At 47.4% G+C, this 72,089-nt stretch overlaps 2 protein-coding genes across 2 annotated transcripts; one reads left to right on the top strand and one right to left on the bottom strand.

Annotated features, from left to right (window-relative positions):
- Positions 1 to 24,110: 24,110 nt before the first annotated feature.
- LOC138795132 (uncharacterized) lies at positions 24,111 to 32,138 on the top strand. The gene is made up of 2 exons (XM_069974106.1): positions 24,111 to 24,358; positions 29,552 to 32,138. The coding sequence occupies exon 2, from the start codon at positions 30,082 to 30,084 to the stop codon at positions 31,342 to 31,344; it is 1,263 nt and encodes a 420-aa protein (XP_069830207.1). The 5' UTR covers positions 24,111 to 24,358; positions 29,552 to 30,081; the 3' UTR covers positions 31,345 to 32,138.
- Positions 32,139 to 37,411: 5,273 nt separating this feature from the next.
- LOC138795131 (putative uncharacterized protein DDB_G0271982) lies at positions 37,412 to 47,714 on the bottom strand. The gene is made up of 11 exons (XM_069974105.1): positions 47,629 to 47,714; positions 47,424 to 47,481; positions 42,279 to 42,300; positions 42,055 to 42,076; positions 41,913 to 41,945; positions 41,797 to 41,835; positions 41,651 to 41,701; positions 41,309 to 41,407; positions 40,903 to 41,010; positions 39,002 to 39,053; positions 37,412 to 37,492 (listed from the first exon to the last, which is right to left on the bottom strand). The coding sequence occupies exons 2-10, from the start codon at positions 47,439 to 47,441 to the stop codon at positions 39,005 to 39,007; spliced, it is 441 nt and encodes a 146-aa protein (XP_069830206.1). The 5' UTR covers positions 47,442 to 47,481; positions 47,629 to 47,714; the 3' UTR covers positions 37,412 to 37,492; positions 39,002 to 39,004.
- Positions 47,715 to 72,089: the final 24,375 nt, after the last annotated feature.

The raw sequence follows: 72,089 nt of genomic DNA, 5'->3' as shown, positions 1-72,089 counted from the left end.
TACACCTGGGGGATTATAACCATGGGGACTGCACAGGGGGGATTATTACCATGGGGACTGCACAGGGGGGATTATTACCATGGGGACTGCACAGGGGGGATTATTACCATAAGGATTATTACTATGGGGATTATAACCATGGGGACTGCACAGAGGGGATTATTACCATGGGGACTGCACAGGGGGGATTATTACCATGGGGACTGCACAGGGGGGATTATTACCATGGGGACAGCACAGGGGGGATTATTACTATGGGGACTACACCTGGGGGATTATTACTATGGGGACTGCACAGGGGGGATTATAACCATAGGGACTGTACGGGGGGGATTTTTACTGTGGGGACTTTACAAGTGGGATTTATACTAAGGGGACAGAGCACAGGGGGGATTATCACTATGGGGACAGAGCACAGGGGGGATTATCACTATGGGGACAGAGCACAGGGGGGATTATCACTATGGGGACAGAGCACAGGGGGATTATTTCTATATGGAGGCAGCGGCAGGTCCTATGTACAGGATACTGACTTCACTGCGCATGACACAAAAAGTGGAAGTTGTAAAAGTGCGGAGCCTAAAATGTTTGTCTGGCAGGTTCACAAGAGATGAATTGTGGCTGGAAAAAATCATAATGGAGGCCTAAGCCAGAAAGAGAGGAAAAGGAAAGTGATGCCTCAGATCAAAGAAGACATTGCCTGTGAATCACTGAATTTCTTTTTTTTTTTTTTTATTGGGGGGGGGGGGGGGGGGGCTTTTAGCAAGATTCGCCCTGTAGTCAAAATTACCTAGAAAGGGCCCTGCCCCGGGGTATAAAATAGCCTAGGCCAAAATATAGCCAGGGTATAATCTAGCCTAGGCCATTTTAACCCCGGGTATAGTCTGGGCTGGGGGTATATTCTGGCCTGTTACACCGGCTCGCCTCCACTGCTTCAGCCTAGGCCAGTCCTCGGTAATAGACCGACGGTGTGCGCAGGAACCGGTACGCAGTTCAAAAATAGGACCGTGGCACCAGCTTTCCTGCGCTGTTCTATTTATGTGCTTTAATTAACCTGATGATACATTAGTTTTAAAGGGGTTATCCAGTGCTACATGGCCACTTTCTTTCAGAGACAACACGACTCTTGTCTCCAGTTTGTAATTAAGCTCCATTCACTTCAATGGAACTGAGCAGCAAAACCTACACCCAAACTGGAGACAAAAGCGGTGCTGTCTCTGGAAGAAAGTGGCCATGTTTTTGTAGCACTGGATAACCTCTTTACAGCAGAATTCAGTACTGCATGTATTGTACACAGCCAGCCATGATATGTGGGGAGGATGTGGTATGTGGCTGCTGGGGGTTTGACTGCCAGGGCCGATTTTCAGTCTCAGTCCATCCCCGGCTATTTGGCCGCCCCATGCAGTGCCAGGCAGATTGCAGACCTAAGGTAGAAGCTGCATACAGTACCATGTACACTATGTGTACCCCTCACATAGTACCAGAGTGGTGACCCCCAGTTTGGAGGTACGACCAGTCACTTGCCAGACGGTAGAGTGTGACGCTACGTCTATGGTGGTTGGCCGAGATATAGCCTTGCCCAGCAGTGGCGGATTAAATGTACCCTTGGCCCCGGGCTGTCCACCCAACCTGGGCCCCCCCCCCCACAAGTCAATTCGCCCACATTATAATCCGCTACTGCCCCCCTCCCCAATAAACACTGTCTGCCTCCCCTCCCTGCTGGCCCCAATAAACATAATGTTTGGTCCCTTGCTGCTACCCCCAGTAAGCATTGCCCACCCCACCTCCACTGCCCCCAATAAACATATTGCCACCTCACCTGGTCCCCTGATGTTGCCCCCCCCCCCCAAGGTCACAGCAGCACAGAGGATGTCAGGAGAGGAGGGTGCTGATCTTATAGGAGAGGTCACAGCAGCACAGAGGATGTCAGGAGAGGAGGGTGCTGATCTTATAGGAGAGGTCCGAGCAGCACAGAGGATGTCAGGAGAAGAGGGTGCTGATCTATAGGGGAGGTCACAGCAGCACAGAGGATGTCAGGAGAGGAGGGTGCTGATTTATAGGAGAGGTCCGAGCAGCACAGAGGATGTCAGGATAGGAGGGTGCTGGTCTTATAGGGGAGGTCGCAGCGCCCAGCAGCACAGAGGATGTCAGGAGAGGGAGGTGCTGATCTATAGGGGAGGTCCCAGCAGCACAGAGGATGTCAGGAGAGGAGGGTGCTAATCCTATAGGAGATGGTCCCGCTCTATAGATGGTCCCCCTCTTTCCCCCTCTATAGATGGTCCCCCTCTTTCCCCCCTTATAGATGGTCCCCCTCTGCCCCCCCTTATAGATGGTCCCCCTCTGCCCCCCCTTATAGATGGTCCCCCTCTTTCCCCCCTTATAGATGTTCCCCCTCTGCCCCCCCTTATAGATGGTCCCCCTCTTTCCCCCTCTATAGATGGTCCCCCTCTTTCCCCCTCTATAGATGGTCCCCCTCTTTTCCCCTCTATAGATGGTCCCCCTCTTTCCCCCTTTATAGATGGTCCCCCTCTTTCCCCCCTTATAGATGGTCCCCCTCTCCCCCCTCCCTTATAGATGGTCCCCCTCTCCCCCCTCCCTTATAGATGGTCCCCCTCTTTCCCCCCTTATAGATGGTCCCCCTCTATAGATGGTCCCCCTCTCCCCCCTTTATAGATGGTCCCCCTCTTTCCCCCCTTTATAGATGGTCCCCCTCTCCCCCCTCCCTTATAGATGGTCCCCCTCTCCCCCCTCCCTTATAGATGGTCCCCCTCTTTCCCCCTTTATAGATGGTCCCCCTCTCCCCCCTCCCTTATAGATGGTCCCCCTCTCCCCCCTCCCTTATAGATAGTCCCCCTCTTTCCCCCTTTATAGATGGTCCCCCTCTCCCCCCTCCCTTATAGATGGTCCCCCTCTTTCCCCCTTTATAGATGGTCCCCCCCCCCAGTCAGTAAATAACACAAAAATAACTAAATACAACTCACCTACCCTGCGTTCCCCCGTCGATCCTTTCTGCTTCTGCAGTCTCCGTCTGATGCGCGGCTGCCAGGGGAGTCCCGTCCTCTCCCTGGCAGCGCGCGCATCACACAGCTCCTAGTGCCGCCTGGGCCCTGACTTCCGGTACGTGCGCTCCCAATACCGGAAGTCAGGGCCCAGGTGGCAATAGGAGTTGTGTGATGCGCGCGCTGCCGGGGAGAGGACGGGACACCCCCGGCAGCCGCGCATCAGCAGGAGGCAGCCGGAGACTCTTGTGACCGCAAGCTAAACAATGCTTGCGGTCACAAGAGCCTGCAGTGGCGGGGGGAAGGGGGCCTCCCGGGCGGCATTATAATGTGGGCGGCGTGGCATGGGCCCCCCCGGAGCCTCGGGCCCCGGGCGGCCGCCCAAACCGCCCACATTATAATCCGCCACTGTTGCCCAGTGATGGTAATTTGTTGTGACACCAGTGCCGGTTGGGCACACAGGTGTGGTGGCACACCTGCTTTATTTTACAGGGCTGGCTATACCTTGTTCCCCTGTGGACAGTGAGCTGCTGGGCTGTTGTGGGGTCCCTTGGGTACTTATCACTGTGGTCCGGACTGGAGTAGTGACCCACCCGGGAATATTGGTACTGCCACCCACAGAAAGGGGAGATGACCCAAGGAGTGTGCGTGTGTGCCGGTGCTTAGCGAGAAATCACAGAGTCTCTTTAGTATAAATATAAGTCAGTTTACTCTGGAGACCTTTGGAAATGTGCAACAGGTCATACAGCTTTTTCTTGATACTTTACACTTGACATGTCACTTGAGACGTTACTATCCAAATCTGCACTGAGTGTAGAAAAGAGTAGTACCATCGTGCTGACTGAGTTCCGTGATGAGAGGTAGAAAGGAGGATCAGAGAATCAGAGAGGAGGATGTCGAGAGAGTCCCAACCCAAGTAATACTGTGCTCTGCCGAGACTTCGGAGGTAGAAATAGAAGAAGACTTGAGAGTAGAGAGAATACTTGTGCCTGTGTTTTGACTCTTTGGTCTTTGCACCAACTATTGCCCACAAATGTCGAGTGACCCGTCCTAGAGGGTGACATAAGCCCCAGACCTTTTTACCTGGGATGAGAGGAATGCTGTGGGTTCCCGGCTTACACCCGTGCTGCGAGATAGAGTTCATAAGCTTCTAGCAACTTTGCTCTATCCGGATCAGTTCCTTGACTTTTCTATGGATGCACTTACTAGACATTGCTCCCCAGGGCCGGTTTCAGACTAAATGTGGCCCTGGGCAAAGTTGAAGGTGGGGCCCCAAATGCTTAAAATATTTTAGAAACAATTTAAGGTCCCCATACACTTTTGTCAGTGGTACCCCCTGCTCGTGGCGGGTTCAGCTATTACAAGGCCAGATATTCTGGATAACTTAGCGCCAATCTAGCCGATCTTGCTTACAGAACCTATTAGACAGCTCGATTATGTCCGTGCATCTCTTGCTTCATATAGTAAATAATAAAGCTACTTACCTCATCATGTTCCTCAGTGTCCTCAGGCCTTGTCTGTGCGACATTCTGGTCAGCACAGCTGCAGCTCTCACTTCTGGTCCCCACTCTGAAGTAGCAGGCCAATGACTGGCCGAGACAGGACACCACCAGGCCAGTAATGGGCAGAGACAAAACACCACCAGGCCAGTAATGGGCTGAGACAGGACACCACCAGGCCAGTGATGGGCTGAGACAGGACACCCCCGCGCCAGTGATGGGCTGAGACAGGACACCACCAGGCCAGTGATGGGCTGAGACAGGACACCCCCTGGCCAATGACTGGCCGAGACAGGACACCACCAGGCCAGTAATGGGCAGAGACAGGACACCACCAGGCCAGTAATGGGCAGACACAGGACACCAACAGGCCAGTGATGGGCTGAGGGGCTGTTACTTCAGAGATGGGACCAGAAGTTAGAGCTGCAGCTGCGCTGACCGGGGAATACCACAGACAAGGCCTGAGAACACTGGGAACGTGATCAGGTAAGTAATAGCTTTATTATTTTAAAGACATAATTATCAGCCATTGGCCGCGCTACCTGTAGCAATGATTTTTGTCAAAAGACAACGATCATCTGATCGGCTCTTCAGCTGATCATTGTCCTTATTACATGGAGCAATATCAGCCTGATTCAGACAAGTATTGGTCCATGTATTAGGGCCCTTAGTCATAGTCATTTCAGAAGGTTACAGGTCAGGACTGCTCACACACAAAAACTAGTTATATGCATTGTTTAAAAAAAATATATATATTGTTATCTCAGGACTAAATATAACCTCCATACTATTATGGAAGAAAACGCACACATGTAAAGACCAATAATATCACCACTGCATGACCACCACATAATGACTCTATATACACTATATACAGATGAATGTTACCGCCATAGAGTAACCACCACATAATGACTCTATATATACACCAATATTACCACCATACAGTGACTGCCACATAATGACTCTATATACACTATATACAGACCAATGTTACCGCCATAGAGTGACCACCACATAATGACCGTATATACAGACCAATATTACCGCCATAGAGTGACCGCTATAAAATGACTCTATATACACACTCTATACATACCAATATTACCGCCATAGAGTGACCGCTATAAAATGACTCTATATATACACACTCTATACATACCAATATTACCGCCATAGAGTGACCGCTATAAAATGACTCTATATACACACTCTATACATACCAATATTACCGCCATAGAGTGACCGCTATAAAATGACTCTATATACACCCTCTATACATACCAATATTACCGCCATAGAGTGACCGCTATAAAATGACTTTATATACACACTATATACAGACCAATTTTACCGCCATAGTGTGACCACTGCATAAGGACTGAATACGACCTTATTTTTCTGGAATAAAACACCGTATTGCCTTAGTGTTATACGCTATTCATAGAAGCTGCAGCCAATCACTGGCCTCAGTGGTCTCACTGGTCACGTGCAGCATATATATGAGTGATGAGGCCAGAGAATGGCTGCAGCTCCTATGCACAGTGTATGCTGACTTCATCTGAAAACTTCTGCATATATATATATTCCCCACCCTCCTCCTCATTAGGAATGCTCCCTGGCAGATTGCTTCCTATTTCCCACCTGTGTGTATAATGAACATGGGCTGGATCGTTAAGACACCTGTGCAAAGCTTAAACAGCAGTAAATGTTCCTGGATCATTCCTAATGATGAGGAGGGTGGGGAGGAAGGACAGAGAGGTGGTGCCAGCCTAATGCATATCTAAATGTAAGCCCCGGGCCGTTAGACACAGCGCTGCAAGATTAAAAGTTGTTCCTATGACAATAACTGCATCCCCTGCCGAACGGACCCCAGGACAGATCTTGGATTAAAAGCAGCTATCCGAAGGTACAAGTGGTTTGGGGGGTCAGATTGTGGGTACAGAGTCGCTTTAAGGGAAATAGCCCTATATGTGCATTTCCCATAATTAATGTACATTACGAATTTGTCTAACTTTCCGTAAGTAATAGCATATTAAAAATGCTTTTGGCCGGAGTTGTCCTTTAATCTTAACAGTACAGGCTTTTACGAAGGGCGTAACCAAGCAACAACCATGGTGGGACACCACACCTGCCTATCCAGTGCCTGTCCTTATCCAGTGCCCTCTATGTGTACCCCTCACACAGTACCAGCCTAGACCTGCCCTTATCCAGTAACATCCACTATGTGTACCCCTCACACAGTACCAGCCTAGACCTGCCCTTATACAGTACCATTTACACCAGGGGCGTAACTAGAAATGGCTGGGCCCCACAGCAAACTTTTGATTGGGGCCCCCCCCTCCTCGACCAACCACTATGCCATCAACACACCCAGCTCTACACAGGTTCTATACACCATATAAATTACACTGCAGTTATATTAAGTGACTCACAGGGGACGCCTTCTCTCATTAGAGTTGTTTCCTTTTCATTTTCTTCTCCATCTATCCTGGGCCATTATAAGAACTCCGAGCCACGAATCCACAGAATCTGCCAGACAGACAAATTAGGCTCTGTGTAGACAGCTTATAGATTGCCCCTTGTTCAGTCCTCCATATAGATGGCCCCATGTGCATCTACTATAGTAGAGATCCCCCTCTGTGTAATCCATTTATAGTAGATGACACCCTCTGTGCATCACCTATATCAGAGGTAGGGAATCTCTGCTCTCCAGCTTCTGCAAAACTACAACTCCCATCATGTATGGACAGTCAAAAATAAAGCTGTAGTTTTGCAATAGCTGGAGAGCCAAGGTTCCCTATCCCTGCCCTACAGTATATGGTCCCCTCTGTGTAGTCCTCTTAGATGACCCCTCTGTGTCAACCCCCCCAGTGTAGTTCCCCTTATAGATGCCCCCTAGTCCCCTTCATAAATGGCCCCTCTGTGTAGTTCCCCTTTTAGATGGCCCACATTCCCCATAAAAGTAGCCCCCAGTGTTGTCCATCCCCGTCCCGCATATAGGTAGCCCCCAGTGTTGTCCATCCCCGTCCCGCATATAGGTAGCCCCCAGTGTTGTCCATCCCCCATATAGGTAGCCCCCAGTGTTGTGCATTCCCATCCCCCATATAGCCCCCAGTATTGTGCATCCCCCCCATATAGCCCCCAGTATTGTGCATCCCCCATATAGCCCCCAGTATTGTGCATCCCCCCATATAGCCCCCAGTATTGTGCATCCCCCATATAGCCCCCAGTATTGTGCATCCCCCATGTAGCCCCCAGTGTTGTCCATCCTTAGCCCCCAGTGTTGTCTATCCTTAGCCCCCAGTATTGTGCATCCCCTTCCCCACATAGCCCCCAGTATTGTGCATCCCCTTCCCCACATAGCCCCCAGTATTGTGCATCCCCTTCCCCACATAGCCCCCAGTATTGTGCATCCCCTCCCCCACATAGCCCCCAGTATTGTGCATCCCCTTCCCCACATAGCCCCCAGTATTGTGCATCCCCTTCCCCACATAGCCCCAAGTATTGTGCATCCCCTCCCCCACATAGCCCCCAGTATTGTGCATCCCCTTCCCCACATAGCCCCCAGTATTGTGCATCCCCTTCCCCACATAGCCCCCAGTATTGTGCATCCCCTTCCCCACATAGCCCCCAGTATTGTGCATCCCCTATCCCCTCCCCCACATAGCCCCCAGTATTGTGCATCCCCTTCCCCACATAGCCCCCAGTATTGTGCATCCCCTTCCCCACATAGCCCCCAGTATTGTGCATCCCCTTCCCCACATAGCCCCCAGTATTGTGCATCCCCTTCCCCACATAGCCCCCAGTATTGTGCATCCTTAGCCCCCAGTATTGTGCATCCCCTTCCCCACATAGCCCGCAGTGTTGTGCATCCCCTTCCCCACATAGCCCGCAGTGTTGTGCATCCCCTTCCCCACATAGCCCGCAGTGTTGTGCATCCCCTTCCCCACATAGCCCGCAGTGTTGTGCATCCCCTTCCCCACATAGCCCCCAGTATTGTGCATCCTTAGCCCCCAGTATTGTGCATCCCCTTCCCCACATAGCCCGCAGTGTTGCTCCTCTGATTAAAAAAACAAACACATAACTCACCTAACCCCACGCTCCCCCGTCGGTCGCCGGTCTCCTCTTCTCTCTGCCTCCGCCCGATGAGCAGCCCTCTGGTGAAGTCCTGGCAGCGTCATCGCTGAGCGCTCAGTGTGCGCGGCGGCGGCTGGGACTTCCGGTTTGTGTTCTTAGTACCGGAAGTCCCAGCCGCGGCGGCGCACACTGAGCGCTCAGCGATGACGCTGCCAGGACTTCACCAAAGAGCTGCTCATTGGGTGGGACACTCTTGTGATCGCAAGCAGAATGCTTGCTTGCGGTCACAAGAATGATTGACAGGGCGGGAAGCCTATGGCTTCTCGCGCTGTCAGTCAGAACACTGAACACCCGGGAGGCCCGCTCGGCCGCCGGGTGTTGCAAGCGGTCATCTTCGGGGGGCCAAGGCCACGGGCCCCCTGATGTTAGGGGCCCCGTAGCAGCCGCCACGGCTGCTACGGCGGTAGTTCCGCCCCTGATTTACACTATGTGTACCCTTCACACAGTATACACCTCAGTACCACTAACACCCACTAGGCTGATCTAATAGTATAGGTGTGCCTTATAGACTAATACAGTGGTGCCTTGGATTACGAGCATAATTTGTTTCGGGACCGTGCTTGTAATCCAAATCCACTCTTAAACCAAAGCAGATTTTCCCATAAGAAATCATAGAAATGCAGACAATTGGTTCCACACCCCAAAAATTATGATTTATTATTCTGAATATAATGTAAAACTAATGAAACAAACATTCAGAAACAGCAGAATATGTGATATTATAAGTTACTCTACAGGAATGGAGAGGATGGGAAACACAAGGGCTGACAGAGACTGCAGGGAGCATGTAGGAATGAGCAGGACAGATGTGGGCACATACATGCAGTGCTCTCTGTCTGGGAACTATGAAGAGATTACCTCCACAGTCCTGTCCCCTGATGTAAGCCCCAGCCTGAAGTGGATCTGCTATGATTTGGAAGGTGAGGGAGACTTCCTGGGTCAGAGTACAGGGCTGTAGACCCGCTATGCAGACTATGCCCCTCCCCCCCACTCCCCCTCCCACCCAGTACAGGGAGCTCTTACACCAAAGCAATGCTCTTAAACCAAGTCACAATTTTGAAAAACTGTGAGCTCTTAAACCAAAACGCTCTTAAACCAAGGTACCACTGTATAATAGTATAGATGTTTCCTATATCCCTATATGCTGATCTAATAGTATAAGTGTGCCCTACTGACTGATCTAATAGTATGGGTGTGCCCTATATACATCCTATGGTATAAGTGTGCCTTATATACTGATCTAATAGTATGGGTGTGCCTAATGGATTGATCTTATAGTATGGGTGTGCCCCATAGACTGATCATATAGTTTAGGTGTGCCCTATAGACTGATCTAATGGTATGGGCATGCCCTATGGATTGATCCTATAGTATGGGTGTGCCCTATAGACTCAGCTAATAGTATAGTTGTGCCCTATAAAATAATTCAATCGTATGATGTGCCCTATATACTGATCCTATAGTATGGGTGTGCCCTATAGACTGGTCTAATAGTATATGTGTGTCCTATACACTGATCATATAGTATAGGTGTGCCCTATAGTGTATCTCATCCTACCATATGTTATACAGTATGCAGAGCCAGTGTATCTCAGCCTATGATATATTTATTAAGGATTTGGGGCATTGACGCTGCCTAAGCAGTCAATGCCTGTGACTGACGGGACCAGGGGAGCAAGGGGAGCACCACGAGTGAGAAAGGGGCAGGTAGTATCTCGGGATTGGTGGGAGGGCAGGCCCGCCGGCAGAGCTGGAAGTCACATGTCACTCGTCCAGTGTCCGGCGGCAGAGAAGATCGTCTTCCGACCCACCCACCCCTTTTCTGTTTGTTCGCATTTATGTCGGGTGTACACACCTATTTCTTTGCCCAATTTCTTCCTCTTTTCTTGTTGTCACAGCTTGGTGGGGGAAGGACCTTGCAATGGATGACGGTGAAGGGTCGGCGAGACACCTTGACGGACCAACGAGGACATGCCCACCGCAGGAGCGGTGGCCTGGCATACAGGTGGCCTCGCAAGACACTGCGCAAGGTCCTCCCTCCAATTTTTGTACACATTGTTGATAAATTTAGTTAATAATAAACAAGCTGTAGCCTTCCCCCACGAATCAAAAGTAGCCTTGAGTCTTGCCTGTTATTGTTATTATTACCTCAACATTGGTTCATAGGTAACAGTAAGCAGTTAATTTGGGTAGTATTTTGTGGTCTACACAAGGGGTTACCGTCAGTCTGATTAGGCCTCTGTGTGTCCTGTAGGCCTCCCTTTACTATGGGAACTGTGCAGCTGTCCCTGTATAATATAGGCCTCTGTGTGCGGCTGTCCCCATATAATATAGACCTCTGTGTGCAGCTGTCCCCATACAGTACAGGCCTCTGTGAGCTGCTGTCCCCGTATAATATAGGCCTCTGTGTGCAGTTGTCCCCATATAATAGAGGCCTCTGTGTGCAATTGTCCCTATATAATAGAGGCCTCTGTGTGCAATTGTCCCTATATAATAGGCCTCCGTGTGCAGCTGTCGCCATATAATATAGGCCTCTGTGTGCTGCTTTCCCCATATAATATAGGCCTCTGTGTGCTGCTTTCCCCATATAATATAGGCCTCTGTGTGCAGCTGTCCCCATATAATATAGGCCTCTGTGTGCAGCTGTCCCCATATAATATAGGCCTCTGTGTGCAGCTGTCCCCATATAATATAGGCCTCTGTGTGCTGCTGTCCCCATATATTATAGGTCTCTGTGTGCAGCTGTCCCCGTACAGTACAGGCCTCTGTGTGCAGTTGTCCCCATATAATAGAGGCCTCTGTGTGCAATTGTCCACATATAATATAGGCCTCTGTGTGCAGCTGTACCCATATAATATAGGCCTCTGTGTGCTGCTGTCCCCATGTAATATAGGCCTCTGTGCTGCTGTCCCCATATATTATAGGTCTCTGTGTGCTGCTGTCCCCATATATTATAGATCTCTGTGTGCAGTTGTCCCCATATAATAGAGGCTTCTGTGTGCAATTGTCCCCATATATTAGAGGCCTCTGTGTGCAATTGTTCCTATATAATAGGCCTCTGTGTGCAGCTGTCCCTATATATTATGGGCCTCTGTGTGCAATTGTCCCCATATAATAGAGGCCTCTGTGTGCAATTGTTCCTATATAATAGGCCCCTGTGTGCAGCTGTCCCCATATAATATAGGCCTCTGTGTGCAGCTGTCCCCATATATTATAGGCCTCTGTGTGCAGCTGTCCCCATATAATATAGGCCTCTGTGTGCAGCTGTCCCCATATAATATAGGCCTCTGTGTGCTGCTGTCCCCATATATTATAGGTCTCTGTGTGCAGCTGTCCCCATACAGTACAGGCCTCTGTGTGCAGTTGTCCCCATATAATAGAGGCCTCTGTGTGCAATTGTCCACATATAATATAGGCCTCTGTGTGCAGCTGTCCCCATATAATATAGGCCTCTGTGTGCAGTTGTCCCCATATAATAGAGGCCTCTGTGTGCAATTGTCCACATATAATATAGGCCTCTGTGTGCAGCTGTCCCCATATAATATAGGCCTCTGTGTGCTGCTGTCCCCATGTAATATAGGCCTCTGTGCTGCTGTCCCCATATATTATAGGTCTCTGTGTGCTGCTGTCCCCATATATTATAGATCTCTGTGTGCAGTTGTCCCCATATAATAGAGGCCTCTGTGTGCAATTGTTCCTATATAATAGGCCTCTGTGTGCAGCTGTCCCTATATATTATGGGCCTCTGTGTGCAATTGTCCCCATATAATAGAGGCCTCTGTGTGCAATTGTTCCTATATAATAGGCCCCTGTGTGCAGCTGTCCCCATATATTATAGGCCTCTGTGTGCAGCTGTCCACATATAATATTGGCCCCTGTGTGCAGCTGTCCACATATAATATAGGCCTCTGTGTGCTGCTGTCGCCATGTAATATAGGCCTCTGTGTGCTGCTGTCTTCATATATTATAGGTCTCTGTGTGCTGCTGTCCCCATATATTATAGATCTCTGTGTGCAGTTGTCCCCATATAATAGAGGCTTCTGTGTGCAATTGTCCCCATATATTACAGGCCTCTGTGTGCAATTGTCCCTATATAATAGGCCTCTGTGTGCAGCTGTCCCCATACAACATAGGCCTCTGTGTGCAGCTGTCCCTGTATAATATAGGCCTCTGCTGTGCAGCTATCCCCGTACAATATAGGCCTCTGTGTGTTGCTGTCTCCTTATAATATAGGCCTCTCTGTGCAGCTGTCCCCATATAATATAGGCCTCTGTGTGCTGCTGTCCCCGTATATTATAGGTCTCTGTGTGCAGCAGTGCCGTACAGTACAGGCCTCTGTGCGCCGTTGTCCCCATATAATAGAGGCCTCTGTGTGCAATTGTCCCTATATAGTAGGCCTCTGTGTGCAGCTGTCCCCGTACAGTACAAGCCTCTGTGTGCTGCTGTCCCTGTATAATATAGGCCTCTGTGTGCTGCTGTCCCTGTATAATATAGGCCTCTGTGTGCAGCTGTCCCCATACAGTATAGGTCTCTGTGTGCAGCTGTCCCGTATAATATAGGCCTCTGTGTGCAGCTGTCCCCTTACAGTATAGGCCTCTGTGTGAAGCTATCCCCGTATAATATAGGCATCTGTGTGTTGCTGTCCCCGAATAATCTAGGCCTCTGTGTGCAGCTGTCCCCATATAATATAGGCCTCTGTGTGCAGCTGTCCCCATATAATATAGGCCTCTTTGTTCTGCTGTCCCCATATATTATAGGTCTCTGTGTGCAGCTGTCCACGTACAGTACAGGCCTCTGTGAGCAGTTGTCCCCATATAATAGAGGCCTTTGTGTACAATTGTCCTCATATAATAGAGGCCTCTGTGTGAAATTGTCCCTATATAATAGGCCTCTGTGTGCAGCTGTCCCTGTATATTATAGGCCTCTGTGTGCAGCTGTCCCCATATAATATAGGCCTCTGTGTGCAGCTGTCCCCGTATAATATATTCCTCTGTGTGCTGCTGTCCCCATATAATATAGGCCTCTGTGTGCAGCTGTCCCCATATAATATATTCCTCTGTGTGCAGCTGTCCCCATATAGTATAGACCCCCTCTGTGTAAGAAGCTGTTAGTGCTGGAGAAGGGCCATAGCTAGTGGCATGGAGGTGTAGCAGTTGTGCTGTCTCCCTCCATGGTAGCTGCACTCCGGTGTCTTAGAATCCAGACCAAGCTGCTGCTTAGCCAGAGCACAGATTTCCCGGAGGACGGGACAGGAACTGACAAGTAATACAGAGGCAGAAACAGGGCCGAGAGGAAATTATGTATTAAGAAAAGGAAAGAAAAAAACACTTCAATTTAATTTATTAATATAGATATAGATGACGCTTTTTGCCACCAGACTTCTTTTTTTTAATTCTTTATTTCTTTTTCAAAATGTTTCCATCATATATAAAAGAAGGGGGTGACCTCACATACAATCGTATCCATTACTGTTCACAAAAAGAGGAAATCACACATCTCCATATATGTAATGGATACAATGTCTTCCACAATCTTATACAGTGGTAAATAGCCCCTTTCTTAAGAAACTCCCCATCCCTTCCCATCCCTTGACCGACCGGTAGGAAAAAAAAAATGAACACCCCTCAAAATAACTACCAAACGCTCCAATTTTCCCTAAACTTCTCTTCCCTTCTCCCCTCTCACTCGCCGCCAGTCTTTCCAGATTTTTCAATCCGTCTATTTGCTTAATCCTCTCTTGTTTGGTCGTCCCTATCTGATTCAGCCAATTCCTTAGGATTAACAATCTTGCCTGGAATAACAAGTTATTAATAAGCTGTCAGTACTCCCTCTTTCCCCCATCTTCCCCTAGCACATCCCCTTCACAGGTTAAGGAGTCCCTCAGTATTCCCCTCCTTTGTAAATCGTCTCCTACATCAGACCAATGTTCCTTTTTTACCTTACAGGACCAAAATAAATGGATCAGACCTGCATCCTCTGCGCCACATCTAAGCAACTAGGCACCCACAGGGAACAACTTTTTTCTTTAAAAGCTCACCCCGGCCCCGAAGCTGCATTGGGGGAGACCTGCCCAGCCTGCCTCTGCCCCCCGGCTGCGCCCACTGCGGTCCGACTACTCTGTCTTCCCCCCCTGCTCCCCAGTCTCTCCCCCTGCACCCCCAGCTTCTCCCCCTGCACCTCCCAACCTCTCCCTCTGCCCCCCAGCTTCTCCCCTGCCCCCCAGCTTCTCCCCTGCCCCCCAGCTGCTCCCCTGCCCCTCCATCTTCACCCCAGCTGCCCCCATCTTCTCTCCTGCCACCCTAGTTGCCCCTCCCTGCTGCTCCCCTGCCCCCCAAGCTGCTCCCCTGCCTCCCAGCTGCTCCCACTGCCTGTAAACCTAAGCTGCTCCCCCTGCCCCTCCATCTTCTCCCCCTGCTACCCCATCTTCTCCCCTGCCACCCCAGCTGCCCCCATCTTCTCCCCTGCCACACAAGCTGCCCCTCCCCGATGCTCCCCCTGTCACCACAGCTGCTCCCCCTGACCCTGTCACCCCAGCTGCCCCATCCTAACTGCCCTCCAGATGCTCCCCCTTCCCCCCAACTTCTCCCCATGCCCCCCAGCTTCTCCTCCTAACATTCCCAGCTGCTCCCCCCCCAGCTTTTCCCCCTGCCAGCCCTAGCTGCTGCCCCTTCCCGTGTCACCGCAGCTGCTCCCCCTGCCCCTGTCACCACAGCTGCCCCTCCTGCCCCATCCTGTCTAACTGCCCTCCAGATGCTCCCCCTTCCCCCCAACTTCTCCCCATGCCCCCAGCTTCTCCTCCTAACACCCCCAGCTGCTCCCCCTGCCCCCCCCCAGCTTTTCCACCTGCCACCCCTAGCTGCTGCCCCTTGCCGTGTCACCCCAGCTGCTCCCCCTGCCACCCCAGCTGTTCCCCCTGTCACCACAGCTGCCTCCCTTCCCCAATCACTCCCAGCTGCCTCCCTTCCCCAGTCACCCCCAGCTGCCTCCCTTCCTCAGTCCCCCCCAGCTGCCTCCCTTCCCCAGTCACCCCCAGCTGCCTCCCTTCCCCAGTCCCCCCCAGCTGCCTCCCTTCCCCAGTCCCCCCCAGCTGCCTCCCTTCCCCAATCACTCCCAGCTGCCTCCCTTCCCCAATCACTCCCAGCTGCCTCCCTTCCCCAGTCACCCCCAGCTGCCCGCCTGCAGATGAGTTGTGGTCGGAGAAGTCTTCATGATGGCTGCGCCAGATGGAGAAGAAAGCAAAAAGTGAGCGACGGCAATCCGAGAAGACGTCACCTGTGAGTCATTAGTAGCTGCACTGTAATCGCTTCTTTAGTGTGCAGAGCCTTTGTACCATTGGTGTCTAAATGGGTCAGTGTATTGTTTGCGGTAGTGTACTGACACAGCCCCGCGGTCACTACAGTACACTAGCGCAAACTTTTAACCCCTTAAGGACCGGGACTAAAATGGCCTTAAGGACTGAGGCAAATTTTATGAATATGACCTTTGTCACTTTATTCATTAATAACTTGGGAATGCTTCTACCTATCTGGCTGATTCTGAGATTGTTTTCTCGAGACATATTGTACTTTACATTTCTGGTAAAATGGAGTTGATACTTATAACGAATCTTTATGAAAAAAACCAAAATATCGTGAAAAGTTTTGAAAAATGTCATTTTTCCAACTTTGAAATAAATTATATATTAAATAGCATTAGCAACATGTCTACTTTATGTTGGCGGCATTTATAAAACTATGTTTCATTTTTTTTAGACAATAGGAAGCTTAAAACATTAGCAGCAATTTTCCAAAATTTCAGTAAAATTTCAAAAAAAGATTTTTTTTTAGGGAACTGTTCAGGTTAAAGTGTATTTGAGGGGACTGTATGTTAGAAAGCCCCACAAAGCACCCCATTTCAGAAACTGGACCCCCACACTAAGCAGATCCAGAAAGTTTTTTAACCCTTTAGGTGAGTCACAGAAATAAAAGCTAAGTGTGTAAGAAATTTGAAAAATTTTAATTACTGTGCAGAGATTTCATTGTAATCCAATATTTTTGATAATTATAAACCTATTACCAGAGAAATACACCCCAATATTGATTGCCCCGTTTCTGCAGTTTATAGAAATACCCCATATGTGGCCCTATTGCGCTATTTGACACAACCACAAGCCTCAGATATAAAGGAGCGCCTAGTGAATATCAATGCCTCCGTTATATTTGGTCATTTCTGACTGTACCACTTCAGCTTGGCAGAGGCTCTGGGGTGAAAATACCTAAAAAACACCCCTAAAGGGACACCATTTAGAAAACTACACCCCTCAAGGAATGTAACAAGGGGTGCGGTGAGCATCTGGACCCCACAGGTGCTTCACAGATTTTCAGAACAATGTGGCGTGAAAAAAGAAAAAAATATTTTTTTACACTAAAACGTTGTTCTAGCCTTCAATTTTTCATTTTCACAAAGGGATAAAAGACAAAAAAAAAACACAAACATGTAGCGCAGTTTCTCCTGAGTACGGAAATACCCAACATGTGGACATGAAGTGCCAAGGGGGCGCAGGACGAGCCTCCAAAGGGAAGGAGCGCCAATTGGCTTTTGGAAGCTGGATTTCACTGGAATGGATTTCAAGGGCCATATCGCATTTACAGAGCCTTCGTGCTGCCAAGACACTGGAAACCCCCCACAAGTGACCCCATTCTGGAAACTAAACCCCTCAAGGAATCTAACAAGGGGTGCAGTGAGCATATGGACCCCACTGGTGATGGGCACAAATGTGAAACAATGTGACATGAAAGTGAAAAATTTCATTTTTTCACTTTTGTGGCACAAATGTGCCCGTCATCAAGGGGTCCATATCCTCATTGCACCCCTTGTTAGGTTCCTTGAGGGGTGCAGTTTCCAGAATGGGGTCACTTGTGGGGGGTTTCCAGTGTTTTGGCAGCACGAGGGCTCTGTAAATGTGACATGGCGTTCATCATCCATTCTAGCCAAATCCAACCTCCAAAATCCAAATGGCGCTCCTTCCCTTCGGAGGCTTGCCCTGCGCCCACATGGCGCTTTATGTTCACATGTGGGGTATTTACGGACTCGGGGGAAATTGCTCTACATATTCTGTGTTTTTTTTTATCTTTTAACCCCTTGTGAAAATGAAAAATTCAAGGCTAAACCAACATTATAGTGTAAAAAATGTAATATTTCATTTTCACGCCACATTGTTCCACATTTGTGCCCGTCACCAGTGGGGTCCATATGCTCACTACACCCCTTGTTACATTCCTTGAGGGGTGTAGTTTCCATAATGGGGTCACTTGTGGGGGGTTTCAACTGTCTTGGCAACAGAGGAGCCTTTTACATGCAACAAGGCCCTCGAAATCCATTCCAGCCAAATCCAGCCAGATGGCGCCCCTTCCCTTCGGAGGCTTACCCTGCACCCGCATGGCGCTTTATGTCCACATGTGGGGTATTTCCGTACTTAGGGGAAATTGCTCTACACATTTTGTGTTTCTTTTTATCTTTTAACCCCTTGTGAAAATGAAAAAATCAAGACAAGAGCAAGGATTTAGTGTAAAAATTAAAAACAATTTACACTAAATGTTGGTCTAGCCTTGATTTTTTCCATTTTCACAAGGGGTTAAAAAGAAAATGAACACAAAACGTGTAGGGTAATTTCCCCTGAGTACGAAAATACCCCACATGTGGATATAATGTGCCATATGGGCACAGGGCAAGCCACCAAAGGGACAGAGCGCCATTTAGAGGCTGGAATGGAGGATAGAGGCCATGTCGCAATTACAAAGCTCCTGTGCTGCCAGGACAGTGGGAACCCCCCACAAGTGACCCCATTCTGGAAACTACACCCCATAAGGAATCTAACAAGGGGTGCAGTGAGCATATGGACCCCACTGGTGACGGGCACATGTGTAGAACATGTGCCGTGAAAATAAAAAATACAATTTTTTTCATTTTCACAGCACAAATGTGCCCGTCATCAGGGGCCATATCCCCACTGCCCCCTTGTAAGATTCCTTATGGGGTGTAGTTTCCAGAATGAGGTCACTTGTGGGGGGTTTCTACTGTCCTGGCAGCACAGAGGCTTTGTAATTGCATCATGGCATCCTCTAATGGGACGTACAGCAGACCGTGGCAGTAGGATATAGAAAAAAACACCCTACGCCAAAAAGGAGGAGTCGATGGTTAGCAGCGCACCTACGTTCGATGCTGATCAGCACTCAGCGGTGGTAGGGTGCGGAAAATAAAAAAAAAAATTGGGGGAAAAAAAACATTTTCTACATGCTGAACATCCCTATAGCTACTGATAAGTGTATAATATACACTTATCAGCCGCTAGGGGACAGTAGACGCAAATTCCCGGAAAAAGACGAAGTTAGACAACGAGGGACCCGAAAAAAGCCGAAGCCGGACCCGACGGAAATAGCCAAAGATGACGACGCGAGAAGTTAACCACCCCCCGTGCAGACAAGCTAGGATGGCCTGCTATACATTATAGCAGGCCATCTTCCCCGATCGCTGTGAGTGTACACACAGCGATCGGGGAAACCGCGGGCGTACATTTACGTCCATTTGCGTTAAGGCACGGGCTGCCAGGGCGTAAATGTACGCCCGCGGTCGTTAAGGGGTCACACTAGGACCCAACTACAACAGTTGCAGGCACTACAACTCCCAGCATATCCTGAGGGCTGCAGACTGTCAGTAAATGCTGGGAGTTGTAGTGCCTGCAGATGTTGTAGTTAGGTCCTAGGTGCATTATGCACTGGATGCTTTGTGGGAGACCAGAATATATAGATCTGTGCGGGCTCAGTGCAGAGAAGTGACCCCAGAACATCACTAATAGGGGATAGAACAAAAACATCTATTCCTATACCCTATTGGTGATGTTCTGGGATCACTTCCTAACACTGAGCCCCCACAGATCTATGTATTCTTATATGCCACAAAGCATCCAGTGTATAGGACCCAACTACAACAGCTGCAGGCACTACAACTCCCAGCATGTACTGACAGTCTGCAGCCCTCAGGATATGCTGGGAGTTGTAGTACAGTGTAGACAGATGTATTGCTGGACCTTCAGGGCTGATGGTTCTGACCCCCAGATTGCAGCCACCAGGAGCCTCTGCACACAGTGATTTATTATAGGGTTGTCCACTCAGACTACAACTCCCAGCATACCCTGAGAGCTGTATAAATATAGGGATTTGTCACAAATACAGATGAATCCAGGAAAGGACGGGGTCAGCGTGTCGTGTCTTACTACTGGTTCTATATTGGTGGGCCCCAGGTACCCCAGTCTGACACTGTACAGAAGCGGTCCCCAAACTAAGATGTCCCCAGCCTTCTTCCTTCCTCCATCACATCTGTTTGATGAGAACAGCAGGCATCAAGCAGAGCGGCACCCAAGTGCCAGGGTATATACCGTGCATGCATAGGAACATTTTATTTTTCTAGCTCTTGGGAGGAATACCCCTTTAAAAGCAAACTGCTGTGCTTTCTTCTTCCAGCCACTAGAGGCCGCTCTCTCCTCCCAGCTGTCACTCCTGCGTCTGGATAGAGGAGCCTGAAGACCAGAAGATGGTGTCCTGCAGGGAGCCAGGTAATAACTGTACAGAGAAGACCTACACAGGGGTACATAGAGGATACATATATATATATATATATATATATATACAGAAGGATGTATATACACAGGGGTACATAGAGTATACCTCCCAACTTTTGCAAAGAGGTACATGTGCGCTGCGGTCCCCATTGCCACGCCCCCATAGCGACCCTCCATAGCCACACCCCATAGCGACCCTCCATAGCCACGCCCCCATAGTGACCCTCCATAGCCACTCCCCTACAGTCACCACATGTTGCTGACTGAATAGTGCCCTATACAGTATCCAATCCCCCCCCAAAATGCCCTATATAGTATCCAATACCCCCATATAGTGCCCCACATAGTATCCAATCCCCCCAATAGTGCCACACATAGTAGCCAATCCCCCATATAGTGCCCCACATAGTATCCAATGCCCCCATATAGTGCCCCACATAGTATCCAATGCCCCCATATAGTGCCCTACATAATAGCCAATGCCCCCATATAGTGTCCCACATAGTAGCCAATCCCCATATAGTGCCCCACATAGTAGCCAATCCCCCCATATAGTGCCCCACATAGTAGCCAATTCCACTATATAGTGCCCACATAGTAGCCAACCCCCCATATAGTGCCCACATAGTAGCCAATCCCCCCCTATAGTGCCCCACATAGTAGCCAATCCCTCCATATAGTGCCCCACATAGTAGCCAATCCCCCATAGAGTGCCCCACATAGTAGCCAATGCCCCATATAGTGCCCACATAGTAGCCAATGCCCCCATATATGCCCCACATAGTAGCCAACCCCCCATATAGTGCCCACATAGTAGCCAATGCCCCCATATATGCCCCACATAGTATCCAATCCCCCATAGAGTGCCCCACATAGTAGCCAATCCTCCCGTATAGTGCCCCACATAGTAGCCAATGCCCCCATATAGTGCCCCACATAGTAGCCAATCCCCCATATAGTGCCCCACATAGTAGCCAATGCCCCCATATAGTGCCCCACATAGTAGCCAATCCCCCATATAGTGCCCCACATAGTAGCCAATGCCCCATATAGTGCCCCACATAGTAGCCAACCCCCCATATAGTGCCCACATAGTAGCCAATGCCCCCATATATGCCCCACATAGTAGCCAATGCCCCCATAGAGTGCCCCACATAGTAGTTAATCCCCCATATAGTGCCCCACATAGTAGCCAATGCCCCCATATAACGCCCCACATAGTGGCGAATGCCCCCATATATGCCCCACATAGTAGCCAATGCTCCCATATAGTGCCCCACATAGTAGCCAATCCCCCATATAGTGCCCCACATAGTAGCCAATGCCCCATATAGTGCCCCACATAGTAGCCAATGCCCCCATATAGTGCCCCACATAGTAGCCAATCCCCATATAGCGCCCCACATAGTAGCCAATCCTCCCATTATATGTGGCCTGACCAGAAAAACAATAAACCAGTAACTCACCTGTCCGCGGCCCCAGCAGCTCCTCTCCCGGCAGAGCGCGCACTCCCGTCATCCTCCGGGGCAGGCAGCGGGGTATACAGACACTGACTGTGCCGGAAGTAATTCATGACAGAGGCTGCAGGTCACTTCCGGCACAGTCAGTGTCTGTATACCCCGCTGCTTGCCCCGCAGGATGACGGGAGTGCGCGGACAGGTGAGTTACTGGTTTATTGTTTTTTTCAGTGGGGCCACATATAATGCGGGACACTGGGTGTCGTTCCGGGACCGCGGGACAGCACCCCGAAAACAGGACTGTCCCGCGGAATCCGGAACAGTTGGGAGCTATGCATAGAGGATACATATATATACAGAAGGATGTATATACACAGGGGTACATAGAGTATACATATATACAGGAGCACATAGAGGATACATATATATACAGAAGGACACCTACACAGGCATATATACATACATATATGTATATATACAGGGGGAGACATATATACACAAGTGTACATAGAGGATAAATATATATACAGTAGGGGGTATATACACAGGGATACATAGAGTATACATATATACAGGAGCACAGAGAGGATACATATATACAAGAGGCGATATATAAACAGGTGTACATAGAGGATACATATATACAGGAAGAGACATATTCACAGGGGTACATAGAGGATATATATATATATATATATATATATATATATATATATACAGGGCCGTATTTGCCACTAGGCACCCGCAGGACACATTTCTTTTTTTATAAATTGGGGGGGGGGGGGGGGGGGGGGTTGGGGGCCTTGTGATCGGTCGGCCGGCGGATCAGCCAGGCGGCAGGGACAGAGGCAGGCTGGGAAGGTCCCCCTATGCAGGGCCGGCGTGAGCTTCCGGCACAGACTGTCACACAGCGTCACATGCTCAGCAGCGTGCGTGTGACGTCATCACGCCGCTGCTGAGCAGGGAAGAAGTTCGGGCATCGCGGGGCTGCACTGTGAGCTTCCGGCCTGTGTGACAGTCTGTGCCGGAAGCTCACGCCGGCCCTGCATAGGGGGACCTTCCCAGCCTGCCTCTGTCCCTGCCGCCTGGCTGATCCCTCTGCCTCCCCCCCGGCTGGTCCCTCTGCGTCCCCCCCGGCTCGTTCCTCTGCCCTACCCCCCGCTGGTCCCTCTGCCTCCCCCCCAGCTGGTCCCTCTGCCTCCCCCCTTGGCTGGTCCCTCTGCCTCCCCCTCGGCTGGTCCCTCTGCCCCCCCGCTGGTCCCTCTGCCCCCCCCCCGTCTGGTCCCTCTGTCCCCCCCCCCCGCTTGGTCCCCTCCCATCTACTGACCCCTGCCACTAAAGCTGCCCTCCCATCTTCTCCCCTTGCCACCCCTAGCTGCTCCCCCTCCCCCTGTTGCCCCAGCTGCTCCCCCGTTACCCAGCTTCTCCCCTTTCCCTGCCACCCCTAGATGCTCCCCCTCCCCCTGTCGCCCCAGCTTCTCCCCCTGTTCCCCAGCTTCTTCCTCTTCCTGTTGCCCCGACTGCCCCCCTGTCGCCCCAGCTGCTCCCCCTGTCGCCCCAGCTTCTCCCCCTGTCACCCCAGCTTCTCCCCCTGCCTCCCCAGCTGCCCTCTGTAAAAAACTAATAACCTGTAACCCCATCTATAACATCTAACCTTATTAATGGCTGAATGGATCATATTATCTTTGGCATTAGTGGAACCAAATTATTATCATCCAAGATATATCTACACTGTACTCCAGTCTCATTCTCTTCTCCACTCTCATATTGAGTATAGGGCTGAACTCTCACCTAGTAATTTCTTGACCTCCAAAATGGTGGATGACTGGAAGTCCTAATATGGTCGTGTCTAAATGGTCACGTGGGTAATGTATGGATCATAGTGAGATATAGCTACGTGTCCAGCTTGACCAATCCACTTGGAGCTTTGCCAGTATACCATTTTTGGGATATAAGTTGTACTGGGTGTAACCATATTTGGGCATAAGTGTATATATTTTCCCGGTCAGGAGAGTATATAGACTTAGAAGGTTAGTTGGTTGGGGGGTCTTTTTGTATACCATCTTTCAAGAGAAGCCTCCACGCACATCTGGGGTTTATTAGCCCCCACCACAGGAATTCACCCAAGGAAGTTCTTTGTTCTCTAGCCAAATCTTCAGTCACCATTGGAAAGAGATTACATTCCCATCATTTTTGGGACTCTGAGACTTGAACCACAGAGACATTCTAAGACATTTGTAAGACTATTGCCTAATTTCTCTTATGATTGGTATCCTGCTTATATGATATTTGTACCTCCTTTTGGTGAAGAATTAAACCCACCATATTTTTACCTACAAGTTTTCTTCTGCCGTCTTGGATCATTCAAATTTCCCTCCAAAGCACACTTTTCCTTCTTTTTTAAACCTCATCCTTATTACAGAGTGGCGAGCCAACCAGATTCTTTATTTATTTTTGGATCCTCACCTAGTTCAGGGGGGACAGACTTGTGCGTTGTTTGTACAAGGTTACGGACAAATAAATAAACAAAGAAAAGGACCTGAAGCACGAGGTTTACAGTCTGGGATTTAAAGGCTATTAAAGGAGTCACAACGGAAGCGTCCTTCAGCATCCAGGCAGTGACGGAGATAGCATCCCAGGAGGAGAACATCTAAAAGCTACCAGAGTGTGAGTATTTTCATTCTTTCTTTATATCATATATAGAGGATGGATTTCATTGATAGTTATGCCAGTAAAAGCAATGTACAGTTTAGCTTTGATAATTGTCAGACAAATGCACAGTTATGGGAGAGATTGTATCAGCAATGTTTGGAGAGTAATAAATTGATTGACAAGAAATTGTTGTGTATAGATAAAGAGAAAAGAAAACTTAGAAATGTTTTAAATCTGGTAAAGATTTTCAATGATATACTAATAGAGGACGGTCAAAGAAGAAATGTCTGTGTGGTTCAGCAGGCAGAGACAAAGTCAGAGAAGGATTATTCAGATTGTGAGAACTGTTTCATTTTGGCACAGCAGCTTGAATTGTATGAACAGGAAATTGATGTAAAGACACAGTTGTTATCAGACATATCCAGGGGTAACAGGATTGATCATAGAAGTAGAAATGTGTGCACATTAACTAAGAAAAGTAAAACTACTGCAGATGGGTCATTTGTGCCAAATCCGAGGGTTTTCGGAAATGTAATAGATAGTGATGACGAAGAGATTGATATTACTACAGACGTAATAAAACGTAGGAAATTGCATGAGAGAGCTGCTAAGTTGAATTTGAAAATTCATGATCAGTTGATGAAAATAGCAAAGGATATTCCGGCTTTTAATGACAGGATGGATGCATTCTTTAACATTGATCTTTTTGAGTCGAATTGTGATAAGTTTAATCTGACTGAGGAACAAAAGAATAAAGTATTCAAGGTTTGGTTACCCTCCCATATGTCAAAAAGATTAGAGACATCTCCGAGGAGCGATGGCTATCATAGTTCGGATTCGGATCGGTTGAGGCAATTACTTCTGTTTATGACAGGAGAGCCTCTCCCTTCTTTGTCTATATTGGAATCATTAAAAGTTAGCCCACAGGAGGACCCGTTCTAATTTCTGATGAAATTTGAGAAAGCGTACCGCATGGTAATGAAGGTGGAGGAGGGGGAGGAGCCTCCGGAAATGATTGCTGCATTTGTGAAAAAGTTTGGTTATTTGGATTCTTTGTCTTTGCATATTGCGTCAGAAAAGCCATCCTTGCATGAGGCGGCTACTTTTATTGATCGCATAAGGAGATCAATCAAAGTGAATCAGGTGAAGGCTAAGGTTGCAACTGTGCAGAATAAAAGTGATCAACAGTTAGAGCAAACCCAGGGCAGCCTACCCAAGCCACAGATACATCAGGCTGCTGGACAGGGGGAATTTAGGACCCAGAAAAGAGGTAGAATTCAGGCCACGTGTTTTTTTTGTAAGAGGCCTGGTCACCTCAAATTTCAGTGCCGTGCTTTTCTACGTAGACAACTTTCTAGGTCCCATGAGAATGGTTTAGTCCCAACAGCCCCGACTATTATAAATTCTGTGTCTGGAGAAAGTACTTCTACATCTCCGTATGCAGACCTAACAAGACAGATACAGGAAATGAAAAAGAATGGTTCTGCTATCCCGGACAGCAGGGGGGCAGGGAGACCTGAGGAGGGTGTGCCATCCTCCCATTGACTAAGGAATGTTTTAACCCATTGTTCACTGGAACTTGTAGCCCCTTTCTCAGTGGATAATTGTGGAAGGCCATTTGTGAGGGGGATTCTCGATGGTAATGACGTCACATTCCTTTTGGATACAGGAGCTCAGCTCAGTGTAACTAATCAGCAGCACATGTTGTTAAGCCCTAATGCTCCAGTTTGTACAATTGTTGGTTTCAGTGGGAAGGGGACCACTGACGCAACTTTGGTGAAAGGTGTTTTGTTTGAGATTCCTGGTTATTTGAGCATAGAGATTGATGTTTGGTATTGTCCTAGTTCTCAGAATATTCTTGGTACTGATTTGATGAAAGCCAAAGGCTGGATCATTGATCTAGCAAATCAAGTGATCTGGAAAGGCAATAAAAATTGTAAAGCTGTGGTGGTTGATCCAAGTGATTATGCTTCAGTTGCAGGGATTAATTTGGTTGAGCAAATTTCTCCAAATCATGTTTGGCCAGAGGTAGACAATGATAATCTGGAACTTGTTGAGATTGTGCAGAAATATCCTTCTCTATGGGCTCAGTTTAGGAATGAGGTTGGAACATTGAAAGGATTTGAAGTCAGAGTGGATGGATTAGACCCTCCCCCACAGAAGCAGTACAAGTTGCCGCCAGAAACCATAGAGCCTTTGTCTAAGATAATTAAGGAATTTCTTCAACAAGGAGTTGTTTGCAAAGCCAATTCAATAACAAATAATCCAATTTGGGCAGTGATGAAAAGTGACAAATCAGTCAGGATGCTTTTGGATTTGAGGTTGTTTAATAAGTATACGCCAAATGTAGCGCCTATCGTGGCCAGCACACCTGATATAATGGCGCGGTTGAACGCAAGGGCGAAATATTTTACTGTGTTAGATGTAAGTAACGGCTTCTTCTCGTTAATTATACAAAAAGAATCGAGATATAAATTCAGTTTTTCGTTCGGCGATGAACAGTACGTTTTTTGCAGGCTTCCGCAAGGGGCTCACCTATCCCCAAGTGTATTTCATCAGGCGTTGGCAAAAGTGTTGTCAAAATTTTCTAGGCCAGATTGTATTTTGCAATATGTGGATGACATTTTGCTGGCAACGGAGGACAGGGAGACTCATCTGATTTTGTTGGATGAATTGTTCAGAGTGTTGTATGAATCTGGGCTGAAATTGAACCCAAAGAAAGTACAACTGTTGAAACATGAGGTTAGATACTTGGGAGTTTGGATTAGTCCTGGTCAGAGACGCCCCCTACAGGAAAGAGTGGAGACTATTGCATTGTTGCCTGTCCCTACAACATACAAAAGTTTGAGACAGTTTTTGGGTCTTGTGAATTTTTCCAGAGAGTTCATTGAAGGATTTGCAGAGAAGGCCAAGCCTCTGTATGATGTATTGAAAGATACTGATGATGACAAATCCTTTGTTTGGGGTAATGAACAGCAGATGGCTTTTGAGCAATTGAAACTTGATTTGCAGAGAGCTCCAGCTCTGGCTACAATGTATCCCTCAAAGGCCTTTGGAATACAGGTTCATACGTCTGAGACGGCTGTCTCAGCTGTCCTGTTACAACAGCAGGGTAATGAATGGAGGATCATTGGTTATTTTTCTAAACTTCTTTCTCCGGTGGAGAAGGGATTTGAAACTTGTGCCAGGCATTTAGTGGGCGTGCATTTTGCAGTTAAGGCTACAGAACACATTGTGGGATTTGACAAATTAATTTTGCAAACTCCTCACTCTACTTTGAAACTTCTTCTTGAAAAGAGTGTGCCAGGTGTTTCCCATCAGAGATTTGCACATTGGTTGTTATCTTTGTCCCCAAAACAGATTGAAGTAGACCACAATGCAAAGTACGTTCTTCCTCAACTAATGCAGTATGAGGGGGAGTGTCATGAGTGCATTGATACGTTTCAGGGGGAGTATCCAATTCTCTTCAGAAGAGAAGCAGGAGAAGATGATAACCCAGTTTTTGTTGACGGATCACGTTTCTGTCTAAGAGGCACATATCATACTGGATGTGGCATCTGGTTTCCAAACCAAAGTCGAGAATTAATGTACAGATTACCAGGAGGTTTCTCAGCTCAGAGAGCAGAACTTGAAGCTGTTAAAACAGTTTTGGAGCTCAATGAGAGAGAGAACGGTGGTCCCTTGGTAATTTACAGTGACAGCGCTTATGTTGTTCGATCATTGACTGATTACCTATCTGTGTGGAAAAGAAGAGGATTTGTGGATTCTTCTAACAAGGTGTTAGTCCACAAAGACACATTGCAAACTATCTTTGAGCTTGCTTCCAAAAATCCTAACAAATATGCCATTGTCAAAGTTCCAGGACACAGGAAAGGAACTAGTGATTTAGCTGTGGGCAATGAGAAGGCGGATTTTCTTGCAAAAGAGGCAGCTCTGACAGGAGAGATAGTGATGGAGACTGAATCTCTGGAAGCTGTACCAATTAAGATTGTTGAGAATAAGGTGATATCATTTAGTGAGGAGCAGATGAAAGATCAGTTCATCATTGAATGCAAGAACAATATAACACATCCATTTGTTTGTGAAAATGGAGTGGTGTGTTATGAAAAAGATGGAAACTTATTACCAGTTGTACCAAAACACTTGCAAATGGAGTTCACTCGTTTTAACCATGAAAGTCTGGGTCATTTGGGTCAACAGAAGTTGATGGAAGTCCTTAAAGGAAAATTTTTCTGGACTTCCATGGAATTGACTGTACAACGAGTTGTTCAGTCATGTCTTGTTTGTGCTCAAGTGAATCCAAGGCCGAAAGGACAGAAACCTCCACTTCTGAGGATTGCACCTGCAGAGGGGGCATGGGCATCTTTACAAATAGACTACATCGGACCTCTACCTGCGGGTAAGAACGGTCTTAAATACGCCTTAGTTGTGGTGGATGTTTTCTCTAAATGGATGGAACTGGTTCCGGTCCGGAAAGACGATGCTTTATCTACGGCTAGAGCATTGGTGAATCATGTCTTTTGTACATGGGGGATCCCGAAGTTAATATCTTCTGACCGAGGTAGCCATTTTACTGGCAAAGTTATGCAAGCTGTATGTTCAATCTTAGGTATACAACAACGATTCCATGTGCCTTATCATCCACAGTCAGCAGGGATTGTTGAAAGGATGAACAGAACGATTAAGTCCAGAATTGCCAAAATGTTATTGGACAGAGGTAATACGTGGGTTGATGCAATACCTTTTGTACTCATGAGTATCAGAGGGTCAAGCTCTTCAACTACACAGTTTACTCCATTTGAATTGATGACAGGTAGGAAAATGCCTCTGGTGTTTCCTAATGAACCATTTTTGTCGACACCACAGAAAGATGCCATAGCAAGAACTAAATGGCTACAGTTACTCCAAGAGAACCTGGAAACGATTCTACCGTATGCAGCATCTAGAATGCAGCGCATGGTACCTCCTCATTCTTCTAAATTTGTAAAGGGAGCTTTTGTAATGATAAAAACCTTTAGGAAGAGTGGACCTTGGGAAAGTAACTGGGAAGGTCCTTTTGAAATCATTGACACAATGGGTCAGGTTATGATTCTAGTTCAAAGAACAGCTAAGACGACTAAAAATAAGCGTAGACAGCATAAGTTATGGATACATGTTGATCAGTGCAAACTGTTTGTACCTGATTAATGATACTGCTTGTCTTTTCAGGTCAAACCTCTCAGAAGTAAAATGACGAATAAAAGTCATCTCCGGACGGAGCGAAATCTTCAAGAGGGAAGTCGATGTCTACAGGATGTGAAGAAGAGGTGTTTCCTAACACCAATATTTCTTATATTATCCATATGTACGATATATAAAGTACATCATTATTCTTCTAAACGATCTGCAAGCGAATTCAAGGAACCAACTCAGAAGGAACTGATCTCGCGCAAATCTAGAGAAGTTACCATCGTTGATGATTTGTTGGATACAAGAGACATTGATACTGCCAATGACTTAGTTGGCAATCTTTGTGTGGGATATGAAGCTACATGTTGTGTAGAATTCCATTTTGAACATAATGCCACCATAGAAATGAATATAAAGGCAGGACCTAAGACTGGGTTTACACAGTTTCAGGGTAACTACATGCACAATAATCAATCAGGAACATGGGAGTGTATTCCAACAGGCTATAAGGATATATTGGTAATAAAGGAGTAGCTGTACAAAAAGGGTTTAACCAACTCGTTGAAAGTATGATTCTAGATACAGCCAAAGTATTGGGATCCTCAGTGTCTCATCTTCAGGAGGTTTCCCTTGGATTAATAGGAAGTCAAGAAGAGACACAAGTCTCCAGGGCTTGTCTAGAGATCCAAGTGGAGTACTCAACTAACCTAAAGATGATCACTCAGGCTTTGCAAGGTGGCATAGTACCTTTAGGTCTATTGAAAAATTTACCCGAACGTTATGGCTTCAGCTTAAGACACATGGAGTTATGGGTAAATAAGTGGAACGGCTGTGATGAAGAGGTTTGTATTGGCACCTCATTAATACCAATAACTGGGAACGAACAGTCACTCATTCCTGTCACAGTATTAGGTATTCCTGTTAGTGATACACAGGTCATTCTCTATCACTTACAATACACACAGTTTGTGGTTGAGGGGGATGATTTGGTACAATTAGACTTATCATCATGTCTGCACTTTGATTCTAAGATCATTTGTTTAATGGGTCAAGACAAGGTTATCCATCATTCTTGCTATCACAATCAGACATCATGCCAGGCAAGAATTGAGATGGTGACATCTATCAATGATCTTGTAACTCAGGTAGAATTAAGGAAAATCTGTTTCCAGGTGATGTTGGAGGAGGAAGTGGTAACAGCATTTTTTAGCACTTGTATCCATAGAGAGACTTTATCTAGAGGATTATATTGTATGGAAGGCGATGTAAAAGCCATAGAGATACAGGGGGAAAAGATCAGTGTAACGTCTATCCCTACAGAACATCTCAGGGCGTTACCGATACAACTAAATCTTACTCAGGTAAATCAGTTCCCTTGGCAGCAATGGACTGAGGAGATAAAGAAGGATAAAGGGCTATTGGAAGTGTTACAGAAACAATTACAGAATGCTGATATTACTTTCCAACACCAACAGGGCCAATTGGAACAAATCCTACATGAATGGGATCAGATGTCAGGGTATAGTTGGTGGAAAAACTTAAAGAAATCTGTAAATATGTGGTCGAAAACTTCTGTGAATTCTGCTGCAGGAAACATATTATCTAATCCTATTGTTATTATTTCTATTCTTGTATTATTATGTATTATTTATCAAATATTCCTGATGTATAGAATGAAAAAATTGTATAGCAAGGTAAAATTAGAGGTAAACAAAGGAGACAATATGATAAGAGAAATGGTGAAGAGAATACAAAATACTAAGTCTGTAAACAATTTGGAACAAGTTATACCACAAGCCAAGCAAAATAATACGATCCATGACAAAGTGTGACATGCGGTGACGGATGAATGTGATACGAATGTGATACGAATGGAGGAATGAATGGGTTTGCATGAAAATTTTATGCTTGGAAATTATCTCCAAAGCATAAAGAGGGGGAAATGTAAAAAACTAATAACCTGTAACCCCATCTATAACATCTAACCTTATTAATGGCTGAATGGATCATATTATCTTTGGCATTAGTGGAATCAAATTATTATCATCCAAGATATATCTACACTGTATTCCAGTCTCATTCTCTTCTCCACTCTCATATTGAGTATAGGGCTGTACTCTCACCTAGTAATTTCTTGACCTCCAAAATGGTGGATGACTGGAAGTCCTAATATGGTCGTGTCTAAATGGTCACGTGGGTAATGTATGGATCATAGTGAGATATAGCTACGTGTCCAGCTTGACCAATCCACTTGGAGCTTTGCCAGTATACCATTTTGGGATATAAGTTGTACTGGGTGTAACCATATTTGGGCATAAGTGTATATATTTTCCCGGTCAAGAGAGTATATAGACTTAGAAGGTTAGTTGGTTGGGGGGTCTTTTTGTATACCATCTTTCAAGAGAAGCCTCCAAGCACATCTGGGGTTTGTTAGCCCCCACCTCAGGAATTCACCCAAGGAAGTTCTTTGTTCTCTAGCCAAATCTTCAGTCACCATTGGAAAGCGACTACATTCCCATCATTTTTGGGACTCTGAGACTTGAACCACAGAGACATTCTAAGACATTTGTAAGACTATTGCCTTATTTCTCTTATGATTGATATCCTGCTTATATGATATTTGTACCTCCTTTGGTGAAGAATTAAACCCACCATATTTTTACCTACAAGTTTTCTTCTGCCGTCCTGGATCATTCAAATTTCCCTCCAAAGCACACTTTTCCTTCTTTTTTAAACCTCATCCTTATTACAGTACACAGGGAGCTGCTGTCAGTATATATAGTGAGTACAGAGAGCTGCTGTCAGTGTATACAGTAAGTACACAGGGATCTGCTTTCAGTATATATAGTGAGTACACTTCCTTATACTGTACACTGAGCAATTTTACTATAAAGTGGCCGACCCCTTTAAGCTGCCATTGCACAGAATCCCTCAGTCCCAGCATCAGGGGACAGGTGGACGGGTGACAGCCCTTCTGGCTCTGATCTCCTCTGTTGTGCGCAAGAGAAGATTAGAGCCAGAGGTGCAGAACAGCCCTGTGCCGCAGTACAAGAACAAAACTACGAATTAACCCCTTCCTACCCTGATCTTATTCCCGGTCCCCTGGTGCGGTACTTCTTTATCCCCATTGATATTGTACATTAAATTTGTTGCCAAATTTCTCAGCTCTATAACAGTCATGTCAAACTGTGGCCCGTCATGGTGCCATTATTTTTGGCCCGCCATGCTTTTTTATTGCTGTGTTAAATTTGGCCCACCTGACGTCACAGCAGATTATAATATGGGTGGTCCGTAGAGCTGCTTGGACGACCCATTTTATAATCTCTTAGGCCGCAGGCAGTGTTTAGCCCGTTGCCTAGAAGTATCTCAGTAATGCCCCAACGCTGGCCGTCTGGTGAAGTCATCGCGCGCATCCTCTGACAGGCACCTCCTGCAGCCTTTGGAGCCACAGGAAGGGTGAGTCCAAGCTAAGGGGGCAGTCATGATCAACTACAGTAGGGGCTGGTTTCTATTTTAAAGGCTATTCTTGAGGACTGGCTTCTACATAAGAGATTGATGGAGAAGGCTGGCTACTATATAAGACTATTGGGGAGGGCTGGCTACTATATGGGACACTATTGGGAGGACTGGCTACTATGTAAGATTCTAATAGTAAACCTGGCTAGTATGTGAGGTACTATTTGGGGTGGCTACTATATGGAGCAGAAATAAGGGATTGAGAGAATGAAAATGGGGCAAAGTCCTCAAATTAGATATTTATTAAGAAGCAATTCATAGAAATTGAAATAAAATATAAGTCATAGGATAAAATATAAGTAACATGTAACTGGATAACATGTAACTGGATAAAACATTATAGTATAGAACACAGCGCTGTGGGATAGAACATCCGTTAAAAAGCCTGAAAAAGATGCATGCAAGATGTACAAATGGTACTACACGTAAAAATGAAAATAAAAATAAAAAAATGAAAAATGTAAAAGAATAGAAAATAAAAATTTAATGAAAAAATGTGGTGTATATACGCAAAAAACAGAAATTGATATATATGTACACAGAAAAATGTGGGATAAAAGTTGATATAGATATGCTAAATCGGTATTGGATAGTACTTATGCCATGCGGTTATATTAGTCCCATAAGTACTATCCAACACTGATTTAACATATCCATATCAACTTTTATCCCATATTTTTCTGTGTACATATACATCAATTTTTTTTTTTGTGTAGATACAACATTTTTTCATTCATTTTTTATTTTCCATTTTCTATTCTTTCACATTCTTTTATTAATTTTATTTTTATATTAATTTTTTTATTTTTATGTGTAGTACCATTTGTACATCTTGCATGCATCTTTTTCAGGCTTTTTAACGGATGTTCTATCCCACAGCGCTGTGTTCTATACTATAATGTTTTATCCAGTTACATGTTACTTAGATTTTATCCTATGACTTGTATTTTATTTCAATTTCTATGAAGTGCTTCTCAATAAATATCTGATTTGAGGACCTTACCCCATTTTCATTTTCTCGATCTAGTTTAGTCCAATAGGGTATAGGACTCCTAAAGATTAACCTCATTAGATACCAATCAGTAGAACTCACACCTCTTCCTTTACAATTAAGTTATTACCTACTGCTTGAGGGATATAATGGGTAACTTTCATGTCTGGAAATTTACTTTAGGATAGGCAGTGCCAGGAACACAGCACGCTGCTCAGAGTGCCAGGAAAGCTGCAAGCAATCTTCATTAAATATCATGGTTGGCCTGCGACTTTGTCCATTTTAATTTTGGCCCATTGTGTATTTGAGTATGGCACCCCTGATCTATAACATCAGAAAACAGAGACTTTTACCAAATGATGCCCACATAGAGTAGACATACAGTGGGGCCTTAGATTATGAGCATATTCCTTTCCGGGACTGTGCTTGTAATCCAAATCACTCTTAAAAGCAAAGCAAAATTTCCCATAAGAAATAATTGAAATGCAGACAGACACAATCAGTTTCACACCCCAAAAATAATGATTTTTTATTCTCAATAACAAATGAAACAAACATTTAGAAACAGCTGAATCTGTGACATTAGAAGTTCCTGCACAGTATTGTAGAGGATGGGAAACACCAGGACTGATGACAAGAGACTGCAGGAAGTAGGGAGGAAGGAGCAGGAGCACTCTGTCCAGGGAGACAACAGATTTGGGGGGGTGGGGGATATCACCACCAAACCTGGCAGCAGTTCTCCTCCGTGAAGGACAGTGCTCACAGTTTTCCTTACTTTTTGTTGTTGTAGAACACGACCATAGTCTCCAATGTTAGAAGTTAGAAAGAAGTCTCCACAAAAGCGATCATATATGAAGCCAAGTGTCTTGCTGCAGAGAAAGGCATTGCGGACGTTAGTGGATCAGCATCGTGGTGCTACAGGTTCATGAGATGGGGCCTTGCTATGCGCACCAATACTAGAAGTGCACAAAAAAATGGCTAAAGAATATGAATCCAAGATTGCGTCTTTCCATAAATCTGTAATTGATGCAAGAAAGAAAAATGGCTTTGAAATAGGTCAGATTGGAAATATGGATGACGTCCCGTTAACTCAGGATGTTCCATCAAACAGGACTGGTTATGTAAAAGGTGCAAAAACTGTAACTGTGAAGACTCCAGGACATGAGGAAACCAGTTACACCGCTGTATCGTCCTGCTGCGCAGATGGCGCCAGATTGACACCAAAAGCATGCGGAAAGAGGTGTTATTGTCCATGTTCATGAGAGAGGATGGATGAAAATATAGATAGAAAAAGTGTGCACTTTACCAGTCCTACTTTAAATGCCTCTGCGCAGGGGAGGGCCGACTGCAGCATTCCCTCTCTCTCATATATTCAGACCTGACGTCTCCCCCTGATCTGGAACCGCCACCGTTCTTGCTTAAATGAGAAGCAGACTTGGCCTTCACCCCGAATCAGCGTACGGATATTCTGGAGTTAGCACACAAGTGTTCGCTGAGCTCCCATTTTCAAGAAGCGGGTTACAAAATCTTGTCCAGGTGGTACAGGGTCCCGGTCAAGCTGCACGCCATTTGGCCCGAAGTAGACCCAAATTGCTGGAGATGTGGGGCCTCGGAAGGCACTTTTTCACACATTTTGCTGCCCCTCTGTGGCCTTCTGGGTGACAGTGAAGGTGGTCACCCTGTCGGTCACGGGTACTCGGGAACCCTTGACTCCTTCATCACAGCGGAATCTCAGCCAAGAAGGACCGGCACACTCTCTTGCACTTCCTTGTGATGGCAGCAAGAGCCTGCACTCCTTTCTACTGGAAGTGGACAGTGCCTCCACCTATCTCCCTGTGGCTCACCAAGGTAAATGAGCTGATGAGAATGGAAGACCTCACTTCTTCGCTCCACCAATCCAGCACTCAATTTACTAAAACCCAGATGGAGTGGTTGGAATACTGCGACACAGCAGACTATGCCTCCATTCTGAGCCTGGACCCTGACCCAGAATAAGTAATTCAGCATGCTTGCTTAGGCTGATGCTTTCTGCACCCGTTCCCTTCCCTGTCCCCCCTGCCCTCTCTACCCCTTCCCCCACCTTTTTTCTTTTTTCTTGTTCCTCTCGTCCCCCATTCCCCCCCCCCTTCCCCTTCTTTGCCCTCTTTCTGTGACTACTCTTTCTGGTTCCCCCCTGATGACTAGAGATCTATATTTCAAAGAAATAAAGGTGTTACTTTGCTGCCAGGTGTTACTTTGCTGCCAGGTGTTACTTTGCTGCCAGGTGTTACTTTGCTGCCAGGTGTTACTTTGCTGCCAGGTGTTACTTTGCTGCCAGGTGTTACTTTGCTGCCAGGTGTTACTTTGCTGCCAGGTGTTACTTTGCTGCCAGGTGTTACTTTGCTGCCAGGTGTTACTTTGCTGCCAGGTGTTACTTTGCTGCCAGGTGTTACTTTGCTGCCAGGTGTTACTTTGCTGCCAGGTGTTACTTTGCTGCCAGGTGTTACTTTGCTGCCAGGTGTTACTTTGCTGCCAGGTGTTACTTTGCTGCCAGGTGTTACTTTGCTGCCAGGTGTTACTTTGCTGCCAGGTGTTACTTTGCTGCCAGGTGTTACTTTGCTGCCAGGTGTTACTTTGCTGCCAGGTGTTACTTTGCTGCCAGGTGTTACTTTGCTGCCAGGTGTTACTTTGCTGCCAGGTGTTACTTTGCTGCCAGGTGTTACTTTGCTGCCAGGTGTTACTTTGCTGCCAGGTGTTACTTTGCTGCCAGGTGTTACTTTGCTGCCAGGTGTTACTTTGCTGCCAGGTGTTACTTTGCTGCCAGGTGTTACTTTGCTGCCAGGTGTTACTTTGCTGCCAGGTGTTACTTTGCTGCCAGGTGTTACTTTGCTGCCAGGTGTTACTTTGCTGCCAGGTGTTACTTTGCTGCCAGGTGTTACTTTGCTGCCAGGTGTTACTTTGCTGCCAGGTGTTACTTTGCTGCCAGGTGTTACTTTGCTGCCAGGTGTTACTTTGCTGCCAGGTGTTACTTTGCTGCCAGGTGTTACTTTGCTGCCAGGTGTTACTTTGCTGCCAGGTGTTACTTTGCTGCCAGGTGTTACTTTGCTGCCAGGTGTTACTTTGCTGCCAGGTGTTACTTTGCTGCCAGGTGTTACTTTGCTGCCAGGTGTTACTTTGCTGCCAGGTGTTACTTTGCTGCCAGGTGTTACTTTGCTGCCAGGTGTTACTTTGCTGCCAGGTGTTACTTTGCTGCCAGGTGTTACTTTGCTGCCAGGTGTTACTTTGCTGCCAGGTGTTACTTTGCTGCCAGGTGTTACTTTGCTGCCAGGTGTTACTTTGCTGCCAGGTGTTACTTTGCTGCCAGGTGTTACTTTGCTGCCAGGTGTTACTTTGCTGCCAGGTGTTACTTTGCTGCCAGGTGTTACTTTGCTGCCAGGTGTTACTTTGCTGCCAGGTGTTACTTTGCTGCCAGGTGTTACTTTGCTGCCAGGTGGCTATATGGAGCAGAGATAAACAAAAGGTTATCAAGCAAAGAGGTGCATTACATATAGCTATTGCATAAAGTGCATAACAGTTTAAACAGTGCAAACAAGTAACACTATAAAGCCATGTTTACAAGTTCAGTATTAATCACGGCCGTTGTTTCTGATTCACAACACAGCCGTGATTAGTATTTAACTTACATTGTGCTACAGCTAGAGGGAATCCAGGCTGGAGTGGATACACATAGTACATATATACATACACATAGAAGACATGTCAGTGCACACAATGGAGCGTGCAGCACCGGACACATGCTCCATTGTGTGCAACCGAGAATTTGGATGCGGGCGCACACGTCCAAATTCATGAGATATGAAAATCATCCAGCCGATACTGTAATACTGGCCGGGATGATCTTCAGTAACACTGGCCGTGTCACAGAACAGCCAATGCTATATGTGATGCAAACATGGCCTAACTCTGTAAAGGCAAGTATAGAGTGTTAAGGTTCCCCCAGTATACAGCTGCGGGGATATAAGGCGAGGGTCACACTGCATTCACAGCCTTTCCCCTAAAATCCATGTGGACTTCTACGTCCTATAAACTCTTCCTCCAGCATTATCCTGTTATACTGTACAATAATGGACGGGAGCGGAGAGCCAGACGGAGCACATGAAAGGGAATGGGGTCTGTCAGGCGTCATTCATGATTATTGGATAAGAGGAGCCTGTGAGACAGTGTGAGCCTGGACTAAGGACGAGGTGGAGGTCTTCATCTTCTCAGGTCTTCTAGATGTTTCCCGGACCAGGAATAGAGTCTAGGACAATGTATGGGGCCTATTCCATGGATCGATAATCGGCCAGATTCGGCCAATTATCACTCGGTGGAATAAAGAAAACGATCAGCCGACGATAATGTCATCGGCTGATCATTTTAGGCCCAAACTTAAAATCGGTCACCCACCGCACATCGATGCGTGGAATAGAGATGCGCGACCGACGATTCAAGCAGCATTCATTACCTAGCAGGGCTTCTCTTCTACTCTGTCTTCATCTCAGTCCCGCTCGCAGCATCAACTAGAGGGGGCTGACTGAGCTGTCACATCGTTCAGCCAATCACAGACCGGGACCGCCACGGCCAGTGATTGGCTGAGTGGTCTGACAGCTCAGCCAGGCAGCTCTGGAGTTGATGCTGCGAGCGGGACCAGGATGAAGACGGAGCGGAGGAGAAGCCCTGCTAGGTAATGTATGCTGCTAGGACATCAGTAACAATGTCCCTGCAGCCCTCGCTAAACGATCGGGCCGTGGAATAGGCCCAGTAAAAGAGCGCAGATCGGCACTCGTTTACATTATTGATCGGCGCGTGGAATAGGGCCCTTACAGTAGCCGTATCCCATGCAGCTGTGCTCCCCCCCTTATCTGACAATATACTGCATGAGAAATCACAGTCACCCCCAACCCGGTGGATGCCACCCCTCTACCAAGAGAACCAGGGACAATGGAAGGATCTGCTATACTCACAGCTTACTCCACGACGGCCGGGCGGCAGCAACAGCACAAGATGGATCTTATCCTAAGAAACAAGAAGCAGGAGTAAGCTGACGAAGCCTGAGAGACCCCGGGTGAGGAGCGCACTGACCGACTCTCCAGAGAGCGGCTCACATCATAGGAGGAGACCTCTCTCTGAGGTCGCCGGCCATATGAGCGGCCGTGCCGGGTGCTGCAGCTCCTCCTGATCCGGGCCCCATAGATCCCACAATACTAGTCTATCCTGAGGATGGGCCGGCAGTGTTAAAGCTTTTATACGTGACGTCCTTTAGCCTTAGGCACACGTGTCAAACTCAGTGCCTCCAGCTGCTACAAAACTACAATTCCCATCATGCCTTCACAGTGAAAGCTAGAGCTTGGCTGCCTAGGCATGATGGGAAGTGTAGTTTTCTTAACAGCTGGAGGGCCGGAGTTTGACACCACTGAGGATCTCATGTCTGTCTCTTGGGGCAATAGTGGAATCCTGCTCCGTGCCTACTGGTGCCCATATAACTGGTCAGAACATGACAATCCCTCTAATGCTGTGGCCCCAACCTGTGACTCTTCAGCTGTTACAGAACTACAACTCTCATCGTGCCCTGACAACCTCAGGTGCATTGTATTTCATTCTGAGACTCTCCAGCTACGTTCCCATCATGCCCTGACAATCCTTGCCTGATGGGAGTTGTAGTTTTGCAGCAGCTGGGGAGCACTGCTGTAATGGATCCTATACCCCCCGATGGTGGCATTGTGCAGCAGAATATCCCCATGACTGGCACCACTAGATGGCGCCTGTGTGTGCAGACAGGTTTGATACTAAAGGAGTAGTTCATAAAAAAAAAAACTTTATAAAAATCAACTGGTGCCAGATATTTGCCATTTGTTTATTTAAAAATCTCCAGTCTTCCAGTACTTAACAGCTGCTATATGTCCTGCAGGAAGTGGTGTATTCTAGTCTAAATAACTAACAAAATGGTGCTCAGCAAAATGAGGTTACCAGGTTCTATGAAAAAACACTTAAAGGGGTTATCCAGTGCTACAAAAACATGGCCACTTTCTTCCAGAGACAGCCCCACTCTAGTCTCCAGGTCAGGTGTAGTTTTCATTTAAGCACCATTCACTTCAATGGAACTGAGCAGCAAAACCCTGCCCAAGCTGGAGACAAGAGTGGTGCTGTCTCCAGAAGAAAGTGGCCATGTTTTTGTAGCGCTGGAGAACCCCTTTAACACAAAGGGCCACTAAGCCCGGTAGACGCGAGGTTAACCCCACAAGGATATAAAATGTAACTTTTTATAAAGTGGTGATTTTAGAAACGTGAAGTAAGACCACCAGACTGACCGCCCCATCATACACTGTGTATATCTGCCTATCAGGTGCTAATTGAGATAGTCTGCGGCTCACACAGTGTTGCACTCTCTATTAGCACCTGATGGGCAGATATACACAGTGTATGATGGGGCGGTCAGTCTGGTGGTCTTACTTCACGCTTCTAAAATCACCACTTTATAAAAAGTTACATTTTATATCCTTGTGGGGCTAACCTCGCGTCTACCGGGCTTAGTGGCCCTTTGTGTTTCAGTGTTCTCTCCCGTCTGACAGTGCTCTCTGCTGCCACCTCTGTCCATGTCAGGAACTGTCCAGAGCAGGAGAGATTTTCTATGGGGATTTGCTGCTGCTCTGGACAGTTCCTGACATGGACAGAGGTGGCAGCAGAGAGCACTGTGTCAGACTATAAAGAATACACCCACTTCCTGCAGAACATACAGCAGTTGATAATCTCTGGCACTTTATGGCATCAGTTTATTTGAAAGAAAAAAACCATTTGGTGAACTCTCCTCTGGGGGCAGTGCGGTGTCATCTATGTGTCTGTATGTTGGTGTACTCCATCCACTTACATGGCCAGACGTCTCTCTCTTCTCTCGTTCTTCCGAGCTTTACGCTGGATCCTACTCTCCCTCTTCCTCTCAGCCTCTCGCTGCTTTTCCAGCATTTTTATCTTCTCCCTATTGTACATAACACACAAATCCCCTTATATGTAACTATATAAAGAGCGGGAGACATTAGGACTCTGTACATTTACTGTATTATACACAATCAGGGGTATTCCAAGACTGAGGGTTATCCCCGGTGCACAAGACTGAGTGTTATCGGTGCACGGCAGGATATGCCCCATGACTGCCACCACTAGATGGCGCCTGTGTGCACAGACAGGTTTTATATTAATGTCTCCCCAGGGGGCAGTGCGGTGTCTATATGGCGGTGTCATCTATGTGTCTATGTTGGTGTACACCATACACTTACATAGCCAGACGCTTCTCTTGCTCTTCCTTTTTGCGAGCATGACGCTCCATCTTCTTGTCCATTTTGAGCTGTCTCTCAAAATCTCTTGCCGATTCCTCCCTAAAACACAAATCATTCTATAACACTATAAAGACCAGGAGACATTAGTGGGGGGTCTGAAATCAGAGACCCTCACTGATCAGGAGAATGGGGTCCCCAGTTCTGTGAATGAATAGAACAGGGTACATGGAGCTGACCTTAGAGAACCTTCTAGAAACCCATTCCGGAAGGTTCTCTGCTCTCTAGCCCCAGTGTAAGGGGAGCGCACAGTGTGATGGCGGATAGGAGAGGGTGGGGTCCTACCTGATGGGACGGAGGCGGGGGATCCAAAAGTTCTTTTCTATGTAGCCATCACTGGTAGAGAAGAGAACTGGGGTTAGGAGAACAGAACAGAAATGGAACCTACAGAAATTATTCTATATCCATATATAATGAGGAGTCCGCCATACCAGAAAACATGAGGGGCCGAGCGCACCGCGGAGATCCATCTGCAGGAGAAGCCATGGTAAGAAACATAACACAAGTCTCCACAACTAACACAGAAGCCGCCATATTTGTTACTCACATCTCATCCGGTCCCTCGTCCTCATCCTCAATCCTGTTAGAGGGAATAAGAGAACCAGAATAACGGAGCTGCCCTCACATCTCATCTCTAACTGAGGTAACAACGGCCGCCAGAGGCGCAATCAGAAGGAAGACTTACTTACCAGGGTTTGTTGTCATCTACAGCTAGAAAGGAAGAAACACAGACGAGATTTACTAAGATATTCAGTATAAGTGACATCCAACCCTTCCACCATGATGGTGTGTGAGGGGGGGGGGGGGGGGGGATAGAGGGTAGCGGAGAGGGTGGCAGGATGAATAGCGGCAGAGGGGGTGGCAGGGTGTGACAGGATGGTCGGGGTAATAGCAGGGAGATGGAGGTACTTACATAGCAAGACGCTTTCTGCAGACTATAGGGATAAAACAGGGATAAGTGAGTGCAGGAGGCATTGGGAGGTCTCAGTTGTTTCATTGTATTAGAGATACACACATATATACAGAGGGGTATGTACATATATAATAGATACCTCCTCCATATCACTGATGATGGAGATTATATACATACACATACATTGATACAGAGGAATATATACACATTTATCTCTTTCATATCACTGATACACATATACACAGTGGGAGATGAGGTTTGTAGAGTCGGGCAGGAGCACCAGTCAGAGACGGGGACAGAACTTATATTCTAGAACACGGAGGCTCCAATTTATTTATGAAAGTAAAAGTAACACAGCAGCTACAGGGACAAATATAAGACATCCTGCTCTTCTGACCTCTAACAGCTATACAGGAGAGCGGCCACAATACCCCCCAGGATGTCACCTCACACCGTACAGGTCAGAGCTCCGCACACCTCAGCCTGCCCCCTCCCAGGACAGATACGCACACAGCCTCCTCTTATTATTAGGACAGTGATGAGCAGTGGCCTCCTCCTGCCTCCTCTTATAAGGCCAGTGATGAATGGCAGCCTCCTACTGCCTCCTCTTATAAGGCCAGTGATGAGCAGCCTCCTCCTCTTATAAGGCCAGTGATGAGCGGCCTCCTCCTCTTATAAGGCCAGTGATGAGTGGTGGCCTCCTCCTGCCTCCTCTTATAAGGCCAGTGATGAGCGGCCTCCTCCTCTTATAAGGCCAGTGATGAGCAGCCTCCTCCTCCTCCTCTTATAAGGCCAGTGATGAGCGGCCTCCTCCTCTTATAAGGCCAGTGATGAGTGGTGGCCTCCTCCTGCCTCCTCTTATAAGGCCAGTGATGAGCGACCTCCAGCACCTGTGCTGACTTGGGCCAGACATGAAAACCTGGACTGGCCAGAAGGGAATGACAGGCCCCACTACCATCCTGCCCGTCATTCCATACAAATCCAGGCCGGTCTCCAGCCACTAGCAGGAGTCCCATAGGAAGTAGTTTGCTCTGGGTCCTCGGCCTTCCTGGATTCCTCCATCTCTCCCCCAGCTTTCCCAGGATGAGACATGGACTGGAGCCAGGTGCACATGTATGACAGGTATCAGGGAGATATATAGCCATCCCCGACCACCAGTCCTCTCACTGTCTCACTACATATATATATACATAGTTAGTTTTGCCGGGACTATCCTGATTTTGAAGGCACAGTTTTGGCGAATTAAAGGAGAATTCTGTCCAAAAACTATTTTTTTTTAATGTTATTTCATTAGCAAAGTTAGATGAATTCCTAATATACTCTAATTATGGGAAATGCACATATAGGGGGAGATTTATCAAACTGGTGTAAAGTAGAATTGCCTTAGTTGCCCCTAGCAACCAATCAGATTCCACCTTTTATTTTTCAAAGATTCTGTGAGGAATAAAAGGTGGAATCTGATTGGTTGTTAGGGGCAACTGAGCCAGTTCTACCAAATTCCTAATACAGCGGTCCCTCAACATACGATATTAGCGTGCCTTCACACCTACCGACTTGCAGCGTAAATCTTGCTGCAAGTCTGTCAGGTCCTGGCAGTTCACTGTCACTACATACATGCAGCGGTCTGAACGACCACTGCATGTATGTAATTCTGCCGGCCCCTTAACCCCTTCTGCTGCCTGGCTCCCGCTGCGCTCCCGCTCTGTATACATTACCTGTCTCTCGCTGCACAGGGTCGCGGCGTACTGCTCTCCTGCCCGGAGCTGGGGGTGGAGGGCTATTTAATACACTGGACAGAACTTCTGACGGAATCGGGTGGCAGGGGGGGGGGGGGGATTTTGGTTGATGATTGCACTAGGGGTTTCTGTCAGGGCGGGGAGGCAGGTAGCTAAATTTTGGGCAGAAAGGCACAGGAATGGCCATTACATGTAATTTCTCCATATACTGCGCCCCCTGCTGGATGCTGAAGGTATAGACTGGGGAGTCATGACGTCACGTTTTTTTTAGAGCAAATGTAGCCTGTCTGATCTAAAAAATTATGGGGAATAGCACTATATGTTATATATATATCGCCCTATATGATATATATATATATATATATATATATATATATATATATATAGCACTATATGTTATGTACATAGCCCTATATGTTATATATATATATATATATATATATATATATATATATATATATATATATATATATATATATATATATATATATATAGCCCTGTGGGGAGTCAGATGGGGTAGTGTGTGGAGGGTCAGGTGGGGTAGTGTGTGTGAGGGGTCTGGTGGGGTAGTGTGTGGAGGGTCAGGTGGGGTAGTGTGTGTGGAGGGTCAGGTGGGGTAGTGTGTGTAGGGTGATCAGGTGGGGTAGTGTGTGTGTGCGGGGGGTCAGGTGGGGTAGTGTGTGTGAGGGGTCTGGTGGGGTAGTGTGTGTGAGGGGTCTGGTGGGGTAGTGTGTGTGGAGGGTCAGGTGGGGTAGTGTGTGTAGGGTGATCAGGTGGGGTAGTGTGTGTGTGCGGGGGGTCAGGTGGGGTAGTGTGTGTGCGGGGGGTCAGGTGGGGTAGTGTGTGTGGTGGTCTGGTGGGGTAGTGTGTATGTGGTGGTCTGGTGGGGTAGTGTGTGTGTGCGGTGGGTCAGGTGGGGTAGTGTGTGTGTGTGGGGGGGTCTGGTGGGGTAGTGTGTGTTGGGGGGTCAGGTGGGGTAGTGTGTGTTGGGGGTTAGGTGGGTTAGTGTGTGTCGGTCAGGTGGGGTAGTGTGTGTGTGTGTGTGTGCATGGGGGGGGTCCGGTGGAGTAGTGTATGTATGGGGGCAAGTCAGTTGGAGCTGTGTGTGTGTCTGAGTGGGTCAGGTGGTGTAGTGTGTGTATGGGTGTGGGTCAGTTGGGGCTGTGTGGGTCAGGTAGTGTAGTGTGTGTGTGTGTGGGGGGGGGGGGGGTCCGATGGTGTAGTGTGTGTGGGTCAGGTGGTGTAGTGTGTGTGGGGGTCCGGTGGGGTAGTGTGTGTGTGGGGGCAGGTCAGTTGGAGCTGTGTGTGTGGGTCAGGTGGTGTAGTGTGTGTGGGGGTCCGGTGGGGCAGTGTGTGTGGGTCAGGTGGTGTAGTGTGTGGGGGGTCCGGTGGGGCAGTGTGTGGGGGTCCGGTGGGATAGTGTGTGTGTGTGTGTGGGGGGGGGGGGGGGGGGTCAGTTGGGGCTGTGTGTGTGGGTCAGGTGGTGTAATGTATGAGGGGTCCGGTAGGGTAGTGTTGGTATGTGGGTGGGTCAGGTGGTGTAGTGTGTGGGGGGGACCGGTGGGGCAGTGTGTGTATGGGGTCGGCTCAGTTAGGGCTGTGTGAGTGGGTCTGGTGGTGTAATGTGTGTGGGGGTCCGGTGGTGTAGTGTGTGTGGGTGGGTCCGGTGGTGTAGTTTGTGTGGGGGTTCGTTAGGGTAGTTTGTGTGGAGGGGTGGGTCAGTTTGGGCTTTGTGGGTGGGTCAGGTGGTGTAGTGTGTGTGGGAGGGTCCAGTGGGGGTAGAGTGTGTATGGGGGAGGGTCAGTTGGGGCTGTGTGGGTGGATCAGGTGGTGTAGTGTGTGTGTGTGTGTGTGGGGGGGGGGTCTGGTGGGGTAGTGTGTGTATGGGGGCGGGTCAGTTGGGGCTGTGTGTGTGTGATCAGTTTTAGAGTGGTTATACATGGGCCGATGGGGGCCCGATAATACCTGTAAACGAGAGCCAATCTGCTAGATCGTCGCTCATTACTGATGTTCTTGCAGCCCTTTTTTAAACTATATACATTACCTATCCACTCTCCAGGGATGCTTCTGCGGTCCGCTTCTCCCTGGGTCCCGCGCGCTCTAGCTTCAGAGTGGCCTGTCAGCTGATCGTGTATTTATTACATGGACTGATAATCGGGCGGATTCGGATGATTATCGTTCCGTGTAATAGTACCCTTAGTTTTAATTTTATTCAGACTATACGCCTTTCGCTGAATTCCTTTTTAAAAAAATTGGCGTACATGGCGGACAAGGATCCCTACCCCTGCCCTATACAATGATAGAGGGGGGTGTATATGATACCTCCTCCATATCACACATAATACCTGCCTGTATACATATATACACACCTATATAATGATACAGAGGGGTGTACACATATATACAGTATACAGTATATCTCCTCCATATCATACATAATACCTGTCTGTATATATACACCTATACAATGATAGAGGGGGGTGTATATGATACCGCCTCCATATCACACATAATACCTGCCTGTATACATATATACACACCTATACAATGATACAGAGGGGTGTACACATATATTCAGTATATCTCCTCCATATCATACATAATACCTGTATGTGTATATACACCTATACAATGATACAGAGGGGGGGGGTGTATACATATATAGTATGTATAGCGGGAGCAGCACTCGTGCAGATAAGTTCTTGTGGGGGGTGCCAGCAGTGTGTCCAGCTATGTAGACAAGGAGAGGAATAAACCTGTCTGTTTGATTTCATCTGGAGTGCCGTGGTGGTTTACCTTGTCTATATATATATATATATATATATATATATATATATATATATATATATATATATATATACATTTATACAATGATACAGAGGGGTAGTATAGAAATAAATATATAATAGTAGATACCCCCATCTATATATACCTGTACAATGCTACAGAGGGGTATAAATATATGTATATATATATATATATATAATGTATTTACCTATACAGTGATAGAGAGGCATATATATACTTATACAATGATCCCGAGGGTGAAAGAAAAAAATAATAATATATACATTTATAACAGAGGGCAGCTCAACAGAAATAGAGGGGGGGACCACCAGGGGGCAGCAACACAAACACACAGCTGTTACAGTACCTGGGGGAAGATTTATGGTGCTGCACTATACTAGGATTCTGCTTGTTGCCCATAGCAACCAATCACAGATCTGCTTTTACTTCTCACACTGCTTTGGTAATATGAAATATTGGTTGCTATGGACCTGTGATTGGTTGCTATGGAGCTGAGATTGGGTTTATCATATGTGATGTGGTTTGTGTGTGTGATGGTGGCAGCGCCCCCTATAGGCTGACACATGACTGCAGTGGACACACAGTGTGAACAGGCTCTTACCTTCATATCCAACATCATGGGTGATCTGTATTTCTCAATTATATAAGAACACGAGAACCTGAAGAAGAAGCCAGAAACCTCTTATTCTATGGATCTACTGGATCTCCAACAAATGTAAGTTCTATTGAGAGAGATTTGGGGGCGCAGGGGGCTCAGTATAGGGCGGGGGAGGGGCAGAAGATAGGGGCAATAAGGAGATACTTACACTGCGACTCCTACTCCAACTCTGAGGAGTTTCGAGCTCTGCAGCAGCTTATATCACCTAGGTGATGTCATAATGTGCTGCTGAGGTCACTCTGTGATGTCACAAAGGCCTACATTGTGCTGGGGAGAAAGCAGAGAGCCAATCAGAGAACAGATCATTGCTAGGTGTGATAGATAGATAGATAGATAGATAGATAGATAGGAGATAGATAGATAGGAGATAGATAGATGATAGATAGATAGGAGATAGATAGATAGATAGATAGATAGATAGATAGATAGATAGATAGATAGGAGATAGATAGATAGATAGATAGATAGATAGGAGATAGATAGATAGATAGATAGGAGATAGATAGGAGATAGATAGATAGATAGATAGATAGATAGGAGATGATAGATAGATAGATAGATAGATAGATAGATAGATAGATAGATAGATAGATAGATAGATAGGAGATAGATAGATAGGAGATAGATAGATAGATAGATAGGAGATGATAGATAGATAGATAGGAGATAGATAGGAGATAGATAGGAGATAGATAGATAGATAGATAGGAGATGATAGATAGATAGATAGATAGATAGATAGATAGATAGATAGATAGGAGATAGATAGATAGGAGATAGATAGATAGATAGATAGATAGATAGATAGATAGATAGATAGATAGATAGGAGATGATAGATAGGAGATAGATAGATAGGAGATAGATAGATAGATAGATAGATAGATAGATAGATAGGAGATAGATAGGAGATAGATAGGAGATAGATAGAAGATAGATAGATAGGAGATAGATAGATAGATAGATAGATAGATAGATAGATAGATAGGAGATAGATAGGAGATAGATAGGAGATAGATAGAAGATAGATAGATAGGAGATAGATAGATAGATAGGAGATAGATAGATAGATAGATAGATAGATAGGAGATAGATAGGAGATAGATAGATAGATAGATCGGAGAGAGAGTACCTCTTTAAGGGCATGTTCATACTTCATCCTTTGTGGATTTGATGCTGCCGATTACATCTATTGAAATAAATAGCTAATAATCGCAGCATGAAATCCAGAGTGGAGTAAGTACATTTGGCTGCATCCTGACCATTCGCCTCCATCTGTGAACCAGTGCTGTGTTCTTGCCCCCGGGTGAAAAGTTGCCATCCTGCCCCTTATATTGCTGGTTATATGATAAAAGAATACATATTCCCCCTTATATTGCTGGTTATATGATAGTAGTATACACCCCCCCCCCCTTATATTGCTGGTTATATGATAGTAGTATACCCCCCCCCCCCCTTATATTGCTGGTTATATGATAGTAGTATACACCCCCCTTATATTGCTGGTTATATGATAGTAGTATACACCCCCCCCCCCCCTTATATTGCTGGTTATATGGTAGTAGTATACAACCACCCCGTATATTGTTGGTTATATGATAGTAGTATACACCCCCCCCTTATATTGCTGGTTATGTGATAGTAGTATACACCCCCCCCCCCCCTTATATTGCTGGTTATATGGTAGTAGTATACACCCTCCCCTTATATTGCTGGTTATGTGGTAGTAGTATACACCCCCCCCCCTTATATTGCTGATTATATGATACAGTATACAGCCCCCCCCCCCTTATATTGCTGGTTATATGATAGTAGTATACCCCCCCCCCCTATATTGCTGGTTATATGATAGTAGTATACACCCCTCCCCCTTATATTGCTGGTTATATGGTAGTAGTATAGACCCCCCCCCCCCTTATATTGCTGGTTATATGATAGTAGTATACACTCCCCCCTTATATTGCCGGTTATTTGATAGTAGTATACACCCCCCCCCCCCTTATATTGCTGGTTATATGATAGTAGTATACACCCGCCCCCCTTAAATAGCGGGTTATATGATAGTAGTATACACCCGCCCCTTATATTGTTGGTTATATGATAGTAGTATACACCCCCCCTCCCCCTTATATTGTTGGTTATATGATAGTAGTATACACCCCCCCTCCCCTTATATTGCTGGGTATATGATAGTAGTGTACACCCCCCCCCCCCCCCCTTATATTGCTGGTTATATGGTAGTAGTATACACCCGCCCCTTATATTGTTGGTTATATGATAGTAGTATACACCCCCTCCCCCCTTATATTGCTGGTTATATGATAGTAGTATACAGCCCCCCCCCCCTTATATTGCTGGTTATATGATAGTAGTATACACCCCCCTCCCCCTTATATTGCTGGTTATGTGATAGTAGTATACACACCCCCCCCCCTTATATTGCTGGTTATATGGTAGTAGTATACACCCCCCCCCCCCTTATATTGCTGATTATATGATAGCAGTATACAGCCCCCCCCCCCTTATATTGCTGGGTATATGATAGTAGTATACACCCCCCCCCCTTATATTGCTGGTTATATGGTAGTAGTATACACCCGCCCCTTATATTGTTGGTTATATGATAGTAGTATACACCCCCCCCCTTATATTGCTGGTTATATGATAGTAGTATACAGCCCCCCCCCCTTATATTGCTGGTTATATGATAGTAGTTTACACCCCCCCTCCCCCTTATATTGCTGGTTATGTGATAGTAGTATACCCCCCCCTTATATTGCTGGTTATATGGTAGTAGTATACACCCCCCCCCCTTATATTGCTGATTATATGATAGCAGTATACAGCCCCCCCCCCCCTTATATTGCTGGTTATATGATAGTAGTATAAACCCCCCCCCCCCCTTATATTGCTGATTATATGATAGTAGTATACACCCCCCCCCCTTATATTGCTGGTTATATGATAGTAGTATACACCCCCCCCCCCTTATATTGCTGGTTATATGGTAGTAGTATACACCCGCCTCTTATATTGTTGGTTATATGATGGTAGTATACACCCACCCCCTTATATTGTTGGTTATATGATAGTAGTATACACCCCCCCCCTTATATTGCTGGTTATATGGTAGTAGTATACAGCCCCCCCCCCCCCTTATATTGCTGGTTATATGATAGTAGTGTACACCCCGCCCCCCTTATATTGCTGGTTATATGATAGTAGTATACACCCCCCCCCCCTATATTGCTGGTCATATGATAGTAGTATACACCCCCCCCCCCCTTATATTGCTGGTTATATGATAGTAGTATACACCCCTCCCCCTTATATTGCTGGTTATATGTTAGTAGTACATAGCTCCCAACCTTCCCGGATTCCGCGGGACAGTCCCGTTTTCAGGGTGCTGTCCCGTGGTCCCGGAACGGCACCCAGTGTCCCGCATTATATGTGGCCCCACCAAAAAAACAATAAACCAGTATCTCACCTTTCCGCCGGTCCCAGCAGCTCCTCTCCCGGCAGAGCGCGCACTCCCGTCATCCTCCGGGGCGGGCAGCGGGGTATACAGATACTGCCTGTGCCGGAAGTGACCTGCAGCCTCTGTCATGAATTACTTCTGGCACAGTCAGTGTCTGTATAACCCGCTGCCCGCCCTGGAGGATGACGGGAGTGCGCGGTCTGCCGGGAGAGGAGCTGCTGGGACCGGAGGACAGGTGAATTACTGGTTTATTGTTTTTCTGGTCGGGCCACACAAATGGGGGGATTGGCTACTATGTGGGGCGCTATATGGGGGATTGGCCACTATATGGGGGGATTGGCTACTATGTGGGGCACTATATGGGGGATTGGCTACTATGTGGGGCACTATATGGGGGCATTGGCTACTATGTGGGGCACTATATGGGGGGATTGGCTACTATGTGGGGCACTATATGGGGATTGGCTACTATGTGGGGCACTATATGGGGGCATTGGCTACTATGTGGGGCACTATATGGGGGCATTGGCTACTATGTGGGGCACTATATGGGGGCATTGGCTACTATGTGGGGCACTATATTGGGGCATTGGCTACTATGTGGGGCACTATATGGGGGCATTGGCTACTATGTGGGGCACTATTTTGGGGCATTGGCTACTATGTGGGGCACTATATGGGGCATTGGATACAATGTGGGGCATATATGGGGGATTGGATACTATGTGGGGCACTATATGAGGCATTGGATACTATGTGGGGCACTATATAGGGGCATTGGCTAGTATGTGGGGCACTATATGGGGGATTGGATACTATGTGGGCACTATTGGGGGGATTGGATACTATGTGGGGCACTATTAGGGGGATTGGGTACTATGTGGGGCACTATATAGGGGGATTGGATACTATGTGGGCACTATTGGAGGGATTGGATACTATGTGGGCACTATTGGGGAATTGGATACTATGTGGGGCACTATATGGGGATTGGCTACTTTGTGGGGCCTTATATGGGGGCATTGGCTACTATGTGGGGTACTATACAGGGGCATTGGATACTATGTGGGGCACTATACAGGGGGATTGGCTATTATGTGGGGCACTATATAGGGGGATTAGATACTATATAGGGCATTTTTGGGGGGATTGGATACTATATCGGGCACTATTCAGTCAGCAGCATGTGGTGACTGTAGGGGAGTGGCTATGGAGGGTCACTATGGGAGTGTGGCTATGGAGGGTTGCTATGGGGGCGTGGCTATGGAGGGTCGTATGGGGGCGTGGCTATGGGGACCGCGGCCGTGGTATGGTAGTATACAACCACCCACCCCCATGTTGCTGGTTATATGATAGTAGTATACACTCCCCCCCCCCCCCCTTATATTGATGGGTATATGATAGTAGTATACATCCGCCCCTTATATTGCTGGTTATATGATAGTAGTATACACCCGCCCTTCTTATATTGCTGGTTATATGGTGGTAGTATTCCCCCCCCCCCTTTTTTGCAGGTTATATGGTAGTAGTATATACCCCCCCCCCCCTCTTATATTGCTAGTTATATGATAGTAGTATAGACCCCCCCTTGTATTGCTGGTTATATGATAGTAGTATACAGTCCCACCCCCCTTATATTGCTAGTTATATGATAGTAGTATAGACCCCCCTTATATTGCTAGTTATATGATAGTAGTATACACCCCTCCCCCTTATATTGCTGGTTATATGATAGTAGTATACACCCGCCCCTCATATTGATGGTTATATGATAATAGTATACACCCCCCCTATATTGATGGTTATATGATAGTAGTATATACACTCGCCCCTTATATTGCTGGCTATATGATAGTAGTATACACCCCTCCCCCTTATATTGCTGGTTATATGATAGTAGTATACACCCGCCCCTCATATTGATGGTTATATGATAATAGTATACACCCCCCCTATATTGATGGTTATATGATAGTAGTATATACACTCGCCCCTTATATTGCTGGCTATATGATAGTAGTATACAGCCCCCGCCCCCTTATATTGCTGGTTATATGATAGCAGTATACAGCCCCCCTCCCCTTTATATTGCCGGTTATATGATAGTAGTATACCCCCCTTTATATTGCTGGTTATATGATAGTAGTATACACCCCTCCCCCTTATATTGCTGGTTATATGATAGTAGTATACACCCGCCCCTCATATTGATGGTTATATGATAGTAGTATACACCCCCCCTATATTGATGGTTATATGATAGTAGTATATACACTAGCCCCTTATATTGCTGGCAATATGATAGTAGTATACAGCCCCCGCCCCCTTATATTGCTGGTTATATGATAGCAGTATACAGCCCCCCTCCCCTTTATATTGCCGGTTATATGTTAGTAGTGTACCCCCCCCCCCCCTTTGTATTGCTGGTTATATGATAGTAGTATACACCCGCCCCTTATATTGCTGGTTACATGATAGTAGTATACACCCTCCCCCCTTATATTGCTGGTTATATGATAACGGGGGGTTGGCTACAAAGGGCAGCAGGGATGCAGCACAGGTCTGCTGGAGGAGAGGGGAGCTGGTGAGAGCATCTCCCCCAGTATATGCTCTATCCCATCTACTGGCCGCCGGCACTGTCACACCATACAGATAATGAGAGCTCTGATGCAGGTACGGGAGAGAGACCACCGGGATGATAATGATTCTCACTATCCTGGTGGTCTCTCTCCCATCCTGCACCGGAGCTGTTACCAGAGTTTACCAATTAAAGCAAATGCACCATCACATAAATAGAACAGCGCCGACGCGGGGAAGCTGTTGCTTCAGTCCTTTTTTTGAAATGCGTCATGGTTGGGGCTAAAGCACTGGAGGCAGCCCGGCCCCCAGTAGGAGGGAACCCCCGCCCCTCTGTGACATGGCTCTATTGATTCTAATGGAACCGCGTCACAGAGGGGTGGGGTTTATTACACTGGGGGAGGGCCGGTGTAGCAGGCCAGATTAACCCCCGTCCAGGTATAAAATGGCCTAGCCCAGAGTATACTCCGGGGTATAAAATAGCCTAGGCCAAACTATACCCCTCCAGGCCAGAATATACCCCAGGGTATAAAATAGCCTAGACCAAACTATACCCTGGGGTGTAACACAGCCTAGACCAGAGTATACCCATCCAGGCCAGAATATATCCATCTAATGTCGAACCAGGCCACAGTATACCCCGGGGGATAAACTATATACCTGGGGGTGTAAAAGAGCCGAGGCCATGCTATATCTCTCCGGGCCATAACGTTATTACCTCACTGGTTTTCTCACCCCTGGCCCAGGCCCCAGTACACCCCAGGGCATATATTTTCATACCCAGGGGTATAATATAGACTAGGCCATACTATAAACCTGGGGACAGTCTAGCCCAGGCCACAATATACCCTGCCAGACTATATCCCTCCCAAGTTATCATGTCACTGTTTTTCTCAGTGCTGACCCAGGCTACAGTATACCCCAGGGGATATGTTCTATACCAGGGGGTGTAAAATAGCCTAGGCCAGAATATATCCCTCTAGGTCATCATGTTATCACAGTTTTTTTCACTTCATCTCCAATTTTTTTTATTACACTTGGACACACAGCTGCTTCCTCTAGTTGAGAAATACAGTACAGTGCTTACACTGAACTGACAGTAGATGGCGCTGTCCCATCACTGCATCATCTGCACTATTTAAGCAGCAGGAGGTTTTACGGGCTGTGCAAAATTTTACGGTTGTTGCGCAAATATCATCATTAGACGCAAGTGCCTTGATACATCTTGTAAACTTTATTGCACTATTTATGTGTTTTTTGCAGTCCGTTTTTTTTTTCATCCTTTTTTGCAACAAAAAAAAAGGATTGAAAAAACGGATCAAAACGCATCTTTTTTTAGTGTACACAAAAATGCGGTCAACCACAGTATTTGTATACGCTAAAAAAAGATGCATTTTTATCCGTTTTTTTATTATGGAATGGAAAAACTGATCAAAATGGAGGCACACAAACGCTTCCTTTTTTCTCATCCATTTTGCAAAAAACTAATGGGGACGGCAATAACACAGTGTGAACCTAGTCTAAAAGCTTGACTACAAAGCTACGCTAGGGGAGGATTTTGCGCAAAAAAATGAAAATTTGCACTTGACAAATCTAATGAAAAATAGTTAATAGAACAACCCCCCTCCCCCTTGCATACATTGAAAAAAGGTGCAAGCATTGAAAACTGATGTAAAATAGCGCAAAACCCTTAATAAGTCTTGGACAGGTATTTATGAAGTCAGAAAATCTTATTAGCCAAAAAAAACCCCCCATAATGATAAATGTCCCCTATGGCCCCGTTCACACTGAGCAAGAATGTCGGGATTCCGCGGCGGAGCGCTCTGCTGTGGAATTCTGACATTCTTGCTCAGTGTGAACGGGGCCTATGGGGAAGGCAACAAATCAGATTCCACCATTCATTCCTCACAGACTCTTTGGAAAATGAAAGGTGAATTGGTTGCTAGGGGCAACTGAGCCATTTTCACTTAACACCATGTTTGATAAATCACCCCCATGGTGTTAAGTGAGACTGGCTCAGTTGCCCCTAGCAACCAATCAGATTCCACCTCTCATTTTCCAGAGAGTCTGTGAGGAATGAAAGATGGAATCTGATTGGTTGCTAGGGGCAACTGGGCCAGTTTCACTTTACACCATGTTTGATAAATCTCCTCCTATGTGTTTAGATTTTTAAGATTTCCATCAGTAGCTTCTCACTTAACTCAGCAGACAAAGCCAAATCCCCAATAAAATGTCAAAAAATTAAGTATTTCTTTTGTATACCACTTAATACTACTGATTTCATGGAGGTATAAAATGGCCTGAGGGGGTATGAATTGGCCTAGGCCAAAATATACCCAGGGGCAGCGCCGTTTCTAGCGGCAGGCTGGCCGGGCAACCGCACAGGGCCCCGACAGCTAGGGGGCGCTCGTGGCGCATCTCTCCAGACCTCACTCAACCGCGCGCGCCTCCGCCCGCTGCATCATCTGCCCCTAGGCCCCATCACCTCCTGAAGCGCAGCTCCGCCCCCCGCCCCATCACCTCCCGAAGCGCAGCTCCGCCCCCCACCTCCATCACCTCCCGAAGCACAGCTCTGTCCCCCTCACCTCCCGAAGTGCAGCTCAGCCCCCCGCCCCCATCACCTCCCGAAGCACAGCTCTGCCCCCCGTCCCCATCACCTGGCGGTGGGCAGCTCCGCCCCCATCACCTCCCGAAGGACAGCTCCACCCCCTCGTCCCCATCACCTGGCAGTGCGCAGCTCCGCCCCCATTACCTCCCGAAGCACAGCTCAACCCCCCGTCCCCATTACCTGCCGGTGTGCACCACCGCCAGCTGCTCATCACCTAACAGGCCGCCACTGAATAGGCCAATGAAGGAGGGGGCAGTATTATTATGGGTCAGAACATAGGGGGGATTACTGTGGGGCAGAACATGGGAGGGGGATTAATACTGTGGAGCAGAACATGGGAGGGGGGATTAATGCTATAATGCTATGGGGCAGAACATGGGAGGGGGATTGTTACTATAGGGCAGAACATGGGGGATTATTACTATGGGGACTACACCTGGGGGATTATTACCATGGAGACTACACAGGGGGGATTATTACTATGGGGACTACACCTGGGGGATTATTACTATGGGGACTGCACAGGGGGGATTATTACCATGGGGACTACACCTGGGGGTTTATTACTACGGGGACTACATCTGGGGGATTATTACCATGGGGACTACACCTGGGGGACTATTACCATGGGGACTGCACAGGGGGGATTGTTACTATGGGGCAGAACATGGGGGATTATTACTATGGGGACTACACCTGGGGGATTATTACCATGGGGACTGCAAAGGGGGTATTGTTACTATGGGGCAGAACATGGGGGATTATTACCATAGGGACTGCACAGGGGGGATTATTACTATGGGGACTACACCTGGGGGATTATAACCATGGGGACTGCACAGGGGGGATTATTACCATGGGGACTGCACAGGGGGGATTATTACCATGGGGATTATTACTATGGGGATTATAACCATGGGGACTGCACAGAGGGGATTATTACCATGGGGACTGCACAGGGGGGATTATTACCATAAGGATTATTACTATGGGGATTATAACCATGGGGACTGCACAGAGGGGATTATTACCATGGGGACTGCACAGGGGGGATTATTACCATGGGGACTGCACAGGGGGGATTATTACCATGGAGACAGCACAGGGGGGATTATTACCATGGGGACAGCACAGGGGGGATTATTACTATGGGGACTACACCTGGGGGATTATTACTATGGGGACTGCACAGGGGGGATTATAACCATAGGGACTGTACGGGGGGGATTTTTACTGTGGGGACTGTACAAGTGGGATTTATACTAAGGGGACAGAGCACAGGGGGGATTATCACTAAGGGGACAGAGCACAGGGGGGATTATCACTATGGGGACAGAGCACAGGGGGGATTATCACTATGGGGACAGAGCACAGGGGGGATTATCACTATGGGGACAGAGCACAGGGGGGATTATCACTATGGGGACAGAGCACAGGGGGGATTATTTCTATATGGAGGCAGCGGCAGGTCCTATGTACAGGATACTGACTTCACTGCGCATGACACAAAAAGTGGAAGTTGTAAAAGTGCGGAGCCTAAGATGTTTGTCTGGCAGGTTCACAAGAGATGAATTGTGGCTGGAAAAAATCGTAATGGAGGCCTAAGCCAGAAAGAGAGGAAAAGGAAAGTGATGCCTCAGATCAAAGAAGACATTGCCTGTGAATCACTGAATTTCTTTTTTTTTTTTTTTTTTTGGGGGGGGGGGGCGCTTTTAGCAAGATTCGCCCTGTAGTCAAAATTACCTAGAAAGGGCCCTGCCTCGGGGTATAAAATAGCCTAGGCCAAAATATACCCAGGGTATAATCTAGCCTAGACCATTTTAGCCCCGGGTATAGTCTGGGCTGGGGGTATATTCTGGCCTGTTACACCGGCTCGCCTCCACTGCTTCAGCCTAGGCCAGTCCTCGGTAATAGACCGACGACGTGCGCAGGAACCGGTACGCAGTTCAAAAATAGGACCGTGGCACCAGCTTTCCTGCGCTGTTCTATTTATGTGCTTTAATTAACCTGATGATACATTAGTTTTAAAGGGGTTATCCAGTGCTACATGGCCACTTTCTTTCAGAGACAACACGACTCTTGTCTCCAGTTTGTAATTAAGCTCCATTCACTTCAATGGAACTGAGCAGCAAAACCTACACCCAAACTGGAGACAAAAGCGGTGCTGTCTCTGGAAGAAAGTGGCCATGTTTTTGTAGCACTGGATAACCTCTTTACAGCAGAATTCAGTACTGCATGTATTGTACACAGCCAGCCATGATATGTGGGGAGGATGTGGTATGTGGCTGCTGGGGGTTTGACTGCCAGGGCCGATTTTCAGTCTCAGTCCATCCCCGGCTATTTGGCCGCCCCATGCAGTGCCAGGCAGATTGCAGACCTAAGGTAGAAGCTGCATACAGTACCATCTACACTATGTGTACCCCTCACACAGTACCAGAGTGGTGACCCCCAGTTTGGAGGTACGACCAGTCACTTGCCAGACGGTAGAGTGTGACGCTACGTCTATGGTGGTTGGCCGAGATATAGCCTTGTCCAGCAGTGGCGGATTAAATGTACCCTGGGCCCCGGGCTGTCCACCCAACCTGGGCCCCCCCCCCCCCACAAGTCAATTCGCCCACATTATAATCCGCTACTGCCCCCCTCCCCAATAAACACTGTCTGCTTCCCCTCCCTGCTGGCCCCAATAAACATAATGTTTGGTCCCTTGCTGCTACCCCCAGTAAGCATTGCCCACCCCACCTCCACTGCCCCCAATAAACATATTGCCACCTCACCTGGTCCCCTGATGTTGCCCCCCCCCCCCCCAAGGTCACAGCAGCACAGAGGATGTCAGGAGAGGAGGGTGCTGATCTTATAGGAGAGGTCACAGCAGCACAGAGGATGTCAGGAGAGGAGGGTGCTGATCTTATAGGAGAGGTCCGAGCAGCACAGAGGATGTCAGGAGAAGAGGGTGCTGATCTATAGGGGAGGTCACAGCAGCACAGAGGATGTCAGGAGAGGAGGGTGCTGATTTATAGGAGAGGTCCGAGCAGCACAGAGGATGTCAGGAGAGGAGGGTGCTGGTCTTATAGGGGAGGTCGCAGCGCCCAGCAGCACAGAGGATGTCAGGAGAGGGAGGTGCTGATCTATAGGGGAGGTCCCAGCAGCACAGAGGATGTCAGGAGAGGAGGGTGCTAATCCTATAGGAGATGGTCCCCCTCTATAGATGGTCCCCCTCTTTCCCCCTCTATAGATGGTCCCCCTCTTTCCCCCCTTATAGATGGTCCCCCTCTGCCCCCCCTTATAGATGGTCCCCCTCTGCCCCCCCTTATAGATGGTCCCCCTCTGCCCCCCCTTATAGATGGTCCCCCTCTTTCCCCCCTTATAGAGGTTCCCCCTCTGCCCCCCCTTATAGATGGTCCCCCTCTTTCCCCCTCTATAGATGGTCCCCCTCTTTCCCCCTCTATAGATGGTCCCCCTCTTTCCCCCTCTATAGATGGTCCCCCTCTTTCCCCCTCTATAGATGGTCCCCCTCTTTCCCCCTCTATAGATGGTCCCCCTCTTTCCCCCTCTATAGATGGTCCCCCTCTTTCCCCCCTTATAGATGGTCCCCCTCTCCCCCCTCCCTTATAGATGGTCCCCCTCTTTCCCCCCTTATAGATGGTCCCCCTCTTTCCCCCTCTATAGATGGTCCCCCTCTATAGATGGTCCCCCTCTCCCCCCTTTATAGATGGTCCCCCTCTTTCCCCCCTTTATAGATGGTCCCCCTCTCCCCCCTCCCTTATAGATGGTCCCCCTCTCCCCCCTCCCTTATAGATGGTCCCCCTCTTTCCCCCTTTATAGATGGTCCCCCTCTCCCCCCTCTCTTATAGATGGTCCCCCTCTCCCCCCTCCCTTATAGATGGTCCCCCTCTCCCCCCTCCCTTATAGATGGTCCCCCTCTTTCCCCCCTTATAGATGGTCCCCCTCTTTCCCCCTCTATAGATGGTCCCCCTCTCCCCCCTTTATAGATGGTCCCCCTCTTTCCCCCCTTTATAGATTGTCCCCCTCTCCCCCTCCCTTATAGATGGTCCCCCTCTCCCCCCTCCCTTATAGATGGTCCCCCTCTTTCCCCCTTTATAGATGGTCCCCCCCCCCCCCAGTCAGTAAATAACACAAAAATAACTAAATACAACTCACCTACCCTGCGTTCCCCCTGTTAAGGTTAAATTTATATGTTGACCTCTCTCTATGGAGAGAAGCCAAAAACCCAGGTAAAGGATGGTTTTTTAATTATATCTAGAGTTGGAATCCTGCAGTATTACCAGCTCGTTACTTATACGTCACTGACACAGATAAGACAATGTATCATGATTATAAGCCTGGAGAGAATGGCCCAAGTTTTATTATGGTAATCACATTTTATAGACAGATAAAATATAGGGTGGTAACAAATGCTAATAAGGCATAGATGAGGCGGTGCTAGTGATTTAGATATTCAGTCATGCGCAATGGCATCTATATTCGTATTCATTATTATTATTCAAAAAGGTTAGAACAATACATTCTCTGCAATGATACTTTCACATTATTCCCACTGTAACAGACAGTCAACTTTCCTCTGAGAACGGCCTTGGACGCTGATAAACATGTCTCTGAGGGAAATAGTTCTTGAGACAAAACATTCTTTCTAGTGTCCATATCAGAAGTTTTCCAAGGTAAGAAATGGTCCAACTATAAGTTAACCCTATCAGGGACTCTCTAATGTGCTGGAGCTTCTGAGCAAGAGGCCTATATATATGTGTATTCATATAGGTACGGTGCAGGTAGGTAAAATCGTATCGCTGGCCTTATCATTCCCCCATTTGACATCCGTGGAGCATGGATATGGTTCATCACTGGTGGTTGGGTCGTAGCCGGGGGTTTTAAGGACTCTACCCTCAGTCGCAGGTTGATCAAGGGACCACAGGTGAAAACATCCTCCAAGTACTAGTACAGCATCCAACCTCCAGAAATGTCCAGGCGGCACAGATTCAAGAGAACCGATAAGAGAAAGAAAGCATAGTAACGTTAGTCTCTTATATGAGGGTGAAGCTTCTTCCTGTTTGTCGAGGTTTTATACGAGAGAAAATACACATGAACACTTTTACTGAAAAACAGATCAGTATTATGCATAAGACCACTTGGAAGAGACCCTGAAGGACTCCCATTAGTTTATGGGCATCACCATAGGATAGACAAAAATAGTACTATACGTTTTATTGAAAGTTATAGATGGCGGAACAAACTTACAGCAGATGTGGTAGTAAGATCTGCAATAACCGAAAGAAAATACTAAACAATGGGCGAGTCTGTACAGTATACATCAATATACAGCTTAGTTACAACAAAACAAATAAAAGCTTATTATCAATACTCAAACAATCATATATATATGACAAATACCTCTCCGGATTTTATCAAAATAACCAAACCTTATTGTCTCATCACTCCTGTCCCTAAGATTTGTCCCTAATCTTGACTACAGATGTAGCCCCCTTCTCTAGGTCCCTTTACCGTAGGACTGCTTTAAAGGTAAGACAATCCTCCGTCCCGAACCTAACTAGTCTCCTGTCACTCCTACGTCTCCCTGTGACACTGAGTGATCAGACAATAAGTTCTTCACTGTATATAACAGATGTGACTCTATCACAAGGACTCTACCACTTTGGTATCATGTGGGTATTGGAAAGTCACAAAAACTAACTTTAAAAAGTTTCTGAAAATAAAAAGTTTAGATGTGAACAAATCTTATCTCATGGCAAAAGCAAAAATAAAAAGTTGATTGACACATAAACCAAAAACAGCATAACAGATAAATGCAATAAAATCTCCACAATGTGACCTACTATGTAACCACTAGATTCACTTAAAATAACCAGATAATGAATTCACACTCGTCAGTATGAGATCTTCAGAATTTTCCACTTCTTTTTAGTCTTTTTTACTTCATTTTGTACCTAGAAAACGTCTTTATGATTAGATCACACAGGACTAATGACTGGTCGCATGGTCACATCTCTTCCTGTACATAATCATATAGTATTATACATACACCAATAATATGAAGTGACTGGGCGCTTATTACCGATATAATATTTGGATCCTACTGAATTGTCTCTTGTCTCACTAAGATCATCACATATTACACATAAGATAACCACCATAGAAATAAAAGCAAAGTGTAAACGATACATCACCTAAGGTTTCAAAGCCTTTTTATGAGAATAATATATCATATGATCCTTTTTGTAATAGTAGCATTGGTATGGATCCTTTATCCTTAAACCCATCTTTTGACTGACAGGCCTCTTTACAGACACTTGGATTCTTGGCCTCAGTTATATCGCTTCTTTTAAGGCCACTAATATCACCTCAGACATTGGCTTTGTCGTCTCCCATAGTTTTGGCTGACCTGTAAAGAAGACACCAATACAGACAAGGACATACCTGTATAGGCCACCTGTGGCAGGTGGATGACGTCCACTTACATTCCCTAAAACAGGCAGGAAGATGACAGACTATGCAGACAGGCACTTTACGGTGTTACTTACAGTAGGTTATGACAGGTGTAGATAATACAGCCCTACACAACCCTCTTTGCTATATTTGTTGTCCCCTGGGCCGCCCAATGTGAGGATACTACACCACATTACACATGGCTTCCTTCTGCTGGTTTTGTCAGATAACTTACAGTGGGATACAAGGCAGGCGGCAAACACAGTTACTTACTGTCTGACTGCCATCTTTACCCAGTACCTCTTCTCCATCCGCTGGTCTCTCATCTTGTTGCTGATCGTCTCTGGAAAAGATTTAAAAACAAACAGATCCACATCTCCCCTCCACCTGTACACTATGTACGGTTACCTCAGGAAGAGACTGGAAACATCTCCCCATTCCCTTGTACGCTTTGTACGCTGTTACCTTGGGAAGAGCACAGAAACCACCGCATCACCAGCTTTATCCATCATCCGTCACCCTTTTTGGCATCAGGGTTTGTCTGCGTGAACGTTGCGTCAGCCGCTCTATGGCAGCTTTTCTTCTTCTTTGAACAGTTTTTTTTTATTTTTTTTATTTTTTACAAGTGTTTTTGGTAAGCCCAGGGACCAAACAAATCTCTAATTTGCCAATTAACCCATAATGGTGGGCTTCATATAGACATCTGCACAGTTACCCTCAACCATCTTACATGTCTCAGTGATTGTCCTCACCTCCAGCTTATGGCAGGAGCGGTTTCTGCAGTGGAACGTCACACTGCATGGCGGTCACCATATATCCTTGCGTCTTGTGTCATCCGTCTTTGAAAAGTCTGGGATAATCTACAATGAAAACTTTTAAACTTTCATTAATATTTGGGCTTTCAATTACATTTTCATCTTTCACAATTTAAAATATCAAACACAATAAGTAATAAAAGCATCCTTATTCAAAAATAAAAAATTTGTACGGTGTTTAAAAAAAAATTTAAAACATCAAAATTGGCTACTCCATCAAAATGGCTGCTCCCATTTCCATTCACCTCCATCCCCTCCCCCATTTGAATCCACATCAAGAGTCAACAGATATGCTGGATTCAATGCACTTAGCACAAGATATATATATATTGCGGGGCATAAGGAGTGCAGACTGGAGCCATGGATATGGGTGTGGCTTTTACTAGGGATAAAAATACATATATATTCATGAGCTAGTCTGCCATAATCATCACAAAACTGTTACCCCTAAAAATAAAAACATTAAAAAAATTAAATGAATTGGCTGAAATGAATATTCCTTCAATACGCTGCTCTTATCAGTAAACAGAACGCTCTGTACCTCACTTCTAACCTTGAGCAGTGAGCAGTAAAATCATAGATACAAGAGTTAAAATTTCTTGGAAGTTTTTTTTTTTTTTTTCTTTTTTTTTTCTAACATCCTTGAAGTTACAGAAGATATCAGCGCTGTGCTCTTATGCACCAGACTGTAACCTTGGACAGTGGCACACATACTTATAACTTAGTAGGAAAAAAAACCAATTTGCGTAGAACTTATTAGGATAGATGTGTACACATATATACACATATATATATATAAAGACTTGTTAAATAAAGTTACATAGAAATATATATTACAGTAGTAAGTTACTACTCCTTAGAAGTATATATATTTTACTATAGTAAACTACTTCTTCTTTGAAATATCATACGTTGGGGACACACACTTAAAGAAAATCTGCTTACAATATATATTGGGATACATATATATACCTACAACATACTTTTTAAATACAAATGTGTAAGTTACAGTAATAAGTTACTACAGGCTCCTTATACCATTGGGTTCTTAATAAGTGCACAAAATTCTGCGTTTGATCTTTACCAATTATCACTTTTCTCTTGACATTCCAAATAAACGTACTTTTTCTCTCTGACTCCTCCTACTGACACTTCCGTATAACAATCTTATACACTAATAGGTCTAATAGACCCAGCTCCTTCAAACAGTCTCATTGCTTTTCCCTCCAACAAACCTTTGTCTAACTTTCTTCACCATCAGGTAATAATATTCATTAATAAATGTGCAAAACAGTTGTTAGACTCTATCGGAAAGTCCTGTGCCCGCCCCCTCAGTGACACTAAGCAGTATGGGCGGAGGACAGAAATGCCAGGAGTTAAAATGGCCACCGGACTAGATAACCGGATATAGGGGTGTTGGCTTAGGGCATGGTTTTGAGACGTCACAATTATAATACAGACGTGGATGATATGTGGGAGTGGTTGGCTTTCAGTCGCCATCTTTGAGGGCTGATTACAGAAAAGTGGCGTAGCTAAATAAGCAAATGTTCCACGGTCGGGACAACAGAAAATGATCAACATTTTGTAACACGTAACATACTTCTAAAGGGGAACACCAGCTTAGTAAAACTGGCTGAAATACAGTATAATGTAGGAGCGTACATTACATTACACTAACAGCTCTGATTCTTTTTTTTTTTTTTTTTTTTCTAATGCTGCTTGCATGTGATCTGCAGCCCTCAGAGCTGGTTGATGGCCTTGTACAAAACATAACAAATAACACACATTATGTACTTTGTATGCTGCTTCACTACGCAGCATTAATTAACCTCTTCAGCTCTCTCAGTACTGTATCTAGCAATGAGCTGGACTGTTCTCCTTGTCTGAGTACGTGGCTTTGTACTTAGACACTTACATGGCAATATACACTATTTGAGGTTAGGCTGCCCACCTCCACAAAGGCATTGGTCTTACTATCAGGTAAGGGGCACTTTAAATCAAAGTAACTACTTCAACAGCCAACCAAGGGGAAGATTCCTGCAGAACAGAGGGTCTATACGCCACCATTGGACGTAGGTTGGCTTTTTGCAGGATCTGGGGTTTGTATACAGATATAAACTGGGTACAATGGTGTAACATAATGATGTGGCTTGGGTCTGCCACACACACTACAATATTCTGTCTTATCTAGATATTGTTGGTCACCGGCACATGACATGTCCACCCAGCTGGACCTGTGCTTCCCACCCATTATCCTGAATGTTTTCCTTCTGTCTGACCCTCTGGCTCTCATCTATCTACTCCACACCCTCCCCTCTTAGAACTCTAATCCTTGATTCCCCCTTAGGGATAGTACTTCGATTAACCCCCAAGGTTCCTGGAAATTCCAAGGACCCATTTGCCCTGCATGTTACATGTAAGTCTGGTTACCTACCCACAAGGCAAAAATAAGTGTGCACAGGAGTGTAAGGGGTTTCCCAGGTGTTGGTCAGAGAGCCAGAGGTTGGTGGGGCTAAGGCATGTATCTGCCTTCATATCAAGCCTCCTAAAGATCTGTTCTAGATCTTGCACTGCATCTTCTCATGCCCATCGCTAACTATATCTTTCTTAGCTTCACATCAGCTTCACATAAACTTCTTGTGGAGACTGGTGATCCCTTTTTTTAGAGAATAACTGTCTCATCCTTGCTCAGCTAATCCCTAGGTAGCGTATTGGGGAACGAAACCTAAACCTTAGGTTTTAACAAGCACAGCCGCTATAGGCCCAGCCGTCACAGTGACACACTATGGCGACGCACTACAGCAACCTTGCTATAGGCCCAGCCGTCACAGTGACACACTATGGCGACGCACTACAGCAACCTACTGTCCCTCGTTGCTAATTCCTCCTAGGGGGCAAGGGGGTAAGTCACAGATCTTCTGACCTGCTCTCTACCACAGTACAAGCACAAATAATGGGATCAATACAAGTATTGTTCCCGCTGCTCGAGACAGATATCACTTATCAGGAACCCGTTCACTCCAAAAGTTATGTGCCTGCTGTCTGTGACCTCGCAGCTGTTCTCGATGCCATGCTGTATTACAAGGGTTAAGAATTAATCACAGCCTCCCCGTAAGGACGCAGAAGTGATCATGTTCGGCAATCCCTTTCCTTAATTCAGCATAAATACAGCAACAGCTTATCTCAATCACACAACAGTTTGCGACGGCAATGCAGCACTTTAACCTTGTCCTATCCTGGGTTACAGAGTTCTTTGTCTAACAAATAGACTCAGCTTTACAAACATATATAGAGAACACAGGTGTGACGGGAATCTGATTAGATCCGTTCCCCTGAGGCGCAGATAGTACGTAAGAAAGGAAAGTCTTTCTTACCTGGCCAGTTATATCTGCGCGTCCGATGACGGATAAATCACCACATCCCGTCAGTCTGCGTTCTAGTTTGCAAGCGGCTGAGTCCCTGCCAAGGGCGCCAAATGTTAAGGTTAAATTTATATGTTGACCTCTCTCTATGGAGAGAAGCCAAAAACCCAGGTAAAGGATGGTTTTTTAATTATATCTAGAGTTGGAATCCTGCAGTATTACCAGCTCGTTACTTATACGTCACTGACACAGATAAGACAATGTATCATGATTATAAGCCTGGAGAGAATGGCCCAAGTTTTATTATGGTAATCACATTTTATAGACAGATAAAATATAGGGTGGTAACAAATGCTAATAAGGCATAGATGAGGCGGTGCTAGTGATTTAGATATTCAGTCATGCGCAATGGCATCTATATTCGTATTCATTATTATTATTCAAAAAGGTTAGAACAATACATTCTCTGCAATGATACTTTCACATTATTCCCACTGTAACAGACAGGCAACTTTCCTCTGAGAACGGCCTTGGACGCTGATAAACATGTCTCTGAGGGAAATAGTTCTTGAGACAAAACATTCTTTCTAGTGTCCATATCAGAAGTTTTCCAAGGTAAGAAATGGTCCAACTATAAGTTAACCCTATCAGGGACTCTCTAATGTGCTGGAGCTTCTGAGCAAGAGGCCTATATATATGTGTATTCATATAGGTACGGTGCAGGTAGGTAAAATCGTATCGCTGGCCTTATCACCCCGTCGATCCTTTCTGCTTCTGCAGTCTCCGGCTGATGCGCGGCTGCCAGGGGAGTCCCGTCCTCTCCCTGGCAGCGCGCGCATCACACAGCTCCTAGTGCCGCCTGGGCCCTGACTTCCGGTACGTGCGCTCCCAGTACCGGAAGTCAGGGCCCAGGTGGCAATAGGAGTTGTGTGATGCGCGCGCTGCCGGGGAGAGGACGGGACACCCCCGGCAGCCGCGCATCAGCAGGAGGCAGCCGGAGACTCTTGTGACCGCAAGCTAAACAATGCTTGCGGTCACAAGAGCCTGCAGTGGCAGGGGGAAGGGGGCCTCCCGGGCGGCATTATAATGTGGGCGGCGTGGCATGGGCCCCCCCCGGAGCCTCGGGCCCCGGGCGGCCGCCCAAACCGCCCACATTATAATCCGCCAGTGTTGCCCAGTGATGGTAATTTGTTGTGACGCCAGTGCCGGTTGGGCACACAGGTGTGGTGGCACACCTGCTTTATTTTACAGGGCTGGCTATACCTTGTTCCCCTGTGGACAGTGAGCTGCTGGGCTGTTGTGGGGTCCCTTGGGTACTTATCACTGTGGTCCGGACTGGAGTAGTGACCCACCCGGGAATATTGGTACTGCCACCCACAGAAAGGGGAGATGACCCAAGGAGTGTGTGTGTGTGCCGGTGCTTAGCAAGAAATCACAGAGTCTCTTTAGTATAAATATAAGTCAGTTTACTCTGGAGACCTTTGGAAATGTGCAACAGGTCATACAGCTTTTTCTTGATACTTTACACTTGACATGTCACTTGAGACGTTACTATCCAAATCTGCACTGAGTGTAGAAAAGAGTAGTACCATCGTGCTGACTGAGTTCCGTGATGAGAGGTAGAAGGGGAGGATCAGAGAATCAGAGAGGAGGATGTCGAGAGAGTCCCAACCCAAGTAATAATGTGCTCTGCCGAGACTTCGGAGGTAGAAATAGAAGAAGACTTGAGAGTAGAGAGAATACTTGTGCCTGTGTTTTGACTCTTTGGTCTTTGCACCAACTATTGCCCACAAATGTCGAGTGACCCGTCCTAGAGGGTGACACAAGCCCCAGACCTTTTTACCTGGGATGAGAGGAATGCTGTGGGTTCCCGGCTTACACCTGTGCTGCGAGATAGAGTTCATAAGCTTCTAGCAACTTTGCTCTATCCGGATCAGTTCCTTGACTTTTCTATGGATGCACTTACTAGACATTGCTCCCCAGGGCCGGTTTCAGACTAAATGTGGCCCTGGGCAAAGTTGAAGGTGGGGCCCCAAATGCTTAAAATATTTTAGAAACAATTTAAGGTCCCCATACACTTTTGTCAGTGGTACCCCCTGCTCGTGGCGGGTTCAGCTATTACAAGGCCAGATATTCTGGATAACTTAGCGCCAATCTAGCCGCTCTTGCTTACAGAACCTATTAGACAGCTCGATTATGTCCGTGCATCCCTTGCTTCATATAGTAAATAATAAAGCTACTTACCTCATCATGTTCCTCAGTGTCCTCAGGCCTTGTCTGTGCGACATTCTGGTCAGCACAGCTGCAGCTCTCACTTCTGGTCCCCTCTCTGAAGTAGCAGGCCAATGACTGGCCGAGACAGGACACCACCAGGCCAGTAATGGGCAGAGACAGGACACCACCAGGCCAGTGATGGGCTGAGACAGGACACCCCCGGGCCAGTGATGGGCTGAGACAGGACACCCCCGGGCCAGTGATGGGCTGAGACAGGACACCCCCGGGCCAGTGATGGGCTGAGACAGGACACCACCAGGCCAGTGATGGGCTGAGACAGGACACCCCCGGGCCAGTGATGGGCTGAGACAGGACAGCACCAGGCCAGTGATGGGCTGAGACAGGACACCCCCGGGCCAGTGATGGGCTGAGACAGGACACCCCCGGGCCAGTGATGGGCTGAGACAGGGCACCCCCGGGCCAGTGATGGGCTGAGACAGGACACCCCCGGGCCAGTGATGGGCTGAGATAGGACACCCTCGGGCCATTGATGGGCTGAGACAGGACACCACCAGGCCAGTAATGGGCTGAGACAGGACACCAACAGGCCAGTGATGGGCTGAGACAGGACACCACCAGGCCAGCGATGGGCTGAGACAGGACACCACCAGGCCAGTGATGGGCTGAGACAGGACACCACCAGGCCAGTGATGGGCTGAGACAGGACACCCCCGGGCTAGTGATGGCCTGAGACAGGACACCTCTGGGCCAGTGATGGGCTGAGACAGGACAACCCCGGGCCAGTGATGGGCTGAGACAGGACACCACCAGGCCAGTGATGGGCTGAGACAGGACACCAACAGGCCAGTGATGGGCTGAGACAGGACACCACCAGGCCAGCGATGGGCTGAGACAGGACACCACCAGGCCAGTGATGGGCTGAGACAGGACACCCTCGGGCCAGTGATGGGCTGAGACAGGACACCACTAGGCCAGTGATGGGCTGAGACAGGACAGCACCAGGCCAGTGATGGGCTGAGACAGGACAGCACCAGGCCAGTGATGGGCTGAGACAGGACAGCACCAGGCCAGTGATGGGCTGAGACAGGACACCACCAGGCCAGTGATGGGCTGAGACAGGACACCCCCGGGCTACTGATGGCCTGAGACAGGACACCTCTGGGCCAGTGATGGGCTGAGACAGGACAACCCCGGGCCAGTGATGGGCTGAGAAAGGACACCACCAGGCCAGTGATGGGCTGAGACAGGACACCAACAGGCCAGTGATGGGCTGAGACAGGACACCACCAGGCCAGTGATGGGCTGAGACAGGACACCACCAGGCCAGTGATGGGCTGAGACAGGACACCCTCGGTCCAGTGATGGGCTGAGACAGGACACCACTAGGCCAGTAATGGGCAGAGACAGGACACCACCAGGCCAGTGATGGGCTGAGACAGGACACCCCCGGGCCAGTGATGGGCTGAGACAGGACACCCCCGGGCCAGTGATGGGCTGAGACAGGACACCCCCGGGCCAGTGATGGGCTGAGACAGGACACCACCAGGCCAGTGATGGGCTGAGACAGGACACCCCCGGGCCAGTGATGGGCTGAGACAGGACAGCACCAGGCCAGTGATGGGCTGAGACAGGACACCCCCGGGCCAGTGATGGGCTGAGACAGGACACCCCCGGGCCAGTGATGGGCTGAGACAGGACACCCCTGGGCCAGTGATGGGCTGAGACAGGACACCCCCGGGCCAGTGATGGGCTGAGATAGGACGCCCTCGGGCCATTGATGGGCTGAGACAGGACACCACCAGGCCAGTAATGGGCTGAGACAGGACACCAACAGGCCAGTGATGGGCTGAGACAGGACACCACCAGGCCAGTGATGGGCTGAGACAGGACACCACCAGGCCAGTGATGGGCTGAGACAGGACACCACCAGGCCAGTGATGGGCTAAGACAGGACACCCCCGGGCTAGTGATGGCCTGAGACAGGACACCCTCGGGCCAGTGATGGGCTGAGACAGGACACCACTAGGCCAGTGATGGGCTGAGACAGGACAGCACCAGGCCAGTGATGGGCTGAGACAGGACAGCACCAGGCCAGTGATGGGCTGAGACAGGACAGCACCAGGCCAGTGATGGGCTGAGACAGGACACCCCCGGGCTACTGATGGCCTGAGACAGGACACCTCTGGGCCAGTGATGGGCTGAGACAGGACAACCCCGGGCCAGTGATGGGCTGAGACAGGACACCACCAGGCCAGTGATGGGCTGAGACAGGACACCAACAGGCCAGTGATGGGCTGAGACAGGACACCACCAGGCCAGCGATGGGCTGAGACAGGACACCACCAGGCCAGTGATGGGCTGAGACAGGACACCCTCGGGCCAGTGATGGGCTGAGACAGGACACCACTAGGCCAGTGATGGGCTGAGACAGGACAGCACCAGGCCAGTGATGGGCTGAGACAGGACAGCACCAGGCCAGTGATGGGCTTAGACAGGACAGCACCAGGCCAGTGATGGGCTGAGACAGGACACCACCAGGCCAGTGATGGGCTGAGACAGGACACCCCCGGGCTACTGATGGCCTGAGACAGGACACCCCCGGTCCAGTGATGGGCTGAGACAGGACCCCCCCGGGCCAGTGATGGGCTGAGACAGGACACCACCAGGCCAGTGATGGGCTGAGACAGGACACCACCAGGCCAGCGATGGGCTGAGACAGGACACCACCAGGCCAGCGATGGGCTGAGACAGGACACCACCAGGCCAGTGATGGGCTGAGACAGGACACCACCAGGCCAGAGATGGGCTGAGACAGGACACCACCAGGCCAGTGATGGGCTGAGACAGGACACCCTCGGGCCAGTGATGGGCTGAGACAGGACACCACTAGGCCAGTGATGGGCTGAGACAGGACAGCACCAGGCCAGTGATGGGCTGAGACAGGACAGCACCAGGCCAGTGATGGGCTGAGACAGGACAGCACCAGGCCAGTGATGGGCTGAGACAGGACACCACCAGGCCAGTGATGGGCTGAGACAGGACACCCCCGGGCTACTGATGGCCTGAGACAGGACACCCC

Source organism: Dendropsophus ebraccatus, chromosome 6, assembly GCF_027789765.1.
Source record: "Dendropsophus ebraccatus isolate aDenEbr1 chromosome 6, aDenEbr1.pat, whole genome shotgun sequence".
NCBI classification, from domain to species: Eukaryota; Metazoa; Chordata; class Amphibia; order Anura; family Hylidae; genus Dendropsophus; species Dendropsophus ebraccatus.
Note: the sequence above shows the minus strand (reverse complement) of the source record. Positions and strands in the feature narration are given on the sequence as shown.

Excerpts from the sequence above, each read along its gene's own strand:
- LOC138795131 (XM_069974105.1), bottom strand. Across the intron at positions 41,011-41,308 it reads CAAGAGAAGCGTCTGGCTAT|GGAGAAGATAAAAATGCTGG; the intron begins GTAAGTGTATGG and ends TATGTACAATAG. Across the intron at positions 39,054-40,902 it reads AGAGAGAGACGTCTGGCCAT|GATAAGATCCATCTTGTGCT; the intron begins GTAAGTGGATGG and ends CTTGTTTCTTAG.
- LOC138795132 (XM_069974106.1), top strand. The coding sequence starts at position 30,082 with ATGATTCTAGATACAGCCAAAGTATTGGGATCCTCAGTGTCTCATCTT.